This window comes from Zingiber officinale, chromosome 5B (genome assembly GCF_018446385.1).
Source record: "Zingiber officinale cultivar Zhangliang chromosome 5B, Zo_v1.1, whole genome shotgun sequence".
In the NCBI taxonomy this organism is placed as follows: domain Eukaryota; kingdom Viridiplantae; phylum Streptophyta; class Magnoliopsida; order Zingiberales; family Zingiberaceae; genus Zingiber; species Zingiber officinale.
The window spans coordinates 10588164-10660252 of NC_055995.1; the positions used below are offsets into that span (position 1 = coordinate 10588164).

The window sequence follows — 72089 nt, forward strand, 5'->3', positions numbered from 1 at the left end:
TAAGTCCATTTATGGACTAAAGCAAGCTTCTCGGAGCTGGAATCTTTGATTCGATGATGTGGTCAAACAGTTTGATTTCATCAAGAATGAAGATGAACTCTGTGTCTACAAGAAGGTTGTTGGGAACACAGTTATCTTCCTTGTATTGTATGTGGATGGCATACTAATCATTGGAAATGATATCCCTTTGCTGCAGTCTGTAAAGACTTGACTGGAGAATTGTTTCTCAATGAAGGACTTAGGTGAAGCAGCTTATATTCTAGGCATAAAGATCTATAGAGATAGATATAAGAGATTACTTAGGCTAAGTCAAAGTACATATATTGACATGTTATTACTACGGTTTGCCATGCAGAATTCCAAGAAAGGATTTCTGCCGATGTCACATGGTATGAGTCTTTCGAAGACTCAAAGTCCCTCTTCTAGAGGGGAGAGAAACCGCATGGATAAGATCCCTTATGCTTCAGCCATAGGATCTATCATGTACGTCATGCTATATACTCATCCTGATGTTTCATATGCTTTAAGCATGACGAGCAGATATTAGTCAGATCCAGGTGAATGTCACTGGATAGCGGTCAAGAATATTCTTAAGTACTTGAGAAGGACTAAAGAATATTTCTTGATATTTGGAGGTGATGGCGAGCTAGTTGTAAAGGGTTACAGTGATGTCAGCTTCCAAACTGATGAGGATGATTATAGATCACAGTCTGGGTTCGTGTTTTACTTGAATGGTGGTGTTGTGAGCTGGAAGAGTTCGAAGCAGGACACAGTTGCTGATTCTACAACAGAGGCCGAGTATATTGCTGCATCAGAAGTAACAAAGGAGGCAGTTTGGATCCGTAAGTTCATTATTGAGCTTGAGGTGGTTCCTAGCATAGCCGATCGTATAGAGCTCTATTGTGACAACAATGGAGTAATTGCGTATGCTAAGGAACCTCGCTCACACTAGCGGACCAAACACATACTACGGTGCTTCCATCTCATTCGAGAAATCATCGATAGAGGAAATGTGAAAATTTACAGAGTACCCACAGAGGCTAACATCGCTGATCCCTTGACCAAGGCTTTGGCACAAAGAAAGCATGATGGTCACACTAGGTCATTGGGTGTTAGAGTCTACCCTGATTGGCACTAGTGCTAGTGGGAGATTGTTAGTGAGAGCCCTAGAGTCGATCATGTGATAATTATTGTATGGACTCGATGTATCATATTCCTATATATATTTATAATGACATTTCTTTATGGTTATTATACTTACTTGTATTGGTGCCAAATAACTGAGTATAATAGCGTCCTTGAGTAAAATGTTCTTATCTATATCAATCGATTGGTTGAATTGATAATGAGATGATATAGAGAACACCAGTCTTAATCATTCCTAGTCAAGTATTAACATTCAAGGACAATGTTAATGCGATGAGACTAGTATGTAGGTCAACTAGATGACTTGATCTCACAAGTCATGGATATTAGATATCAAGTTGACACATGGGTATGCATTGAAGAATGTATACTGAATGATCCGCCATGAGAAAGTATCATGGATCGTTATATGAGTGTCATATACTTTCTCATGTGACTATTAGTATGACTATCAGTCCTTGGACCTGAAGTCACCATGATTCCCTACATAAGGAGTTGCATACTTTGACTTCGTTAAACATCACCCATAAATGGGTGGACTATAAAGGCGACTACTGGGTATATAACAAATTATGCGGAGGGATGTGAGTGATATAGATGAGATCTATGCCTCCTATATGACGGGAGTGACATCATGATTCTTGATAGAGTGAGACCACTAAGTGCATGGTCATGCCCAAATAAGTCAATATGAGATATTGAGCTCATTTGATTAGAGTGAGTCTAATTGGAGTTCAAGACATAGATTGATTAGAGGATGACACAGTCTATGCCTCAATTGATCAATTTAGATGTCAAGGATAGAAGGACATTGTCACATATTGTGAGAGTCACAATTAGTAGTCACAATAGTGATTTTGGATCTCAACATTCTTGTAACTTGGGTAGTAATGATATGTTGCTAGATACCGCTCATTGCTTATGCTCCTAAATGGGTTTAGGAACATTGCCAACGTTACAAGAACATATAGGGTCACACACAAAGGGTAGTTAGATGGAGATTAGGTTCATATGATTGACCAAGAGGATTAGGTTCATATGATGAACCAAATTGGATTAAGAGTAATCCAAATTAGACTAATTGAGTTAGACTCAATTTGATTCTTGTGTCGAATGAGTCTAATTTAGACTATGATTCATTGAGTCAATTTAAACCAATGAATAGAGATTTATTAAATTAAATTGATTTGAATCAAAGGGTAGATTTGATCAACCATGGGAGATAAGAGGTCAAGTTTGACTTGACTTGAGAGGGAAGATGAAGAGTCAAGTTTGACTTGACCAAATACCACTTCATTGTGACTTGGCATGGGCCGGCCAATGATGATGTTCCACATCATAAAGGCTACATCATTGTATGTCACCTCATGAGGAAGACCAAGAGTCATGACTCTTGGTATTACATGGAGGTATTAAATCCTCTATTAAGTGGTCGGCCACACACATGAAGTGGGGTGTGTGCTCATTCAAGGCATCTTCTTCTTCCTCTCTCCTTTTTTCCCCTTCTCCTCCATTGCCGAGACCTCTCAAGAGTGCTAGCACACTCTAAGTGGTTTTCTCCACCTTTTGTCCGTGTGGATATGTGTAGAGGAATGTACACTTGACACTCTACGAGATCCGACAACCATTTGGACGAGCGGGATAAGCGAAGGGCATCGCTACAAGGGTAATACTTCTTTTTCATGTAGATCTAAGGTATATCTAGTGTAGACAAACATGTACATGAATATTTTTATTTATCTTCGCACGGATCCGTGGCTAGCTTCGGGGTTTCCGCAACGCAAAATGCGGTTTTTGCGGCTCGAAATTGCTAACAGCAACCACAGAGTTAATCTTTTTTGCACATCCTACTATTATCTGGCCTAAACTTATATATGAGAAGTGCATAATTTAGCCGAAAACCAATCACACAGAATTAGAAAACTCGCTCTGATACCACTTGAAGGCGTTGGAATTCCGTTCTGTTTAAATTTTCCTATAAAAAAATTGTACAAGTACAGAACTTTTCCTAGCAACCCATATGTTCGATGAGATATGTGCTTGATCAATTAAGCAAGTTCTTGACGGATCAAAGCACATCTTGATCGAAGTACAAGATCGCTGGTCTCTTGTGTTGGTATCCAAAATCGATACAAAGAAAACTCGACTAATTACATAGCGGAATTAAAGAACTAGTTGTACCTTTCCTTTGTAGCTAAAGACCTCTTGATCTTCTGTCGTATTCCTCTCCTCTTCTTGGATGTTGTGTGGGCAACGATCTACCAAGACAAAAACCACCCTTCCCTTCGTTTCTTCCAAACCGCCGGTCACCAAGAGAATAGCTAGGATGGGGCACCTTCTCCTCTTCTTCCTCTTCTCCAAACCGTCGGCCACCAAGGGATCTAAGCGAGAGGCGTCGGCCCCTAGCAAGCAAGAGGAAACCGCCGACCCTAGATGGAGGAGGAGATCACCGGCCCTTAGATGGAGGAGGAGACCGCTGACCCTTAGATGGAGGAGGAGACCACCGACCCTAGATGGAAGAGATGTGGTGTCGGCCCTAGGTGGAAGAGATGTGGTCGGCCCTAGCAAGGAAGAGATGTGGTGGCGCCGAAAACAAAAACAACACCAACTACTCCTTGGATGGGTGGATGCGAGGCTTTATATAGAGGCTACAACAGGGACCTAGACGAGGAATTCGTTTAAGCCTCCTGATGGGCTTGGGCTTCTTGTGTTCGGCTCAAACACTCAACTCAAGTCCATCAATAATAACTCATACCACTAAATGGTTATTATTGAACTACCGCACCAATCTCATATTACAATATGACCTCCTTCTTATCATGAGTGTGTTAGTCTCCCCGTGTTTAAGATATCGTATGTCCGTTAATTAATTGAGTTACTGACAACCCAATTAACTAACATCTGATTCTAATAGTAGTACCATTCAATTTTATTATCATGCCGGACTAAGTCCACCTACAGGGTTTACATGATAATCCTTATGAGCTCCTCAAGAGGACATCATCAACCTAAATAATTAGGACACAGATTCCTTCTATAATCAACAACACACCATATAAATAGTACTATTTCCCAACTCATCGGGCCTATTGAATTAACGAATAAATCTCACTCATTGATAAGTTAAAGATATAAATACTAAGTATACGTGCTTGTTATTATATAGGGATTAAGAGGACGCACATCCATAATAACAGAGGTTCTGTTCTTTTATGTAATCAGTACAAATCAAACAACCTCAAATGGTCATACTCAATACACACATAGTGTACTAGTGTAATTTTATAGTCAAGACAGACTAATACCAAATTACACTACAACCGTTCCAATGGTTTATCCCAATCTATCTTGGTTGTGAGCTACTATTTATAATTTATAAGGAACCGATAATATGATCTTCTGTGTGGCATCACATATCATGTTATCTACAATATAAATTAAATGGATAACTACATCGACATATATATAAATATAAAATGCAAACATTTGACCAAAGTGATTCTCATTTCAAAATATTTCAAAATAGATGTTCATATAAAAATTAGGCTTATAGTATACATCCCAACAGCGATAAATTGATCCCTAAAGAAGGTCAAACAGCCGAGCGACGAGGAATTTGGCCGAACGGAAGGAGACAGAAGAAAGACTTGATAATCAAGAGAAAATTCATAGGCGACAGTCAAGCTCTTAGCATCACCTGCGTCAAACCGGGACTCAGTAGAGGTGTACGGCGGGAACCTGTGAAGAACTCACCATGACAAAAAATGAAGGTAGTGAAAGGATGCAAGGGGAAAGAAGGCTACTAGAATATCGTCGGAACACAAAAAGAAAAGCCAAAAAAACTTGAAGATAGGTGTGATTAGAAGGAAGCTTACGAGAAAAAGGTCGCCGGAGGAGCAAGAGAGGAGGAACGTTGCCGGAGCACAGACGGATCGTTGTCGGAAAACTTGAAGACAGAAGTGTGCAAAGGGAGTGACACGCATGGGCTTATGAGCCTCGGGGCCAGCTGACTGGAACCGTCCGATCTAGGTCGCAGAAACCAAGGTAGAAATCTGACTGTTGAATTTAAATCGCCAAATGTCACATCGATACCCTATCATGTGAGGCGTGAGGCGGCAGCGGGCGTGACATGTGGCACATCGCCATGGGTCGATATTTAATGAGGGCAATTAAAAGACATGGGGGTGCGCTCATCCTTATAATGAGAAGAGATTTGCATGATTTCCCAGAAATCTGGGTGACGTCAGCCAGGATCGCACTCGCCCAAGATAGCCTAAGAAAAGATTTCACAAGTATAGATGTTCATTGTGCCGATCGACTTAAGGGAGCAAACCTACGGCCGAACGACAAGCTTCAACAAGCCAATCGACAGAGAGCGGTCACACAGCCGACCGTTGCGCTCTGTTAGCTCAATTAAAAATTAAGGAGTGACGAAATTGATCGGGTGGCACGCTTCACAGACAATTGTCTAGTCAGCCGAATTTGCAGTCTTATTCGACTAGACTTGAGGGGGGTATGTGATGCGGTGATAAGGAGGAATCCCACCTCGCGGAGGGTAGTTACCATGGTGGAGGTCAAAGTCAAGGCGGTCAGCGCGCAGATAGCATCGGTCGGTTGGGCGAGCATGCCCCAACCGGGGGGGAGGTCTCGGTACGATCCCGCCTTCGACACGTGGAGGTGTTAAATGACCAACGCTCAATGGAGTTTGGGACGCCGAATGGAGGAGAAGACGATGTACAGAAGTCGGGTCGAGCGGCTACCCCGCTCGGCCAAGCAGCTACCCCGCTCGGCCAAGCAGCAGAGCTTGACATTGGCAGAGCGAAACTTCGGTCGAGCGGCTACCCCGCTCGACCAGGCAGCAAAGCTCGACATTGGCAGAGCAAAACTTCGGTCGAGCGACTACCCCGCTTGACCAAGCATCAAGTTTTAGCATTGGCAGAGCTCAACTTCTACCGAGCGGCTACCTCGCTTGGCTCGACAGCAAGACGCGATACAAACATAGTGAAATACGACCGAGCAGATGTGGTTCAAGCACGGTCGGGCTTCGGTCGAGCAGATGAGTTACAGGAACAACGAAGTTCCAGCCGAGCGGCCAACCCACTCGGCCTAGCAGCATACTCTCTGGTATTCATCGACATCCCTTTGGGAGTTAGTGTTGCCGACACTAGTCATAGACAGCCAGAAGATCGTACAACGGAAGCTTCCACTGTCACTTCAGAGATATGCTCGACTTGTTAAGGTACTCTGTCAGAGACACTTTATCGACAAGTCTTTTTAGGAAAAATTTAGAGGCGCGTGTCCGCACTACAGGAACTCTATATAAAGGGGGGTCTAAGTATTGGTGGAGGTACGCGATACATGCAATATTCACTGTTTGCACTATAGTCTTCTTGTTGTTCCGCCTTATATTTCATCGTTGGTTGACTTAAGCATCGAATGATCAACGTAGGGGACCCCTTCCCTGGCTCGACATTGACGTCATCTGTATTACAGATCAGAGCGAAGTCTATAGATGATTAATGAGAGCACCATATTTTTAACTTTTTATCTCATCGATTTTTGGATAGGATAAATGTATGAATAAATGATGTGAAAATACACAAATCTGAGGATAGTATTTTTTAAATAATAATAATAATAATTGTTTTAATTAAAATAACACACAATATCGACCATTGTTGAGTAGGAGTGAAGAATTGGTTCAAAATTGAACCGACAAAATTTATTAAATTGAAATTGAGCAAATACATTTTTTTTAAAACTAATTGAATTGACCAAACTTATTAAATCAAAATTGAAAAAAATTAAAACAAAATTAATTAACTGAATCGACCAAAGATTAATTTAACATCCACTATATTTTTACACTGAATTTGAAAGGTTCTATATTTTTGAAAATCAACATATAATAGTGGTGTTGATTTTTGAAAATCAACATCATTTATTTAATTGAATGAGTAATTTTAAAATCTAAATGAATCAACTTATTTAAAATAATTAATTTTTAAAAATCAAAATTCTAAAATAATTAAATTATTTTTTTTTAAATTTAATTGATTAATTTAGTTTAATCCAATTTTTAGTCATCCCGATGAAGGTCTATTCCATTCGAATGTTCGCTGTAGTGCATGGCATCTAAAGCTTAACAACGGGAGATCAATGTCTGTCCTGTGTACGTGAAAAGGCAAAGAAGAGGATCGTGCACTGCACGGAGTTTTTCCAATTTTTCTACACATTAAAAATTATGCAAAATTCTTTTGAATAAATTTGTCTGATTTTAACCATACTAATTCTTTATAACTTGAATAAGTTTTAAATAATAATTTTTTATCACTTAATAAATTATTTTTTATCGTGTTGTTTATAAAAAAATATTATTTTAATAGATAAAATACATAAAACAGTAATTACTATATTATAATATTGATGAAAAATACTAAAAAGAAAAAGTTTCAGATGACATAGAATAAAAATATAATATATGAAATATAAATTTATTAATATTGGACATAATTAGATAATTATTAAGATACGAGATATAAATTAATTCAAACTAAAAATTTTAAATATTTATGGTCATTTTTATAAAATAATAGAAAGATTGAGAAAGATATCGTATATAAAAAAAAATATGATAAATCTAGTTAACCTCATTAACTATCTCTGGGGTGACCGATCCGGCCTCATGAAAATTTTCCGCCGATCATTAGGAGAAATCGGGAAGCACGCGTGACGGCCAACCTAGGAGCCTAGCATCCTTTGGTTGTGCTCTTCATTTAGAGAAAAAATTCTTACAAATACGTTATAGTTGTGGATCAAACTGCGGGTGCCTGTGTGACAACCTGGTTGTTCTACCGCGGCACCATAGCCCCGGGGACAAAGATGTCTTGCGTAGAATATAAGCAGGATGGTTGAAATAGAGGAGAATGTCGGGTGTTTTATATATGACCGTAAAGATGCTAGAGGGGGTGAATATTGTTCGTCGCTTTTTCGGAAATCACAAGAATACGCACGCTAACATAATAATTTTTACTTAGTTCAGAGCCTTCGATAACTTTTACTCCAATATCCCCACTCACTGAGTGCTTTCATTGGACAATCACTATAATCACGAATGATGAATACAGAGATTAAGTACAAATTACAAAAAATAAAAGTATACCGATAATACAAAGTAGAAGGAGTAAGCGTAGTTTGTCATAGCAGCTTTTCGATATCCCAGAGGCCTTTTCGGACTTTGGAGCAGCGTGTGAGCACGAAAGTCGTAGAGAATGTTGTATTTAAGCTGCTAGTCGAACCCTTTCTTTATAGTCCCATCCAAGCGCCTGAACTATGATGACGTGACGAACTCTCATCGAAATTTCATTCTCAATGTTTATCCACATTCGAGCGCTCGGGCCCCCACCAGGACTCTGGACCGCTGACATGGATCGGCCAGTCGTCGCGTTCCAACTTAGCTTCTAGGTGAACTTTATTGATCCAGGTGCCTTAACATGCTCCCGTCGCCTGGACTGTCCGGGTGCCAGCCTGGTCTCCCTTAAAGCCCCTTACCCTAGCGCCCAGTTCCCTCCCTGGGCGTCCAGGCGCTCGGAGACCTATTTTTTAGCAACCTTGCCATCTTAATCACCTGCACCACAGAGTTAGAAACAAGCAATAATATGTAAAGCAAGATAGCATTTGACAATCTCCGGTCAGTGTGGTCCTAACTTTGAGTTTCGTTAAAACTCTTGGTCGGATCGACGCCTATTATTCCCTTAATCGAAAATACGTCCTCACTTGATCTTTCCTCCAATTGCTTACCTTCACATACCAATCGTAAACTTCCTTGATGTCAAGTCCCTTGACCCACTAGGATTTTTTGCCAAATCTCAACCAATCTGGACTTCAGCTAGTTGTCAATCCAACTGAACTTTCTTCTGCCAGATCTCAACCAATCTATACTTCAGTTAGTTGTCAATCCAACTGGACTTCCATCTACAAGATCTCAACCAATTTGGACTTCATCCTAACTATCAATCTAGCTGGACTTCAGCCTACTGTTTTGGTCCACCTATCAAGTCCTGTACCGTTAGTAAAATATTAGACAAACAACATATTTAACTTTGATCTATTTGTCATACATCAAAATCTGATTGTTAGTGCAATCTGTACCAACAATCTTTCTTTTTTTTGATGTAATGACAACCTAGGTTAAAGTTAGAAAAAATAAATATAAATAAACATTAAACATGTAATACAAATTAAGTTTAAATTTAAGTAAAGTGAATTGACTTTTCTAACCTAACCCATTATCCTTTTTTTTAGTATACATCAACAAATAATGTAACGCATTTAATACAAATAAAAGCAATTAGAGCAGCCTAGATGTTCAAAAAAAAAATAAAAATAGAGCACATCAATAAGTAGTTGTTCTATTAATCAATTTAAAGCTAGTTTTCAAAGATCCCTTAAAAAAAATTCAATTTCAATTGTTTATAAAAGTTGACAATTTAATCTTCAAAACATTTTTTAATAAATTGTAACAAAAGTTGTAAACATTTCAACCAATTGTTTGACCAAATTTTGGAAATTTTTAAACAACTTTAAATAGAGTTAGCAAGATACATAGAAAATGTAAACTAATTTTCCAAACAAGTTTTTAAATAATAATTTTTTTGAATTACAGTTTGAAAAAATATTTTCAAGTAAATAAATTGTTAAGTGAGGCTTTGAAACAAATAAACATATTTTTCAACGTGCTTTTAGAAAAGTAAGTATTTTAAAAAGTATTTTTATAAATAAGTAATTTTAAAACAATGATTTTTCAAAGGAAAAAATTTTCAAATATTGTCAAAATCATTTTTAAACATATTTTTGAAAAAGTAATTTTAATCAATTTTCAAAATAGATATTTGAAAAGAAGAAGAGTAAGTTTTTGAAAGTCATTTTGAAATTATTTTTTAAAATAATTTCAAGATAATTTTTTAAACATATACTTTTTTTCAACATAATTGTTTGAAACTTTTGCAAAATATTTTTAAAGGAATTCAATAAATTAGTTTTAGAAATATTTTTAAAATATTTTTCAGAACAAAGCGAAAATATTTTTTTAATTCTTTTCCTCCCTTAAGTTGACACTCTCCCTTAATACTAAGGTTTGAGTAAATTAATTAATTTGTATAACATAATTTCAAGTCATGTCCTCCCCTTTAACTTAGAATCTTTTGATTATCTCTCTTAGTTATAAGAAGCTCTGCCTAAGTGTTTAGGGAAATTAGTGTTGGGAATATTGATTTTCAGAAAACACATATTGTTTTGAAAACTTGTATTTTCTATTCAGCCATTAAGTTTGATTAATTATTAATTATTAATTAGTTATCCCTTAAAGATTAATTTAAGATTAAGTTAATTAAATTAAATGTCAGGCTAAATGAAATAATTTGTTACTAACTTAATTATAGTTAATCATTATCAATAATTTATTGATTAACCCAATTTAATAATTTATTGATTACTTAACTTAAATTTTAGATTAATTAATTGAGTTAATCAATTAATGAAAGTATTAGTTTTAATTTAATTTTAATTTACTTCATCTTTTGATTAGATTTAACTTTAGTTAAATTATTAATTAAAGTTAAGTTAAAATTAAGATTAAGTAAGTTTATAGTTGGATAGGTTGTAAGTTTGAATAAGTTATAATTTTATCGAGATCCAATGATAGGTTAAATTATGATAAATATTTTAATTCATAAAATTAAGATTAAATTAAGTTTTAGTTAAATTTTAAAGTATTTTAAATTTAATTTAAAGTTAGTTAGAGTAAAGTTAAAATTGTAATTAGGTTAAATTAAGTTAAGGTGTTAATTAAATTAAGTTTTCGATTAAGGTTATTTTAAGTTATCAATTAATATTAGACTATTACAGCTAAGTTTATATTCAATTAGTTGAATTTAGTTAAGTTACAATAATATTTTGAGTTTAATTTAATTAAGTTGTAATTGTTTACTTAATAATTGTTTAATTAAGTTTTAAATTTAAGTTAATTAAATTTAATCGATTTAATTAATTTTTTTAATTAAGATTTAAGTTTTAAGTAAACTTTAAGTTTAACTTTTTTTTAAAATTTTAAATTAATGTAAATTTAATTGGTGTTTTAGATCATATTTTATTTTATGTTTGATTTAATTAATATTTTAGTATACGTTTTAATTAATTTTTCGGTAAAGTAGAGAAAAATCCCCAATCACAACTTGAATTTTGCATGCAATCCCCACACATAAAAAACTTTGTTTCCACTCCCTGTATGCAAAGTTTTATTTGTTTCAACTCCCTCATGCAAATATTGTGACCTAATTGCCCCTCAGATTTTTTAGGTACAAAAGGTCCAAAAATGAGTATAATTCCTCTTAAATTCAGCACTTTACATTAAAATCAAGTATATTTTCTATTAAATTGAGCATTTTTTTTCCTATTTTAATATAATTCCTCCTAAATTCAGCACTGTAAAAAAGAAAATCTAGTATATTTTCCATCCAATTGAGATGGAAAAAGAATCGTACTCAATTTGATAGAAAATATACTAGATTCTAGTTTAATATACTGAATATAAGAGGATTTATACTCATTTTTAAACTTTTTATACTTAAAATATCAGGGGCAATTAGGTAAGTAAATTAGACTAGAGAGTGAAAATAAAGAATTTTGCCAATGGGGAGTGTATGCAAAGTTGTGTTTGCCAATGGAGACTTAAATTTTTAAGTTTTAATTAAGTGTGTAAGTTTTAAATAATATTTTAAAAGAACGTTAAACTAATTTTTAAAATTAATTTTTAAAACATTTACAAGGTTTTTAGAAAATAGTTTTTAAAATATTTTTAAACTAGTTTTTAAAATAATTTTTTAAATAATTTTTAAAAGAAACTTACAATCACCAACAATGTGATTATAAAGTACCTCTAATCTAAAGGTTAAAGAAAAATTTATAAAATCATAATTAGATCTACTATATTATATGGAATTGAATATTGAGCTATGGAACTAACACATAAGTAAAAGATAAGAGTTGTAAAGATGAAGATGTTAAGGTAAATGTACAGATAGATGGACAAAATATAAAATGAGAGTATTAGAAAAATAGTATCAAAGCATACATCCATTGAAGGAAAACTCTAAGAGGCATGCTTAAAATGGTACAGATATGTATTTAGGCGACCCCAAAATAATCAAATTAGGCGATGTAAAAACTATGAAAGCATACACATCAAACGAGGAAGAGAAAAAAAAAAAAAATCTTAGTTATTAACAATAAAACATGATAAAATTTATTTAAAAATAAATGATAATATAATAGGGGATAGAGGCTAATAACATAAAAAAGATTCATATAACTGATCTCATCCAATGGGATAATGCTTGGAGATGAAATCCTCTTGTCCCAAAAAATCTCCTGTCCTAGTGTCTCATTCATTTTTTTTTTAAAAAAAATTCTTTAAGTTTTCGATTATGCCAATAAAATTTTGTTCGTAAGGTTTAAGGGTTGGATTATGGTACTAAGTACACAAAATTTTTTAAATGGAAAAAATTTTTTGTATGAAAAATTATACCTTAAGGATCTTACGTTGCGTATTTCGTACACATCCAAAACAAAATTTCAATTTTAAAATTTTTATGTACTTCATATTAATCAAAATTTTAAATCCTAAAGATTAAATGTTATTGACGCAATCAAAAACTTTGAAAAAAATTCAAAAAAATGTTTGAATGAACAGAGGGTTTGTTTTTTTACAGATGATCTCATCTCTAAGACATGTTGTTGTAATAAATTAATTTACAATTATCTATTCACAGAATAAATAGGTATTCATATCATTATTCTACTTGTTAGTTAAAAAAATAAGTTTTATGAAACTTATTTATCTAAATGATCTTACACGTATCAAACCATATAAATAATATTTTATCAAATTAAATACAAAATTTACTCATCATAAACTTCTAATTATTTTCGCAAGTGGGCCTTAGTGGGCCCACAACTAGGACACATTAGGGCATAACATGTCATAGAAATGGATCGACCAAGTCCGAGACGGGTCCGACCTGATAACATACGATGGTGAAGGATGAGTGATCTGGTCATGAACATTGCCGCCGGAGTTCTGCATCACTTGGTCGCGGAGCGTCCATAAGCCGCTCCGCTCCACTCCACTCCGACCGTGCCCGACGAGGCGGGGCAAGAGAGAGGCAACCATGGTGGACGCAAGCGACCTACCCTGGGCGAATTCCGCCGCACCTGCGCGTGCGTTCTCACCTGCTAGCCCTAGCTCCAAATCGCCGAACGCAGGGGAGGGCGAAATTCCGGCTGGAGAAAACGCTGTAGGTTTTCGTGTTTATTCTCCTCATCTCCCTGATTCCGATCAGCTCTCCCGCTCCCTGTTTCTGGGTTTGTGCATGATATTGCCTGTGTCAATTTGACACAGTTGACGCTGGACGTTTTACTTACCTAATCCTGATTTAGCATTCAAATTCTATTTATCTGTTTCTTTTTCGTCTGCTGATGATATAGTGTTTTGTCATATCAAGTGTAGTTTGAAATTGAAATGTTTGCGGTGCAAAAACTAAAAGGGTCATTAAAACAGTGTCTGAAATAGAAGTTTTATGAAGGATAATGAAACTATCCTGCTACTTTGACCTGGATGTCAAATAGTTAAGAATCAGTATCTGAGATAGCAGCTTATGAAGGATTAATTTAGCTTTTTGTTTCATTAGTGGGAGGGAAGAAAGTTAGTGGCTGTCATATTGAAGAAGATATTTAATTAGCCAGTTAGTGAGAAGACCCTTAACAGAGATGGATAGTGGAGTTGATAGGCAGCGATAAGAGACATTAATGTTTCACATATTGTTCAAGAACCATTGTAACTCGCAAAAATATTTTCAGGAAATAGACATAATAATTGTTTAGCAGTTAAAAAACATTTATCGATACCTTTCTTATGCTCACTTTGTTCAAAATTTCAATTGGATGTAAATAATGTCTGCCATGACTCAAAGTTTTGACTTTTACTTATTTCTCTTCTTCATTGACTTCCCATCTGGGACTATGTATTTGATTAATTCTGCTCTTTCCATATCTCATCATTCGTATCTGCTTTTAGGTGATTGTTCTAAAACAAAATTTCTTAAATCAAGGGATTTATTTGTATCTTCTTTTAGGTGATTGTTTATTAACAAACTTCCCAAAATATATATAGATATATATTTTTCATAATTTTTAATATTCTTTCTTTATCTAGGAATTGCTTACCACAACTTCTTCATTGAATAACAAAGAGATGTCAGAGCCAATTCTTGTCTCATCTAGAAACAAACTTGTTAGATATTCTCAGACAGGTAAGTTGAAGTCACAACTTTATGTTTTTTCATAGTTGTAAATTATTAACATAATAATTGATGACATGCCATGGATTTAAATCTTGTGCCTTAACAAGTGAGAAAGGGTAAGCATATCATTACAGCTCGCTGAGACTGATATATGGGTAGACCTAGTTGATAGACATTTTGATCCAGGTGATATTGAGCTATATATGAGATTTACAAATTTAACAGAAATTTTAGAGAAAGCTATATTATAATCACAAAATCGTGCTTGTGTGAAAAAATTAATAATTTATCGTATATTATAATGAGAAAGGTAAAAAAAGTAAGACATAATTTTCATGCATAGCAACATTAAAGCAGAACAGAAATAGAAAGGAACTCTATAATCATATAAGAAACTAAGACAGATGATAAAATAGAAAAATATCATGGAGAATTTAGTAGGAATCAAAATGTATTAGGTAGGGGATTTGTGTGATAATCTCTTTACTTCAATAAACCCTCAAACTGAAAAGTGTTGCAAATATACTGAAGACAATAACAGAAGACATCAACAGATGTTATATATTTTCTTATTATAGGCCATACTTATAATAGTAGTTTTGTGCCTCTTTTATTGAGTGATAGCCTGATAGGTACTGTTCTGCTAGAATGCTGAAATCGAAACCTATCGAGAAAGGTGAAAATTACATGTTTCATTGCTAATCATGTTGCCCCCTATCTATTGCTTGCATTGGGCGATTTCAACCGTGATTGTGGCCCATACGATTGAGACAAAGTTATACCTTATGGAGCCCTTTTAAATCATTTATGCCCAACTAAAACCTGATTAGATCCAATTCCTAATACTTATTCTATTAGAAATGTAATTAAGGTAAATTAAAGGCTTATGTATGATAACTATCTAATATGTAAGTATATAATATAAAATATACATTGAATACTCAATAAGTCCAGCAAGCCCTTGTTAAATTCATAGTTGAAGTTCATTATACTCTAATCTTCCTACTACAATGGTTTTAGACTCTATGATGATTAATCAAACCATAGCTTTGAGACTACTCGTACCATATCCTATACCTATGCATGGTCTAGTTCTAGTTATGCTAGACCAAATTCCAGGTGTTGACAGACTTATATTTATAGACATGTGAACCAACCAACTTAAATACTAAAGATCATGAGAGAATATTTAATGTGGGGAATGAAGAGTTAGCGTCGACCTCACTCGGATACTGCAAGAGTTGATGCTCTCATCTATTGCAAGATACTCCTTTTTCTACAAGTAGAAATATTCTTACTAGTAATATAGAACTTCAAATGTTTGTCAGAAGTTTTTCAAGTTGTTTCTTGGAAAGTTTAATTCAATTGACCGCAAATTGTTATCACACTTGTTTTAAATGTAAGCAAGCCTAACTAGAGGCTAGCTCAAAAGCATGGTCACATGATCTTAACCTTGCTTCAAACAACTCGTTTGGCCCTAGGATGACTTGCACAGTCTTTGGGATAGTAGAATGTCTGCAGTAGCTTAATGTTAGATAGACAATCCATCTAGCACTATGGAGGATCTACAAGTTCTTATGTTGATGTCGCTTTGTGCATATTCTATCTCAGTTTTTGTAAATTCAACCATGTTGACTGAATTAAAACTTAAATTTGAACCATTTGTTTGTTTTATTAGATTTAAAGTTAATGAGGCAATTTTCATATTGAGAATGGGTTGCTAAAGTTGGAAAATAATCCATATGAAAGAGATTGTTTACATTTTTGTTCTACCGTTGACTGAACAATTAATTGATAAATGCTTTTATTTAGTCAGATCATTGCGCATGTAAGGTTGGCAGATATCATAAATTGCCAGAACATTGTAGCGATTTGGTTGTAAAAGAAAGGAATATGCTTGATGCTATAATTCTGTTTGAGCAAAGTGTATTTTGCTTGAAAGTTGAGATTGTGGTTGATTATCAATCAAGGGATGTATACTTGTATATTAATATAAAAACACATGTCAGCACAGATACATGTCAGGGACAAGGCACACACCTTTGTGCAAATGACATAGCTATATTGAAATTTCCTCATTCTTTAATCATCTCTGATACGGGCGTGGATAAGGGATCTTGTCCATGGACCAGGTACCTCTAACATTCACAATAACCAAACTTCTATGTTGCTTGAGTTATGGCTGTCAGCTCATTAATGGATACATGAAAATTCATTGATCTTGTAACAACGCATTTGAGGAAATTTGAATCGTTGACTTTTTCGTTCATTTTCTTTCTATAAAGGAAACAGAAACTGCAATACATGGGTGTGGTTGTACTTGCATCATTTTTCTGCCCCTTCATATTACAAATAAATCTGACCATATGACACACCCAAAAACCTACTACAAAGTAACATGTTTTCACAATGTGCCAACCCCACACTGCAATACATCTAAATAAATACAAGTAACTGCATCAACCAAGGCTGCCGTAGGATAATATAAGAAAACAATTACATCTTATTTCCATGCCAGTTGTTGGCTTCACTTGAACTTTCTTCTGCATCCATATCAGTCTCATTGTTAGTTTTTAGTAAGTCTCCATGATGGTCATTGTGCTTATTTTAAAGGCGTGTTTTCATGATATTACACAAAACATATAGTGAAACGACCAAAGGACATATTTTTAAAATATAAGTTGAATAGGTAATTCTTCTTATAATAACACCATTACATCCGTGTGGGCAGTGTTACTTCAAAACTGGACAAAACTGAAAATTATGCTTAGCTCTCCTATGCATATCTGGAGTCTTTTGGAGTCATTTCAGACTGATATGTATTGGCTTAATTTTTAATCATTGCTTTGGCAATACATTTTTTTTTGGCATTGATAAAAAGAGATTTGACCAGTGGGATAAGGCTTGGTTGTTGTTGTTGTTGTGTTGATAAAAGGAGATTTACAGTTTACATTGTATGGATCTTTAACTTCTGTTTCTCTTACTTTTTTTGGCTGGTTTCTAGGTAATTCTTCCACTAAGCCCAATAGAAAGTTTCATACTTACAACAAAAAGTATTATAGTAAAGCATTGAGGACAAAGCAGTTACCTTTCAAATCAAGCAATAACCGTACTCTTTCTTGGCACAAGGATGATAACCTTGTGATAAGATTTTCAGATGATGACAGTGGAACCGACTCCCGAGATTCTAAATCTGTGGCAGCCATGGAAAAGAATGATCATGCAGCTAGATTAATCAAGTTTAAGATGCCAATGTCCTCTTCTCAGAGACAAGAAATACCGCATCAATCTACACAGCATGGACCAAGATTCATGTCAAAAAAAGGAGTAGCAGGGCCTATGTTTTCAAGGGTTGGAAAAATCAATGGTTCCAACTTTGGCAATCAAATGACTTCTTCATCTGAGAAGGTGGAGCACATTCAAAAGCAAATTGCTGCCTTAAAGACTTCTATAAGACAAGTACATGGCCACCATCAGGATACAAGCTCAGCTGATACTGTAGCAGAAAGTTTGCACCATAAAATTTCAAGGGAAAATGAATTTAAGGTTCAAACGAAGACATTATTTCAAAAAAAAGACATTGTCACTGGTTTCACAAATAAGCACTTTGAGCAGCTGAATGAAAAGTTAGACAACCAAGCAATGAACAGTGATGGAGCTAAAACTGCTAATGCTGAAAGGCTTTCCCTTGGTGTTCGACCAACAAAACGCTTGAGGGTAGATAAACCTTTAGAACCTGTTCATGCCTCTGATGATCCACTACAATTGCAAAAACATTCTGACACACATCTAGGAGGATCTGATCAGCTATTACTTAAGGGTCAAAGTGGTCTCTTTGCAGTGAGAAGTGGGCGTAGCTACGATGAAACAAACAAAACTTTGTCCTTAAATAATGAAGGAATTGATGGGAAGCATGGTCAAATGTATGAAAATGCAACTATATCATCTAAAGTTCCACATATAGGACTGAAAGATAATAAAATCATTATGCCTTTATCTTGTGCTCCATTATCTTCATATTCGGACCCTGATATGAATTCCAAGCCAGAAACCAAGAATGATATAACTGTTGATGCCTCATGCAACTATGCAAAGTATGCAAAAGGGCCTGCATTGTTGGCTTCTGAATTGTTAGATCAAAGCTCATATTTGGCTCAACCGGCACCTGGTCTTGAGGTTAGATTTTTCTTCTAATTGCTATAATTGCATATTTATGTTCATATTGCCCTTGCTCCTTTTGATTATTGTTTATTGTTTTATTTTGAGAAACCAGAAAAGATACCAACTAATTCATCTATTGGTAATGTGAATTGAGAATCTTCAATACATAGGAGTCCTACAAATCTGTTTATTGGAGATAATATTCGATAAGCATTTTGAAACAGAACTATGGAACCTACACATTATGCACATGGCCTCTAACATGGTTGTTAAGATTGGATGATATTGATATGGATTGTTCAAGTTGGATTAGTATCAACAAAAGGTCAATCTGCTCTTTTTCCAGAAATAGGTAATCTCAAATTGATCAATTGAGAAGTTTCAAAAAGCAGAGATTCAGATAAATAATGTAGAAATGAGTTAGGGTCACTTAAAGATATATTAAATTAATAGAAATTAGGTCAGCACGAAGAAAGAATGGAATCAATTAAAATTTTATCAAATTAGATTGATATGGAAAATCAATCGATCAAACCATTTTTTTCATTGATTGTGATTTGACTCGTGGCAAACACACATAGGAGGGAGAGATAGTCTCTATTGCTCACTTGAATCCAACTTAAATTACTCAACCTCGTTGACCGCTCTACTATTGTTGCTTGCAATGTGCCACTAGCTAGATCAAGCACCTGATCCATTTCACTTGCTTAATATTGATTGACTCAATCCGGAGAGAATATTGTATCTCTCTCGATCAGTAGTAGCCTCAAAAGCCCTTTCCTACATATTAATAATCTACTATTACTTGATACCTTTATATTAGTAAATATGATCTTATTATTTATTTTAATATATAACAATAATTTGATATTATTAAACTGATAATAACAAGATATAATTTTATTGAAATTTTGATTATATATTGTGCCAATAATCTAATTTTGTCAATTTTACTATTTATTATTTATAATATATTATTAATAATAACATGTTTGTTGAAACACAATGTACATTCTTATTATGGTTAAGCAGCATTTGTTTTCTTATTCATGAAATTATTTTATTTTTCTATTCTTTTTTTTTTATTTCCTTAAGGATTTCAATTGCAAGATCCTATTGGTTTTATATGACCAATAAATTTTTAGATCATCCAATGCTGATATTAATTCTGATTTTGAAAATTGTGGTGACTGATTTAGTTTTCGATTAAAGGACAACATTTGATTTTTGTTTGTATGTGGGAAACTGCAATGTGTGAAAATCGTTATATCTTTTGTTATATATTGACGGATTTGCCAACCATATCTTCTGGAGGTCATTTGATTGATTATATTTGAAACAAACTAATTCAGTGATGTCTTTAATCAGCTTGAGGGAGGTGTTTGGAACCTACCTGTAAATATATATACAGGTAAATCTAAATATCTTCTTTATTCTAAAATACTTATAGGTAGGAGTGACCTGGGTTTGTTTATTTGATTTTCCCTGTTATTTAATATTCTCCTTAGAGTATGATGCCAAATTACCTAGCATTTAACTTTGTCAGAGAAAGGTTTCACATGCAAAAGCAGCCAGTCAATTAGTGTTTGGAGTTAACCTTTCTATGTCACCTATTCATCTTAGATCTATTATGCTCTTAAAGTTTCTCTCATTAATTCTCTTGCTTAATTATTAGGGTTCATCACCTCTTCATCTTCTATGTCTCCCCTCTCTTCTAACTTCTCATTTCCTTTTATCCAAAGAGTCTTTGGAACCACGCTTGCACTAGGAGGAAATCGGGGACTACTGGTTATTGTTTTTGGTGAAAAACATTTTGCAGTGTACTGCTTAAAGTTAGGATTTGACACCAAAGGTTAAGTGGAAGAATCATTACTCAATTTCTTCCTTTATGATAGTCAGAGATTCTTATCCTTAACTTTCACTTTATATCATTGTACATATCATATATAGCTAGGACTTGTATGAATAATTTGCTTGATTTTTCTGAATTTTATTTTGTTACTCTCATGGATCAGGTGAGAATCCCTGAATGGGGTATCTTTAGTTTAGAATCTTTATTGGAGTTGGAGGAGTTGCAAGATAAGGAGTTGGAAAAGGCACAGGAGTTCAGACAGAGGTGTGAGCTGGAAGAAAGACTTGCACTTAAGTCTTATAGGAAAGCACAAAAAGATTTGATCAATGCTAATGAGAGATGTGCCGTTCTATATAGGAATAGAGAAACCATCTCCACTAAGCTTCAGAATTTGATGCTGGAGTCTTCCAACTTTGTCTGGCAGTCAAGCAAGCAGGATCATGGTGGATGCGTACATTCTAGATTAGGCTACCATGTACCAGCTGAGGGTCAAACATCAGAACTTTTGTATGAAAGATCCAATCGTGGTTTGCTAGATGATACTTCTCTTGATGTATCTTTAAGAATGACACATAGGCATGGCTCTTGTTCTAACCAGTACTCAGAAAGTGATGATAGCACGTCGGACCATAGAGACAAAAGCACTACCAATGGTCTTAGCAGTCCTGCATCATCTCCAAATATGTCTACAGATGATGACAGAGAAAATTTAGTTCTTGATAAGAGAGAGGTAGTATCAAATTTGGCTTGCTCACCAAATGTTGACAGTCATGCAGATGTAACTTCTGATTTGGATGTCAGGAAAGAGGGGAATTCACAGGATTATGATCTTGAAGCTGCCCTAAGGTCTAAGTTGGTTGCTAAGTTTGGTATGAGGACATTTTGTAAGAGTGATGGCATGAGCAGTGTTCCATGCGAAGTTGATCAAGCAGTTGTCAAAAATGAAAAGAGATCCAATACTTCTGCCAATCAGCAAATCCAGCAGCAGATGATCATTCAAAACTCTAATTCTGAAGGTATTTTATTTCTATTTTCTTAAGCATTTGTATGGCATTTAGTCTTAAAGATCTCTTTTTCATATTCTCTTAAAAATTTTAACAGTTAAGGAAATCATTTGCTTGACCCACTCAAATTGTGTAAGAGTTATGGTTTACATACTTTATTCTACTTTTGAATAGTTAATGTTCATTTTCAATAGGATGCCCTTTTCTTCTGAAGTGGATGATACACAATGATTTATCAATTTTAATACTTTATAAATTGTCCTAATTTTATTAATAACTTCGTAATTTATTTTTTTTCTAGCTTATGGTTCTTTCAAAAGACAAATAAAAACATTAATTCAACACTTAGATTTACAGTTTTTCATCTTCCATTCTAAGGCGGAACATTTTTGAAGACAATGAACCCATGAGGATAACTCTGAATACTATGAGAGAAAATACCATATGTAGTTTCAACTTTTTCTCCAATAATCAGTTGATGTTCTTTTACTTCTAGATAGACATACAAAGAACTATGAGACCATATTCAAAATTTTGCTGAAGATAAGCAGTTTACCAATCATGTTGTGCTGAGATCTTTAGCTATATGCCAAAACTATCTGGCTAAGGTCTTTATGTTTCAACTACTGAAAAAATTCTGGAAGGAATCAGATTGTGTCATATCATAGATGGATTTCTATGTTTGGGTTCTGTATATAGTTGCCGAAGTACATAGAGCATTAGTTATGTGCAAGGGATAAAGTCCATGTTGCATCCCAAATAGTTGGGACCAACTGGGTATTCATCTTAGAAAAACCAAGTGAAAATATTTCTTGGGTAATGTTTCGCTTCAAATTTCATCAAGATTTTCTCTAGGAAAGGTGTTGAAGTATGCAAGAGTATGCTTAAGATGAATGCTAGAGCCAATGAATTTTGTCGACTGAAAACTAAGTTTTGCAATTTTTTATTTTGATGTTTTATATGGGTTTGTTACTGTTTGATTTGTATGGTTAATACGATATGTTAATAAATAACATAAAATACAGAAAAGTAATACATGTGAAATTTTAAGATTTTTTTTGCTTGTAGGATCTTATGATCCTACTATATTCTAGTCTTGTGTTCTATTTCATTTTGGTTGACTTTTATCTGCTTCTGAGTAGGATCCCTAACTGCCTTGGTTTTAACATTCTTTTCAAATTTTAACTATTGTTCTCTATGCCCCTGTATCTCCAGTTTTGCCACTTCTAATGCCTCCCTGTGAGTGATGATGCAAGCAAATAATTTGGTAAAAATCACAGTGTCTGTTTACTCTGCTTAGTAAAATTATTTTGAATACAGGTAATGTTGACCTTTCAGTTATGGTGGTTGTAATTTTCTTGCAAATTTTATAACTTGCACTTGGATTTTTCTTTCGTCTTCATTAGCCATTTGGTTCGATGTGAAAATTGTGCAATGTTAATTGCTGTTCTAGTTTCAACTTCTTTGTGTCATTTAACTAATTCCTTGACCTGATACAATGGGTGTAATATAATTTGAGAATTTTCCCCTTGAAATACTAAGCATGTCATAACTGGGTCATTGATTATTTTTCTTAAAGGAAATAACACTTGATAAGGTTATACACTTCAAATGATTTGAGTCATAGAATATGTCTTAAAGAAAATATTGCTTTATAAGTTTATATTCTTCTAAAGATTTGAGTCGTAGAATTTGATCTTAAAGGAAATAATGCTTGATAAGGTTATATTTATATGAGAACTTTCAAACTAGTTTTATTATTATTATTATTATTATTCAAGAAATTATACAGATGCCTCAGCTTTTTTGCATCCCATTTTGTGGCATGAACTGCCACTAACTACCCAACTAGTTGGTGCCAGTGTTTCAATCATGGCTGTAGCTCCGTGTTTACTTTTGAACTCTCAAGTTACTTCATGCTGTTATGCTGCAATGTGTGCAGGTCTTTTCAGGGCGGAAGGAATAATGAATTTGAGCTCTGTTAAGCATTGTGGTCAATCTCAGCGAAATGAATTTTCCTATGAAGTTGAAGGAGGCAGTAGCTTTCTAAAAGGATCTTATTGGTTAGTTTGCCAGCCTATTTTATCGCCATCTTCCTCAATTTTGCACAATGTGTTGCCACTTTTGAAGTTTAATGTCTCTGCTTATCCTAATGGGAGAACTGAAGAAAAAGATGCTAGGCCAAAGTCTCAAAAAGTTATTTGTAAGCCAGATAAAACTGATGATAGCACAAAAGTGAGTGGTGTGAGCAGCTCGTGTGATAATTCGATTGATTTTTTCTTGCCATTTTGTATGTTTGAGCTTCGAGGAAAATGCAATAATGATGAATGCCCATGGCAACATGTTAAACAAAATAGCAAAAGAAGTTTAAAACGAGGGCTTCTGGTTACTCACAATTCAGGTTCGTTGTTTGAAGTGTGTAATTACTTGGTAAACAGAAATTTCATCTCATTAAAAAAATCTTGTAATGCAGATTCTTATTTTAGTGCTTTGACTGCTGAGATGTCTCAAGAAGGATTGGAGCCTAGTCATGGTCTCGGCAAAAGCTTTCTTCCAATCCCTTCTTATTATATTGGTGCAAGTCTTGTAAAACCTGAGCCACACTTCTATCATTCAATATTGGCTCGCAGCACATGGAAATATTGGCAACTTGGATTTTCTGCCTCCTTCCCTATACCTTTATCATTCCAGAGAATTCATTCTCAAGATGTTCCACTCTTACAAATTGGTGATGGTGTCATGTCGGAATATGATAGTTGGAGTAGGCATTCCTGGTATCTTCAGAGCCATGATGCTAAGATGGTAGGTCAAAAATGTTTGACACTGAAAAGTTTGATTTATAAATTAGTTGACGCTTATGATTAATTCCTGAACAGGTCTTGCTAGTTATATTGATGTTTGCTTTGTCCAAATGTTTGAGTTTTTATTTTCTAGAGTGTGCATTAGGTTCTGCTCCTTAGGACGAGTTTCCTTCAGGACGTTATGGTAATTGCAATTTGTTTATCCTTCAAATTTATTGACTTATTATTGTTATATTATTCTTGTTTTGCATTTTATAGTATAGTTATAACTGTATTTGGTTAGCAAGCATTGATTTACTCTAATTTCTTGTCTAATTTATTTAGAAAAAAATCATACAAGGGTTACCAGATTCTGATCAATCGTTGGAGTTGGCACTTAATCTTTTCTGTGGAAAATTTTACAAATCTGAGATAAAGAAGGTTATGCGACTTCCTTTGCTTTGGAATTGATCATCGTCTAGGTATTATATATTTAGATATACAGAGAAATGCTGTTAATAAACATGTTTGTATAAAATGTCCTTGCAGGCTTTTACTGTTTTGTCACGAGCAATCGAGTCTCATCCCACTTCTGCAGTCCTTTGGGTTATTTATTTGCATATTTTCTACATGAAGGAGGAGGGCATTGGGAAGGATGATATGTTTCTCCATGCTGTATGTATTGAGAACATTTTTTATTATGTTGAAAGCTAAAAGCTAGTTCTTTTAAATTATTATTTTGTTTGGCCTTATCTGATATTCTCTAGATGTTTAACTACTGGAAATGAGCTTACTCTTTTATTGATTCTCTGCCTCAATTCTCAAGGGTAGAGAAATTTGTTAATCTGATTTAAGCAATGAGCCTAATTTGTATCATTCTGTTTCTATCCAAGATGGGGCTTCTTTTCTTTTTTCGTCATGATATTATTTCTCCATCTGTCACCTCGAGCAATTAGCCTTGTTAGGTGGAGGGTTAGTGCTAATGGATCAATTTTGTAAATATATGCTCAATAACGATATAAAAAAAATTAAAAAGTTTAAATTGAGAAGGCATAACTAATTTGCCTCCTGTTGCCGTACCAACAGTATAGCCACTGCTGATTCAGTACCAAATGAATACTGTCTTGTCTCAGTTGCACGGTAATAGATATTCTAGGTTCATTCCGTTGAATAGTACCTTTCGTTTGGTTAAAATAGTGGCTTTTCTGCATTATTTTTATATGTGAGCATATATGTCTTCATCATTTGCTAGCAGTATGCCTAACGAAATCTGCTCTGAAATGGAACCTTGCATATTCTTCTGCATCATGCTTGTTACACTGGTTACCAGCTTGCTGCATGACTTATTTTTCAGGTACAACACAATCCATCTTCATATGAGCTTTGGCTAATGTATATTAACAGCAGAGTGAAACTTGATGATCGACTAAATGCTTACAAAAATGCATTGAAAACATTGTGCCAGGCAAAAGTGGTATGTGACAAGGGAAAAAGAAATAGAAGTGCACATGTTTTGGATATTTTCCTGCAGATGCTTGATTGTTTGTGTATGTGTGGCAATGTGGACAAAGCACTTTGGAGGATTTACCAACTTGTTCCTTCATCAGATTCTGAGCTTTCTAGTGATTCAATGCTCCCTGATCTTCTCTTTTCTTTGACAGTTCCTGATCAATGCATATTCTGGATTTGCTGTATATATGTGGTGATGTATAAGAAAGTCCCACAAGAAGTTGTACATAATTTTGAGTTAGAAAAGGATTTTCTATTCCGCCTTGAATGGCCTTTCATCCAGCTATCAATTGAAGAAACAAATATGGTAGGGGACCTGATGAAACTTGCTATAGAAAAGGTGGGTGTTGATGTTGATAAAGCTCCTCAGGGAAGAGATAGAGCTGCTCAGAGATCTCTGCACGTCTTAGCAGTTTGTCATGTCAGACTTGCTGCTACACTTAATGGTTTTCAACATTCTGAGGAACTATTGGTGAACTATTTCGAGATATACCCAACTTGTCTTGAACTCCTTTTGTTAACAGTTCGGTCACATGAAAATTGCAAATTTGATGTATTTTGGCAAAGTTTTCAGGAAATACTTCATAGCTGGCCTACAGAAGTCCCTGGTATTCAATGTCTTTGGAATCAATGTATAGAGCACGTGTTGTTGCAAGGAAATGATTGCGCAGAAAAGCTGATTGAACACTGGTTTCAGCAATTTGGGGAGCTCAACTATCCTGGATTTAGAATTTTAGGCAATAAAAATGCTGGTCTTTGCAGGCCATCCAAACAGCAGTTTATTGTTGAATCTGCTGTTGATCATACTGAGGTGGATGAAAATATGTTTGCATTACTAAATCTATCTCTTCACAGGCTATCAAAGAATGATGTTGAAGGAGCTTTTAGTGCTGTGGACGATGCCCTAAAGTTGTGTTCTGCAAAATACTTTGGCCACTGTATAAGAGAGCACACAGCAATTTCTCTGCTAAAACAATCGGAGTTCCAGAAGAATACTCGTCTCACCATGTTGCCTCTTCTAAGCAACTATGTAGTTGATACACGTTTTTTACCTAGACCAGAACTGTTATCTAGACAATATTATAAATCCATTAAGAAGCCAAGAGTAAGACAGTTGATTGATGAGATCATGGGTTCAGTTCCTGCTAATTTTTCTTTGCTTAATTCAGTTCTTGAAGTATGTTATGGGCCAACATTTCTGCCTGAAACAATGGAACCCAGGGAGCTTGTTGATTTTGTTGAAACACTAATGGAACTTGCTCCGGCAAACTACCAGTTAGCATTGTCAGTATACAGGTTCACTGCTAGAAGCTTCTGTGATGCTGGTGTTGCTTATAATGGAATTATATTCTGGGCTAGCTCTATCTTAGTGAATTCAATTTTTCAGTCTGTCCCTGCAGCTCCAGAAAATATATGGATCGAAGCAGCTGATCTCTTAGGAAATTCAGACGCAAGGGGAGTTGCTGATAGGTTCTATCAGCAGGCTCTTTCAGTCTATCCTTTCTCCCTTCTGCTGTGGAAATCCTACCTCCATTTCGCCAAACTAACAGAGAAGACAGATGTACTTATAGAGGCTGCAAGAGAAAGGGGTCTTGAAATGAGTATTGTTCCAGATTTCTAGTTTGCCCTTTGCACCAACCTTTCAACACTTTTGGCATCCGAGCTCAATTATGATGATGTGGATGTGGTTCTGATCTGTCCTCACTTGGACTCCCTTCCTATCACAAAATGAGCTGGATGAATAGCACAGGCCTAAACTATTCTGAAGACTCTTTGTGAACAGCATGTAGCTAGTTAGTGTAGAAGTTGCATATGCAAGTTTTGGTATCTTAAATTAAGAGCTTGATAATATTTAAACCAATTAAGTTTAAGTTGTAGCTCATAAAAAAAATCAAGTCAAATTTAAATAATTATTTTAAAAACTTAGTTTATTTTAGGAGAATTTTGGCGCAATGGTAAAATTATTATCATGTGATCAAAAAGTCACGGGTTCGAATTTTGAAAATAGTTTTTTGTAAAAAGTAGGGTAAGATTGTGTATAATGAATTATTTTCTATGTTTTCATATAACGGGAGTTTCGTGTATTGAGTTATTTTTTTATAAAGTTTATTTTAGGCTCAATGGTTACTTTATCAAATAAATTTGAATACTAGAAAACGACTCGGCCGAATTTGTTTACCGTCCTAAATCTTGCAATGCAACTCCCTGCCTAGTGCAACCTCGCTCTGCCCCGGCAATGCTATATCTCCATTTCATTTAAATGTGTTTAATTACAAATATTTATATTATTTAGTTTTTTTTCATTTTTAGATTTTATTACCTAATACATGGAAGAAGAACAAAAAGTAAGAAATTTTTTAAAAAAAATTTCTAAAATTAGACAATGCTGAACCATTTCATTAACATTATTCATTTTAACTAATTTAAAGTAGGAAAAAAAACAATTCAATTTTTCATGTAACTTATACTTATTAGACTTGTATTTACTTCTTAATTGAGAAAATACAATCGGAATCTACATTTGAAGTTCTCAAATTAATTTTACAAAGTAATAAGTATACATTTTAACAAACTGTGCATTTTCACTAATTTAAAGTAAAAAAAATCTTTTTTAATTCTATATATAAATAATCAAAAAGTTTGAACTTTTGAATTCAAACATTAGTATCCAGTAAAATTGAATAATTTCAATTGATATACTAGTATCCTACCTTTTTCATAATGATGGAGATGGCAAACAAGTATTGCTCAAAGATATCTTCCTGATGCCTTAGCCACTTTTATTAATAGTTAGTAGTCATTCATAATTTATCTTTTTCGTGTTAATCTAGAAGACGGATTAACGGGGACGCGGGGTGACACATGAGATGACAAACAAGTGGTCCCTTAGGACGAACAATTGATTAGTGCATAGGGTATTATCACTATAAGATTTGGGGATTAATTTTTGACTAGTTATCAAGTTCTTGTCCTTCTTCATGTACTAGTCATTGCTCAGGTTAGTAATCATTTGTGATTTATCTCCTTTTATATAACCTGGGATGGACTATGAGGGGCACATGAACATTATCACCATTTTACCAGCACGAGATGATAAACAAGTGTAGAGTAGACTTGACCCTGGGCCAGACCCAGCACGGGCCTGTAACCGGGTCAATGAGTTGGTTGCCCGTTTGACCCGGTTCACCGGGCCGAACTAGAACTGACCCTAGTTTAGCTTGGCGGTTCACCCCAATTTTTTATCTTTTTATTTTTTGCCCGTTAGAACTGCCACCAACGGTTCCTAGCAATTGGAATTGTCGATTAACCGACGATTCATAACCATTGAGGAGGGAGGGTCGGGCCGGGGGGGGGGGGGGTTGGTATTTTTTCAATGATTAAGATCTTTTGATCGTTTTTTTTTTATCAATGACTATGATTTACTATCTGTTACTATCCAAACTCTATAAATAGAGAGTTCATTTCATCATTATCACACATATTCTCTACTCTTAATCTAAATTTTGTATTCTCTATACGTTGTTGTCACCATTTCTACGCATTTTCGTTTCTAATTTTCAATTACAATGGAAAGAGGTCGTGGAGGTGTATCATCTCGAGCTCAGAAGAGAAAGGAAATAGTGAATTAACGTTAAGACCACAACATTCAATCCACCGATAATGAGACTGAGCACCTTCCGACACTCCAAACACAAGAAAGTACCGTTGCAATTACTTCTAAGGTTTAGAAAATTCCTCCTCTAAAGTCTTCTATTTTCATTAAACATTTTGAGAAGGTCACCCTTCCGTCAGGAGAATTGAGTGCAAAATATAAGCACTACAATACTTCCTATAAATTCTAAGTCGGCGGCGGCTATGGGTTGTTAAAATGACATATAGAAACAAAGCACATGATGAAATATGGACTTGACCATTTTCAAACATAATTATCTAGATTTTCCTCAACTAGCAGTAATACTGATTCTGATTTATTTTTATATTCGGATAATAAATTAAGACCAACATTAGCTAAATTTGTTTCTATAGAACATCTTTCTTTAAGTTTTGAATCTAAATGCACATTTGAAGATTATTGTAAAAAAATTCTCTTAATCCATGTTCTAAACGTATTTCTAGGACTACACTTGTACAATTAAAAAAATAATTGATGGATTCAGTAAATTAGATAATAAAATTTTTTTATGTTCTAATATTTAGAGTGATTATTGGCAAATACATTTGCATATAGGTGTGACTTGTCATTGGATCGATAGCTTTTAGAACCTCCAAAAAAGATTGTTAGCTTATAAAGTTTTTGATGAATCATATAATACTCATAACATCGCACAATTATTATTTTTAATTTTAGAAGAATATGAATTAACTCATAAAATATTTTCAATATCATTAGATAATGCTAGTTCCAATACCACTTGTATAGATGATTTAAAATTTATTTGTCAACCTATTATTGGTGATTTATTTCCCATATTTATTGTGTATGCCATATTTTAAATTTATGTGTTAAAGATGGATTAAATTTTTTAAAATATTATATTAAACCAATTAGAATTATAATTTTTCATGTATGGTCATGTTCATCTATAATGAAATGATGGGGTAGGTTTTGTAAAACTAATGGAATAATACCTAAAAAAAATTTACGCGATATATCAACACATTAGAATTCAACATATCAATTATTGCAAGATTCATTTCAATATAAAAAATTATTATATTCATTTTTTACATAAAATACTAATACTAATATATATTTATTTTCATAATAATGAAATATTTCTAGTAGTATTTGTAAAATTTTAAAAGTATTTAATGATATAATCGAATAACTTTTTGGGGTTTATTATTCCACCACTCAATTAGTTTTAGAAAATTTTTCTAATATAGTATTAGTTTTAAATGAACATATTAATAATAAATCTTTATCTTCTTATGTATTAGCTATGAAAACTAAATAGAAAAATTATTTTTATTTTATTCCTAAAATTTATTTAATTACATTTGCTTTAATCCTATATTTAAATTAAAAATTTTACTAGAAATGTTAACTTTATATTATAATACTTTAATTCCAATTCTTTGTTCTCTTCATTTAGTTAATATTATATATAATATTAGAATTTATTTATATGATATTTTAAATCAATATTATACAAACTAATATTTCTGAAATACAATAAACTTCTATTAAAAGAATGGACGAAATGTCTACGAGGATCGTTAAATTCCATATATGAACTTGAGAATTATTTTACGATTTATTTTAATTTTAATGAAGCAGATAGCGAAAATTTTGATATCTTAAAGTGATGGTCACAAAAGTCTCAAAGATTTTCCGTCCTCTCTGTGATCGCTAAAGAAATTTTAACTTGTCCAATATCAATTGTTGTTGTGGAGCAGATGTTTAATGTCGATGACAACATATTAGATGAACGACGATTAACTTTGTCTCCTGACTCATTGGAAGCTCAAACATTACTCGACGATTGGAACAGAATCGAGAAAAGAATCCAAAGAATACAACTTTCAAATGACGAAGTTGAAAATTTTGATATCAAAAGAACGAATACAACAGGAACGAAAAATGAAATTGAGTGATAACACCACTTTCAAATATTAAAGAATTACGTGGACTTTGATTCTCCTATACTCTAAAGGGATACATAGACAACTTAAATGAGTATAAGTTATTTTTTTTAATAAATTTTAAATTTTAAAAAAGTTTAATATAATAATCTAACAACGGCGAACCATGAATCGAATCATGAACCAATTGTTCTGAACCATAAATCGTAACGGTTAATATTAAGGGTCAACTTGCCATGACCGTCGAACTGACGACTCTGAACCGTCGGTTCCAAGACTTGGTTAGGTATATAGTGTAGAGCAGCAGCAAGGCGATCTTTATTCAGAAAGACACTTCAGTCTTCCCAGTACTTTTAATACTACACACCAACCATACACCCACAACCAGCAATCAAACATCGAAGCTTCATTTAATGGATGTTCTAGGATTCTATTCTACGTTACACTAAACACTAGTCCTGAAACTCCAGTGCTTCCAGCACCACTCTGCAATCCCCACTTCTCCGTTTTGTGTCAGTAGTTAAGTTTTGTCAGACTGGAACATCACTCGCTAGGAGTCCAATTTCACCCATTCATAGCGGCCAGGCAGGGGCTGATCCTTCACAACATCGAAGTTATACCTGACAAAAGATAACAGCAATTTTTTATGCCAATCATGTTCGAAATCACAATTTTAATGATGATTGTTCATCGGACTCAAGACCAAGCTAAAACATAGCAGTAGAAAAGAAACTTACTTCTCTAAGAAACTTCTTTGTTGGAGTTCTTCTGGACCTGCGAAAAGCGCTTCCATTTCGAGGGCAGATGGTTGCTGCTCTTTTGCACAGCAGTCGATAGGCAGAATTGTAGAACCAGGCGTTACTGCTTCATAGTTACTTATCAGGCTGCAAGGCGTGGTTTCTCTCTCACTCCTGAAGCCAGATGACAGACATTTATAGAAGATCTACAAATTCAATGAAAAGAAGCTTTCGGTGAAGCAGCAAAAGATTGTTTTTGACAGACCAGATCATCTCACATGACAGAATTGGAAAGGGTATCTGATAGTGCTATTAAGCTCCATTCATTTCAATGGGGAGAAAAAATGGAAGTTTTGTCAGCTAGAATTGAAATCCTCAGCATAAAAACGTGCCGGAAAGCAAGAGAGATAGATAGATACTGTTAAGAAATTCGCTTTGAAATCCTCAGCATTAAAGCGCCTTGAAGTAATCTAAGACTCGAGTTAGGAATTAGAACAGAAGAAGTAATCCAAATTGAACAAAAAAGCAAGAATCTTTGGGGGCTTGAGAACTCGAAAAAAAAAAATAGGGGCAAATAATCCAGAGGATTACGAGAATTCAGAAAAATCTACCTGTTCCTGTCGAGCTCATAAGGATTTCCACCAAAAGAAGCTTGGATCCCAGAACCACCTTCGGCCGTTAGCTGGATGGATATGCGAGTCGCTGGTACCACGGAACCCACAGAGTTCATCCTAGAGAGGTCCGCCATCGCTTCGATTGCCTTCTTGCCGCCTATCCGGCGGCTAGGGCCTGCTTTCGGAGTGGGCTTGTTCTTGTCGGCGGCTCGGGACCTAGCAGAGAGGGGAGGGCGAGTTGGCTTCTCGAGACGGCGGCTACGGAGTTGGAGGCAGGAGGCGGGGTCCACCGGCGACGACATCTGGAGGCGCTCGAGGGCGACGGTCCTGGCCCTGGTACGCGCTCGGAGGTAGGGTTGGTAGGATGAGGCTTTCCCCTCTGCTTCCCAACCGGCACTAGCCTTCCCGCGTACTTGACAGCAGCCGAAACCTACGACTTCGCCATAAAAATCCGATCTTTCACCATAAAACTTCACAAAGAGGAAGAAGGTGAGTTGTCGGGAGGGTGAGCGCTTGCGGAAGGAAACGAAGCAGCGAAAACCAAACGGACGGCGAAAGGAGACGCACGAGTGGGTCTAAATAAAATAAATAAATAAATAACTTACAAACAAAATCCGGTCAATTTTATCAGTAATTTATTTTTTTATTTTTTTTTAAAAAAAATATGTTTTTTATTAATATGGATATTGGGCCGAATTGACCTAGCCCAAAACAAAAATCGGATAGGCTGGCCCTAGTTTTAGTATTCCATAAAATTATTTTGTTGGCATTATTATTGTGTGCAATAATAATAATTATAAACCTCCTTACTTTCTTTAGAATTATAAACCTCATTAATTTAAAAAAACTAAACAATAATAATAATAATAATTTGGTGGAGCCAGATTGACATTTGATTCGTCACTTCGTTTCAGGCATTGATGATTGTCGCGCTAACCGTCTGCCAGTCAACTACGTATCTAAATTGATTTCTGATTAATCGTCAGCGCATTTTTTTCTCTTTTCTTTCGGAAAAAAATGATTTTAATTTTGATTTTCTGGCATGAAGACGATTTATTCTGGCCATTATGTGGGCAAAGTTATGATCAGAGATTACGATATTGCTGGTAAGTATATGAATCTAATTATTTATCACTTGTTGGCGGATGTCGGCATGTGATGTGACCCCTTCGACGATAAAGTTAGCACTGGATTAGGAATGAAGTTTGCAGGTGCACGAAAGAAAGATTAGAGAATGCTGAAAGAAAAACTTTTTCCCACAACGGTGAAGAAAGTTCAAGCGGCTGCCACGTAAAAGGGGCGGCTATCAGGGGACAACGGTGAAGTTGTAGGCCCGACACAGTCTGACCATTGGCTAGGCATCACATTCGGTACAAACTAATCCGTCAATGGCGGATACATACCATGCACAAGGTACAACGACTGTGATTGTTAGAGAAGTGATCGGAGGAAGACCCGACCTGGGGCCGAATTCGAACCTAACCCCGAGCCGAGTTTGAATCGGGTCGATAGGTCCTGATTCTTAGGCCGGAGCTGGGGCCGAGCAAGTTACAGTTCCAACTAATTTAAACCGTCGGTTCAATCCACCAGTTAGGTTTTTATTTTTTATTTTTTAAATTATTTTTTATATTTTATATTTACATAGATAAAAATTTGTTTAAAAGAATTATGTTACGAGACTTAAATCCTGATCTCTTATGACTTATGAGAAAATTCAACTATCGTAACCAACTACACTATAACATCTTGATATTTTTGTGTTTTAGTTAATTCGATAATTTTTTTTTTACTATATTACTATTCTTAATAGTTAAAAGAAAAATAAGAGAGTAAGAAAAATATTTTTTTAAAAATCGATAATAGTTTATTTATATTAGTATAATTTAAAATCTAAAGGGAAGAAATAAAAGCAATTTCAACCAATATATCGATGATTTTGGTTATAAGAAAGGAGGAGAGCTTTTATTTTATTTTTTAAAAATAGTTTTTACTGATAATGATTCAGGATATTCTTATAAAATCATAGGGGATATGTATGCAACTTAGTAAGCGCAATCAATTCTTTATATATATTTAATAAATTTATAATTTATAATTATTTTTAAATAATAATAATCTTGAACTGTGACGAACCGTGAATCATAATCGTCTTGGACGGTTAAAGTTAAATGTTGACCTGTCACGAACCATCGAATTGATGGTTCTGAATCGGATGTTTTGAATAATCGAACATGCAGTTCTAAACTATCTAACCGGTGGTTCCAAACCGTCGATTGCGAATCGAGGTCAAGTCTAATCGGAGGTTGACGTTGAAGAGAGAGGCTTGGTGAGGACGCTTTCGCCAAGGTGAGTACCTTTGTGCAAGTATTGGGCCTACAGAGTTGTCTAAGGAGGACTCGGATAGGATATTCTTACATGGGGATGTTTATGCATATGGAGAATGATAGAAAATTTTTATTCAGGGATAATTGTAAGATGCCTAATTGGGGTAGCTAATGATGACAATGATAATAGTTCAGGATATTAAAAGATGCTTGGTTTCAATTGCTTATATAATTTACCATATTTGGATTGAAATCACAACTATATCTGTCATTATTTATATATTTATTATTATCATGTTTATCTTAATATATTATCATGCAAGTAATTGAAATTAATTTCTGATTAATATCTTGGACTGCAATCTTTGTCGTCATTAGCAATGCCTTCTTTTCGAGGATGTTTCTAAAGGGAATGTTCTCAAGTATCTGTACGACTAAAGTCATGTGCCATTAGCAACGCCTTCTTTTCAAGGATGTTTCTAAAGGGAATATTCTCAAAATATGTGTACGACTGAAGTCATGTGTAGCCTTTCAAAGAATGTTTCCAAAAGGGATATTATCAAAGTAAGTGCACAACTAAAGTCTTGTATGATCTTTTAGGAGATGTTTCTAGTCGAAGATTTTTTAAAGTGAATGCACGACTAAAGTCTTATATGATCTTTCTAGAGATATTCCCAAAAATGATGTTCACAAAGTGAGTGCACTACTAAAGTCTATGTGTCAATCTTTTTGGGGGATATTCCCAAAGTAAGTGTATGATTGAAATCATATGTGATGGATGTTTCCAAATGAGGATGTTTTCATATAAGAATGTTTTCAAAGTGAGTGCATGGCTAAAGTCCTATGTGACTTTTCGCTCGGTCATGTGATCGACAAGCCTAAAACTATAAGACCGCCCAACAAGGTGGCTCATGTTATCTATAAAATAGTTTGGCTGTTAGTCGTGTGATTAATGCGTGTAAGACTATCATCATCTACAGAACTCGGGCGCCCAACCTATAGTTGGCTCGTTCAAGGCTATCATCATCTACATAATCGCTTGAGCGTCCAACCATGTGGCTAACACGTATGATGATGTTGTCATCTACATAACTGTTTGAGTGCCCAACTGTGTGGCTGACACATGTAAGGTTATTATCATCTATAGAATTGCTTTGATGCCTAGTTGTGTGGCTGGTGTCTACTGTTGGTGCAATTTGCACTAACAATCTAACTCAGATTTTGATGAATGACAAGTTAAGTTAGGTTCTGTTGGATCTAACCACATGATTAAGTGTGCAGTACGAAGTCCAAACAAGTCGACGGGTCGACCGGATATCTGACAGAAAATCCAGCTAGGTTAACAGGCCGACCGGATAACTAGTACGAAGTCCAGATAGGTCGACGAGCTGGTTGGATATCTGGTGAGAAGTCCAGCTAGGTCAACGAGCCGACCGGATAGCTAGGACGAAGTCCAGACAGGTCGACGTGCTGACAAGATGTCTGACAAGTTGGTAAGTTAAGGTAAGTCACTAGAAGAGAGTGATCTTGTGAGGACGCGTCCCTGTTAAGGGGACAGTAGGCATCGGTCCAGGTTAAGTCCATTTCGGATCCCTAATCTAAGACCTTGACTAGTTCCTGGTCCTGAGAGAACAGAAACTAATTAATACTGCACATTATTATTATGCTAACATTTGTCTTACAGGTTATCATTTTTTGTTATTGGACTAACGTTGTTTTCCAGAACAAAGGTGCAAAATTATCTTCAGATGAACAGTGTCCGAAGGCGCCTTCAAGCTTAATGGAAGACGCTTTCATACTGTTCATAGAAGACTCCTTTCAAGGCTATGGAAGACGCCTTTCGCAGGGTAAACTTTGGACGAAGTAGCGGATAGAGGTCGTGCTATTCGGGATCAACTTTCTCAAGTTGGAGGCACCTTCAATGGCTATGGAAGGTGCCTTCAAAGCCCTATTTAAGCCAGTCTCGAGGAAGCTTCATTCAATAATACTTATACGAGCTACTACGCATCCAATTGGGGTTCTGACTTCTCCGGGCTCCTGCTATGACTATGCTGAGAAGCTGCTGCACCCTACGACTATTCCGAGGACTTCTGATTGCGATCGATAGACAGACATCGATACACGAACAAGCCACTTTGATCCTAAGTGTCGGTAATTGTACTTAAATTTTGCAAACGGGAAGTGCAGTTTGTTACACTTCACCGATCTTTCTTGTACTCGATTCCCTCTTTCGGAGATACCAAAAGAGGTTGTTAATAGATTACCCATTTATATAGGTCTACGGGACCTGAGTCTTGGAGTAGGAGTCGCTGAAGGCTCCGAACCAAGTAAAACCTCTCGTGTTTTCTTGTGTTCTCATTCTGCTTTAATTTTCCATTGCGTACTTAATTTTTGAAAAGTTTTTAAGATACGTGATTCACCCTCCCCTCTCACATGCATCTCGATCCAAAACGTGCAAGGTTGCAATTGTAAAACCATTTGAGCACGCATAATAGATTATTAGTTTGCCCGATCGGGGATGATGCATGGTACCTCAGATCCTTGACTTGCACTCAACCATTCGACATTTAGTCAGTGCTCGGCTGCTCAATCATTCAACATTCAACGCTCGACCACTCAAGACTCAGCCACTTAAGTACTTGACCACTCTATCACTCTCCCTTCACTGCTCCATCAATATAGGGTCATAGGCTTTTTGGATGGGAGATCCGACCTTGATTGCTCGATGGGTATTCTCGAATACATTGTCTAGCATGAATATAATTTATTTAAATTAAGTTAGAATCAAATTAAGATATTGCTTCTAAGTATATGCATCTAATTAGATGCATATACTTAAAAGCAATATTGATTCTGTCTGGAAGTAATGAGGATGGACCATCGGTGATGTGGCACGTAGTTTGACTAGCTTCAAAAACTCCTGAGAAGCAAAAGAAATCGTTAGTAAGCAAGCCAGGGGGAAACCCTGACACAGCTACTTCGATGATCAAGTCAGAACAATGATGGTGGCGTAAAGCAAAGTAAGCAGCAACAAAGAGGAAGAGATGCATATGTGTGCGTGTGCGTACATGTGCCAACGGAGAAGGATCCCCTTTTTTATTGCCCCTCACAATCTCTAAATTAATGAGGTATTATCTTGCAATCAGTCAATCTGTCACATCATCATGCTTATACTGCATCCATCTATAAGATCAGCATGTTGGTGGTGTAAGTGTCTGTACATAGGTATGATCCTCTGACAAATCCACACGTTGTATTAATATTCGTAATTAGGCTTTTGGGCTACGAGACCTCTTAGGTTGCTAGCTAGGTGGCTTCTTATAGAGCTCAATTATGTATATGACATAATATGGTCATATCAATATCTTAAAGAAAGTAGGGTTTTGGAGACCCAGCAAGCCATTCATTGACTCTTCTAAGGCCCCTCTGATCGACAAGGCCAACCTGGAGAGTGGGAACAAAAAAGTGAGCAAATTAGGTCAAAGTAAGGAAATGGGGCTCACGGGGAATTTGTCTGACTAGCAAGGCCGATCAGGAGTGGGGGTTGTTGGGACCTTGTCGTTGCTAGAGGGGGAGTGAATAGCTCATCATCCAAATTATCGCTTCCTGCACTTGTTAGTGTACAGTGGAAATACAATACAAAACAAACAAATAGAAAGCTAAAACTAGAGGCAATAACTAAGACAATCAAATGTCATATTTATGTAACGTAGTTTGGAGATCACTTACTCCTACTCCACGGTTGGCCCTAAGGTGGACGATCCCAATTTGTCGGTGGATGATTCCCCGGAGAACTTCCGGTTAGCTCGCGTAGCTCCTTGTGGGTGGAGAAACCTCATCATAACTCACACAAAACTACACTAGATCACTTGAGTCACCACTAATTTCATCAACCTGTTAGAACTTTCGAGTCGCAAAAATCGCTTTTTGTGTTGCGGAAACCCCGAAGTTCTTAGCCATTGGATCCGTGCGAAGATAAAAATTTTCATGTACTTAGTTTTTCTACTCTAGATCTACTTTAGATCTACATGTCAAGGGATATACCTTTGAAGCAAAGCCCTTCGCAAATCTCGCTCGTCCAAGGTTCTTCGGATCTCGAGTGTGTTCAAGCGGACACACCTCTAGAAGTATCCACACGAACAACAGATGGAGAGAACAAACTAAGAGTGTGCTAACACCCTTAGAAGTCACGACAAGGATGAGAGGGAGAGGGAAGAAGAGAGGAGGAGGAAGATCACTTGAATGAGCACACCAAAAATTTATTCACACACTTGTAACTCCTCTCCTCTTTAAGTGGTCGGCCACTCATGGAAGACCAAGAGTCATGGCTCTTGGTTTTCCTCATGAGGTGGCACACACTTGAGCTAGCTTTGATGATGTGGAACACCATCATTGGCTGACCCCATGCCATGTCACAAATGAGGTGACAAATGGTCAAATCAAACTTGACCCTTCATCTTCCATCTCAAGTCAAGTCAAACTTGACCTCTTATCTCCCATGGTTGAACAAATTCAACCTTTGATTCAAGTCAATTTTGATTTAATATAATGAATCTCTATTCATTGAATTAAATTGACTCAATGAATCATAATCTAAATTAGACTCATTGGACACATGAATCAAATTGAGTCCAACTTAATTAGTTTAATTTGGATTACTCTTAATCCAATTTGGTTCATCACATGAACCTAATCCTCTAGGTTCATCAAATGAACCTAATCTCCATCTAATTGTCCTTTGTGTGTGACTTTATAGGTTCTTGTAACGTTGGCAATGTTCTTAAACCCATTTAGAAACATAAGTAATGAGCGGTATCTAGCAATACATCATTACTACCCAAGTTACAAGAATGTTGAGATCCAACATCACCTTGTGACTACTAATTGTGACTCTCACAATATATGACAATGTCCTTCTATCCTTGACATCTAGATTGATCAATTGAGGTATAGACCGTGTCATCCTCTAATCAATCTATATCTTGAACTCCAAGTAAACTCACTCTAATCAAATGAGCTCAATATCTCATATTGACTCACTTGAGCATAGCCATGCACTTAGTGGTCTCACTCTATTAAGAATCATGATGTCTCTCCCATCATATAGGAGGGATAGATCTCATCTACATCACTCACATCCCTCCGCATAATTTGTTACATACCCAATAATCGCCTTTATAGTCCATCCAGTTACGGGTGACGTTTGACGAAGTCAAAATATGCAACTCCTTATGTAGGGAACTATGATGACTTCAGATCCAAGGACTAATAGTTATACTAATAGTCACATGAGAAATTATATGACACTCATATAACGATCCATGATACTTTCTCATGGCGAGTCATTCAGTATACATTCTCCAATACATACTCATGTGTCAACTTGATATCTCTATATCCATGACTTGTGAGATCAAGTTATCAAGTTGACCTACATGCTAGTCTCAGCGCATTAACATTGTCCCTGAATGTTAATACTTGACTAGGAATGATTAAGAGTAGTGTTCTCTATATCATCTCACTATCGATTCAACCAATCGATTGATATAGATAAGAACCTTCTACTCAAGTACGATATTATACTTAGTTATTTGGCACCAATACAAGTAAGTATAATAACCATAAAGAAATGCTTTTATAAACATATATGAATATGACATCAAGTTCATACAACAATCATCACATGATTGGCTCTAGGGCTCTAACTAACACAACCATGCCCAAGCACCCCGAGCTTTATTAAATAGAGCTCAATAAGAAACACCTAGTTGTATTTTCCACTACCAGTCGACTGACAAAAACACCAGTCGACTGGTCCTAAGTGGAATTTAACCATTACAAGCCAACGGCTCAATACCAGTTGACTGATGAAAACACCAATCAACTACTCCACATATATTGAGCGAACATAGACATTCTGTTCGCTACCAGTCGACTGCTATAGTAACTATTACAGTATTGCTACAGTAACTGCTATAGTAAAATCCTAAACCTAGGATTTTACCCTGAGTACAATATCTCATGCACTCGTCCTCGCTTGACCCACCTAGACCTAGCTTTTAGCCTCCTCCACCAGCCTCACGTCCCTCAAATGCCTCCCTATTCTTCACGTCTTGCCTTCTAGTGCTTCCATCAGTCTTGTCATTGTTGTCGAGTCTTCCTTTGTCAAGAGGTCACGCCTCCAGGACTTCATCCATTGTCAAGTCACACTTGGACTTACGTTGCAAAGACTACATATTTAGACTTACATCGCCAATGTTCACCCTTGGACTTTCCTCCTTTACCAAGATTACACTTGGACTCTCCATATTGTACCTATATCCTACACACTCACAATGTATATCAAATACAACAATAAACCTAACTTAAATCTTTGTCTAAACATCAAAACTAGGGTATCCAGATTGCTCTAATAATCTCTGTCTTTTTGATGTTTGATAATCCGTTTAAGTTAGGGAAATAATATAGTAATACATATGCAAATAAATATGTATATCTACTCATGCATAAGTCATGGAACCTCACCTAGGCTCTCCCTTCACCTAAGTTCTCCCTTGAGCTAGGATTTCTCGAAAAGTTAAACTTCTCCCCCTTTGCCAATAAGTGAGCAATTGCTCCCCCTTCACCTAAGCTCCCCCTTGAGCTAGGTTTTCTTGCAAGGGTGTGTAGGTTTCCCACTTAAACTCAACACTACTCCCCCTTGTCATATATCAAGAAGAGCTCCAATAATATTCTAATTATTAGACTCTTTAATCTCTAGTGACCATAAATATTATGTATTAATCTCCCATAAGATTACACACATGTTCATCATCCTTTTAGTCATTTTCTAGTGCTAAAACGTATTTTTAGACTGTATCAATTGACTGTCATTAGCCCCAGTTGACTACCCTATTCAAAATGAGCTTACAGAGACCTTCTGTGCTCATGAATAGTGTTACCAGTCGACTGGTTATTATATAAGTTGACTGGTACACTATTTCAGCCAAAAATAATATTTCTGACTAACTTTAAAAATACGCCAGAAATTTCACAGACGTTTAAAAATTCTTAAATTTTGAGGAGAGGTTTGTTTTACCAATGTCTACAGACCTTCTTGGCTACAGCTCAGGTCACACGGCCATGTGGATTCACACGGTCGTGTCTTGCTTGCTCTCTGGATGAGTGGCACGACTGTGTGGGATCACACGGTCATATTCTGCTCCTCTTCTAGTTAAGCCACATGACCGTGTGGATTCACACGGCCTGTGTCTGCATCAGCTCTAGAAAGTTACACTGCCGTGTGAGATCATACGGTCGTACTCTGTTTCTCCTCTGGAAGGTCACACAGCCGTGTGACTCCATAGGGCTATGGCTAGCTTCTTCTCTGCTTCGTTTCATGGTCGTGTGGGATCGACACGACCAAGCCCCTTTTGCTTTGTTTACTATCTGGGATCGTCTCTAAGCATTGTTTGTGCTCCAAGAGTGCCTCCTGCCAATAGAAAAATACACAAAGAGAAGTATGTTGAAAGTAAGACAAGACGTGTAAAATTACATAGATCAAGCATAAGTAAAGTACGTGAATATGCATCAAAACATGCATAAGAGTTTATATAATCTACGTACATCAATTTCCCAATGAAAGTACTCAACGAGTGCGGGCCTTGGAGTAGGAGTCATTGAAGGCTATGAACCAAGTAAAAAATTAATTGTGTTAGCACGTGCTTATCTTCTTCTTTCTAGTTCATTTTTGTTTTCTTTATTCTGCTGCGTAACTCGTTTTAACTTGCAATTTTCGATGAACGCTATTCACCCCCTTATCATATTTCTAATCCAACATAATCTACCAACGAATTGAGAGATCGTCCACCTTACAGACAATCGTGGAGTAGGAGCCTAATCTCTGAACCACGTAAATCAACGTGTTAGAGGTTTGATTGTTTTGTTTATTGCCTCTAGATTTTAGTTTTCCTTTGTTTGTTTGCTATTCCATTGCACTGACAAACGTAGGAAGCGATCGAATAGGATGATCGTCTATTCACCCCTCTAGCTTGGCATCAAGTTCCTAACAATGATACCAGAGCCAGGTTACTCTTCGTTGGACTAATCGCTGGGAGGGGCAAGTGCTAGAGGAAGAAGATGAAGTCAAAAGGTCCGCTACGATAGGACATTCGGATCCCACCTCCATACGAGGACTTTGACTATTAGAGGAAGAGCTTAGAAATGTGGTTCCAAATGAATTGGAACCAATGGATTACATTAGAGAATCCATTTGAAGCTCCAATGGACAAGAAGGGAAAGTGTCTCCAACCTCGATATTGGACTAAGGAGTAAAGGGAGAAATTTGAGACGGACAAGGAGGTAACAAGAATTTTATTAAATCTTTTACATTCCAATGTGTTGGTTAGTGTAGATGATTATAATAATGCAAGTGACCTTTGAAAAAAGATAATTGCATTTCATGAAAGTCCTATACAAGCATAAGAAGTAGAGGAGCCCAAGGAGAGATGCCCATTGGTCCAAGAGGAGATTGGATGTGGAGATAAGTTGAACATCTGAAGAGGAGGAAGAAGTGGATCCGTCCACATCTTCTAGTGAGGAAGAAGAGTCTAAGATAAGTGAAAAAGAGGTCTTGGAAGCTCAACCCTCAACTGCATCTACCGAGAAGAGCACTAAAGCCCACATCAAGTTCTTTGAATGTGGGGAGATAGGACACTACAGGAGTAGATGTCCCTTGCTCAAAAAAGTAACTCCTAAACTCTATTCAATTCATTTAGAATCTAATATGAGTTGAAGGAAAAAGAAGGAAAAGATGCACATCATTTACTTGACGTGTGATGAGCAGGGTCATTACCACACAAAGTTCCCAAGGAAGGGGAAAATAAAAAAGAAGCAATTGAGAAAGTGGAAGAAGCCATGTGGATGCTCGTGTCAAGGGAGAGCTCCAATGGTAAGTAGGAAGGTAATCCCTAACTTGATCTTTAATTCTAATATTAATTCAAGTTTTAGGAACATACATGCTAGAGATAACAATGTAGATTATTTACCTATATATAATTTTGGATTTAGGTATAACGATAGAAATAGAGTTAACAAGGTGGATAACCCTAGGAAATTGTACCCTAAGGTTAGACCTTATAAAAAATAATCCACTTTATCTAAGGAGAAGAAGGTGGTGGAAAACCTAGGTGTTAATCATAAGAAGGGGAGAAACATGCCTAGGAAGGGTAAGTCTAGGAATGTCCATGATGGACAAGTGAATTCTAGGGTTAGAAATCTAGAATTAAAAAATCAAACTTTGAGGGAAAAGCTTGATAGGTTAGAGATATCCCTTGAGAGATTCAATGTTGGATCTAAGGGATTAAGTATGATATTGGATAGTTAAAAATCCAATGGTGATAGATCTGATTTGGGATACTGGTCTTCATCAAACAAGGGTAAAGGGAAGTTACCCATGGAGCACTTTGACAAGTATGCTATAATAGAGTTCCTTAAGGCCAAAAGAAAGTCACATGTAATGATTGCAAGTGCAAATGGCAAGGGGGAATCCTTCAAGGCTAGAGAAGAGTCATATGCTAGGGTGACATAAAACTATAGTAAGGAGAGGTCAAGAAATGATAAGAGAAAACCATTTAAGGATAAAGAGAAATTAACTAAGGACAAGATGTCTAAGGTTAAGACCCTAGTTTGCATATATTTATTTGCATGTTATTACATTATATGTTTTCCTAACTTAAATAATTTGTCAAATATCAAAAAGGAAAAGATTATTGAAACAATTAATGTGACCCTAGGTTTTGATATATGGGCAAAGATTTAAGTTAGATTATTATTGTATTTGATATGTGCTTGTGAGTGTGCAAGATGCAGGTACAGCAAGGCAAAGTCCAAGTATGATCTTAACAAAAGAAAGTCCAAGTGTGATCTTGACAAATGCAAAGTCCAAGTGTGGATGCTTGGCAGTGTAAGTCCAAGTGTGTAGTTTTGATAACGTACGTCCAAGTGTGGCTTGACAAGGTTGAAGTCCGGGAGCAAGGAGCTCTTGGTAATGGAAGACCCAACAACAAAGGACAAGGTCGAAGGAAGCTTTTGTAGGCAAGACATGAATGATGAGAAAACATCTGAGGGACGCAAAGCTGATGGAGGAGGCTATAAGGCAAGGTCGAGGTTGTGTGGGAGGACGAGTGTATGAGAGATTGCACTCGGGGTAAAACTCTAGGTTTAGAGTTTACCAGTTGACTAGTGACTTTACCAGTCGATTGGTGGGAGCAAACAGAATGTTTCTGTTCTCTCAACTGAAGTGGGTCAGTTGACTGGTCCTGACACCAGTCGATTGATATCGAGTCGTTGGAGTATAATAGTCAATTTTCTATAGAGGCCAGTAGATTGGTGATTTTACTAGTCAACTGATAGCAAGAAAATAGCTTGGATGTTTTTCCCCAAGTTCTATATAATTGAGCTTGGATGGCTGACTTAGGTGACGACAATGGATTTGGTTAAAGCCTATTAGAGTCTCCAAAGCTCTCAGTGTGATCCTTGTGTGTGATCACGAGATTATGATGATGTTTCTCCATCGAGAAGGAGGATCGAGCTAGTCAGAGTTCTGGGGATTAATCCACCGACGGATTGAGGGATCATCCACCTTATGGACAGTCGTGAAGTAGCAGGCCTAATCTCCAAATCACGTAAATCAACGTGTTAGAGGTTTGATCATTTTCTTTATTGCCTCTAGATTTTAGTTTTCCTTTGATTATTTTGGTATTCCACTGCGCTAACAAACATAGCAAGCGATCAAAGAGGGTGACCGTCTATTCACCCCCTCTAGTCGGGCATAAAGGTCCCAAGACGAGCTACCTCCACATGTTGCATAACACTTCCTCATTGAGCTGGAGGTGATTGAGCGGGGGGCTCGGGAGTCGATCGACGCTTGCTACGCGGCAAAGGAGCTAGAGGAACCTTTCATTTGGCTTGAAAAGGAGGAACTAAATTAACCATTTCTTTTTTTGAGTAGCTTGAGCTGAGCTTCTTCCATGTTGATGTATTTGCCCACCCATCCCAGCAAATTGTTGAAGTCTTTCATGGGCTTCCTCACTAAAGAGCGAAAGAAATCCCCGTCTAGGAGCCCTTGTAAGAAAACATTTACCAAAATTTCAGAGGTGATAGAGGGAACATTCATAGTCACTTGGTCAAATCTCTTTATATAGGTCTTCAAGGAAAATCTCTTTATATAGGCCTTCAAGGACTTCTTTGCTCCATGCTTGAGAGTGAATAAGCTTAAGTTGGTCTTGTGATACCTTCAGCTACTAGCAAAACATTGGAGGAAGGAATTCTTGAAGTCCTTGAAGCTAGTGATCGAAGCGGTAGGGAGCCGGTCAAACCGCCTTTACACCGATCCAGAGAAAGTTGTTAGGAACACTCGGCACTTGATGCTGTCAATGTATTGATGCAACAGAGTGGAATTTTCAAATTTGCGGAGATGGTCCTGGGGATTGGCAGAGCCTCCATATTCGTCGATCGTCAAACGCCTAAAGCGCTTGGGTGATTTATCTTCTAAGATTTCTTATGAGAAGGGTGTTTCCAATCGCTCGGGCGAGCTAGCACCAGGTGGGGCCTTGCCCTGTTTAGGGTCCTTAAGGGGTGAATATCTAGTTGAAGATCCTTGGGATTGCTTAGCTCCAAGGCAACCTTCTGCGGGCGTTCAGATAAATGCCCAGGGAAATTCCATTGGCTGTTTGGCCTTGGATCCTTGCTCAAAAGCAGGTGGTTCTTTTGATGATGTGACATGTACAATGGGTAATTTTGGAGGGGAAGGGACTGTTGCCCGCTGCTTTTGTGCCAGCGCTTGCGCTTTGGCCAGCAAAAGTAAATTAAGATGTTCTTGCGACAAAGTGACAGTCACTCTTCTGGTGTCGTCCATCTTCAAGTTCCAGCTTAGGCGGAGAGGTTCTCACAGATGGTGTCAAATTTGATCTTATCTAGAAGCGATGAGGATGGACCGTGATGCGGCACATAGTTTGATTGGCTCCAAGAACTCCTAAGAAGAAAAGAAAATCGTTAGTAAGCAGGCAAGGGGATCCTTGGTGTAGTTACTCCGACGATCAAGTCAGAATAATGATGGTGGCACAAAGCAAAGCAAACAGAAACAAAGAGGAAGAGATGTGTAGGTGTGCGTGCGTGTACCTGTGTCAACAGAGAAGGACATCCTTTTATAATGCCCCTCACAATCTCTGCATTAATGAAATATTTTTTGCAATCAGTCAATCTGTCACATCATCATGCTTATATTGTGTTCATCAATCACATTGACATGTAAGTGGCGTAAGTATCTATACTTAGGTATGATGCTATGTCAAATCCACATGTTGTATTAATGGTTGTAACTGGGCTTTTGTGCCATGAGGCCTCTTGAGCTGCTAGCTAGGTGGGCTTCTCACAGAGCTCGGTTATGTATATTGCCTAACAAGGCCATAGCAATGTCTCAGAGGATGCAGGATTTTGGCAGCCCAACAAGTCATTCATCGACTCTTCTAGGGTCCATCTGATCGGCAAGACCTACTAGGGGAGTGGGTGTTGGTTAATCCTAGGAAAACGAATCGGTTCCACTGTACAAAAATTTTTGTACAAGTGTCGAAGCTTTCCTTAAATAACCTATTGTGTTCTTTAGAAGTTAAATTGGGAATCGCAGACGGAACTTAACATCATTGATTCCAAATTTAACTTATCTGTTCTTAATAGTTTAAATTTGAATCGCAAGTGGAACTTAACACTATTGATTCAAATCCACATATGTTATTAATTCCATTAAATATTAATTTCCAAAATTGACTTCCAGGACTGCATAGCGAGACACATGGTCTTCTTGGATATGGGAGCAACTACCACCACCTAGACAAAGTCTTTTAAGGAAAGCTAATATTTAATTTCTTTAAATAACTCTAGGTTAACCAAAAAGAATAATCGAATCACAAATTCGAAATAAAAACACATATTCGAAAAACTAGATCTAATTACCTCTTGTGTTTGGAATTCTTACAAAGAAAATAACTAGTATGATGCGGAAGAAAATTACTAGTTATACCTTCTCTTTGCAAGCTAATGACCTCGAGATCTTCTGTCGTATTCCTCGTCTCGCCTTGGACGTCGTGTGGGCGACGATCCTCCAAGATGAACACCACATAAAAGCTTCTTCCTCTTCTTTTAAAATCCGGCCACCACCACCACCAAGGAGAAGAGAGCAAAAGGGAAAAGAGAAGGGAGAGGGTCGGCCACACCAAGAGAGTCTCCAAGAAAGAGAATAAGAGTTGTGTCTCATGAGGCCTCCTCACCCCTTCTTTTATATTACTTGCCCAAGGTAAATAAGGAAAAACTTTTTACAAAAAAATAAAATCATCCTCTAGTTTTTCCTTTTCTCTTTTTATTTTTCCTTTTCTTTCCTCTTGATTGAATCAATCACCAACATTAATTTTGTGATGATTTTTTTTTATTTTAATTATGGCCGGCCCCTTGCTTGGGCACCAAGCAAGGTGGCTGGCCACCTCATCAAGGGAAAAAGGAAAATAAAATTTTTAATAAAATTTTATAAGCCGTTATAAAATTTTACAAGTTCTCTCCTAATTTCCTAAAGTGGGAGTTAAAAAAGGAAAGTTTTAAAAATTAAAACCATGTTTTAAAATTTAAAACTTCTCTTATAAAATTTCCTTGTTTAACATGGTAATAGAAAATTTAAATTTTAAAACTTATCTTCCTTTTTTTCTTAAACCATGGGCATGATTTAAAAAGGAAAGTTTCAAAACTTTTAAAACTCTCTATTAAAACATGTGGCCTAATTCAAATAAGGAAAGTTTTAAAAATTAAAAATCTCTCTTTTAAAACTTATAGTTTTCTACAAAGAGAAGATTTTAAAAATTCAAAACAACCCTCCTTGTTTGAATTATTGTGGCCGACCCCTACTAGCTTGATCACCAAGCAATAGGGTCGGCCCCTTGGAAGAGGATGTGGTCGACCCTTGCTTGGTCACCAAGCATTGGTCCGACCCCCTTCTTGGACACCAAGAAGAGCCTTACATTTGGATGGACTTGAGGTTATAATGAGGCTACAACAGGGACCTAGAGGAGAAATTGGTTTTGGCCTTCCGATGAGCTTGAGTATCCCGTGTTCGCCCCGAACACACAACTCAAGTTCATCGATAATAACTCATTCCACTAGAGGGTTATTATCGTACTACGACATCAATCCCAAATTACATTATGGGCTCCTTCTTATCATGAGTGTGTTAGTCTCCCTGTGTTTAAGATTACGAATGTCCACTAATTAAATAAGTTACTGACAACTCACTTAATTAATATCTAGCTCCAAGAGTAGTACCACTCAACTTCATTGTCATGTCGGATTAAGTCCACCTGCAGGGTTTAACATGACAATCCTTATGAGCTCCTCTTGGGGACATTCTCAACCTAGATAACTAGGACACAGATTCCTTCTATAATCAACAACACACACTATAAGTAATTTCATTTCTCAACTTATCGGGCATATTGATTTATCGAGCTAAACCTCACCCTTTGATAAGTCAAAGAAATAAATATTAAATATATGTGCTTGTTATTATATTAGGATTAAGAACACACACTTCCATAATAACTAAGGTCTAGTTCTTTTTCTAAGTCAGTACAAAAAGAACTTACCTAAATGGTCCTATTCAATACACTTAGAGTGTATCAGTGTAATTTATTAATCAAGATAAACTAATACTTAATTACATTACAACTATTCTAATGGTTTGTTCCTTTCCATCTTAGTCGCGAGCAACTATTTATAATTTATAAAGAACCGACAATATGATCTTCTGAGTATGACACCACACTCCATGTTATCTACTATATAAATTAATTGAACAATTACATTTAACAAATAAATACAGATATTGACCAATGTGATTCTTTTATTTTAAAAATAAATGTTTACAAAAGCTAGGCTTTTAATATACACTCCAACAGTGGGAACAAAAAAAAAAGAGAAAATTAGGTCAAAAGCAGGGAAATAGGGCCCATGGGGAATATATTTGACGAGTAAGGTCGATCGGAAGTGTGGGCAGTTGAGCTCCGAGTGAGTCAAGCCTAGGCCGAGAGTAAAGTACTGGGGTATTGAGATACTATCCGATCGTTAGGGCCTATCGGGAAAGTGGGAATAGAGCTCCCAACGAATCCGGTCCAAGATAGGAATGGGGCACTAGGATAGTGTCTGATCAGTAGAACTAATCGGGAGAAGAGGAACAGAACCCCGAGCAAATCTAGTTTAGACCGGAGTAGGGCTCGTATGGTGATGGCCCACTTGAGATTCGCAATGAACCTGTCCAATCGACAGTGCCGATCTGGTGTATGGGGTGCTACTAGGCCAACTATCCGCTCTCATACTCCGTGCACTTTGACCGTTACATACAAACTCATTGACCTATTTTCCTATGAGCCGGTCCTTTCCCTATTCACCACATCGAATATCTCTGTAAATAAATTACATTTTGAAGTTATATGATTATTTACTTGGTAAGTAATTTACAATTTATGTAGTTAATCTCCTATTTTAATTTTTTATTTGATTTATTTGTAAACACCAATTTTGAGGGTCTCTAAGATGACTTATGAGTGTGAATTTATTTGATTGTTTATTTTTTTATATTTAGTAAGTTTGAGATTTTAAAATTATTTATTTAAAGTATTTTATTTATTTATATTTTTTATTCATAAATAATATTCATAAAGGTGTTGTTTTTTTTTTCAAAAACAAGCCTAACATTACGATATTGTTTTTTTTTGTTTAAAGAGATATTGGATGTGTGCATGTTAGGGGTGATCATGGATCAGATTGGTTTGGTTATTGGGGTAAAAAACTATTCGGCCCTACTAGATCAGATAATGTAAAATCGGGACCTACATCCGGCCCTATATCCGGCGGTTTTTATGTTTTAGATATCCGACGGGTTGTCAGTTATTTGGATATCCGACCCTATATCTAATGAAATATAAAATATAAATATAAATATAAATATAAATATAACAAAAAAATAAATTTTTTAAAAATGATAATAGACATTACTCATTACACGTTATAACAGTTAATCGGAAATAACTATTATAATGTGTAGCAGCTTATCGGCAATAGTTGTTACAACGTGTAACAGCTTATCAACATTAGTTGCTACAAGTAGGGGTGATCGGATCGGGTTGGTTCGGTTATTGGAATAAAATCCTATCCGGCACTACTAGATCAGATAATGCAATATTAGGACCCTACATCCGGTCCTATATCCGGCGGATCATTTTTTTTCGGTTCGGTTCGGTTCGGGTCAGTATAAACGGATTGGTCGGTTTGACGGATTGACTGCTCATCCCTAGTGCATGTATATCCAACAAATTGCCATATAAAATTACGAAACACTTCATTCCTTACAAATTATTACAAGCCCTTATTAAATTAAAGAATAATGATATGCATTGATATATATATCTTGAATTACTTATTAGTAGTAGCTCGTTAGTCTTATCACTCCTCGTTGACCCACCCAAATTTCTTCAAGAACGGGTTGACCAAGGTCTGCTGAGGGTAGCGGCCAATGCAGTCCTCCCAGACGCCGCCGTCGCCGCCGTCGAGGTCCCGCAGCACCTCCCACACGCAGCTGTTGCACTTGAACCCCGCCCCGAAGCTTATCATCATCACTCTCTCCTTCTTCCTCAGCCTCTTCTTCGCCTCCATGTACCCCAGCACGTACCACAGGCTGCTCGCCGACGTGTTCCCCCACCGGTGCAGCGTCATCCTCGCCGGCTCCACGTCGTACTTGTTCAGCCCCAGCCCCTTCCCCACCGCATCGATCACCGCCGCCCCGCCTGTGTGCAGGCAGAAGTGCTCCACCCCCGTCTTGAAGTTCACCACCCTCTCGTTCCCTGCCGCCGGCTCCTTCGAGTTCGTCGCCGCCGCCTTCAGTAGCCTGTGCCGGAGCACCCGGACAGCGTGCAACGCCAGCTCGCCGATCGGCAGCACCTGTCGATTAACAAGATGCCCGGTGGCCAATCTGGGAGAGTGTAGGTACGGTGAATTTAACGGCGGGAAATTAAATTAAACCTTGGGCGCCAGCCTCTGCATGTTCTCGGTGAAGGCCCGCACCGCCGCCTTGGGAAGGTTCTTGCCGAGGTGGAATCCGACGCGGCCGACGTCGTCCTCCTTCTGGATGGCGCAGCCGTAGGCCTCGTCGTTGGCCCCGATGTGCGTCCGCACCAAGCAGTTCAACCTCATCTTCGCCCGGTGCCTCAGGCTCCCGTCGTTGGTGAGCATGAACGAGCACCCGCCGGAGCGGAACAGGCAGTTTCCGAGCATCATCGACCGGTCGCTCCCCGAGTACCAGTTCGGCGCAATCGACTCCGACGTGAAGACCAGCGCCACCATCCCCTTCCGCGACCTGAACACGTTGCTGACGAGGTCGACGGCGATGGGGCTGGCGCTGCACCCCATCCCGGCGAGGTTAAAGCTCTTGACGTCGTCGCGCATCCCGTAGCGGTTGATGATCCTCGACGCGAGGGAGGGCGCGGGGGCGAACATGGAGACGTTGACGACGAGGAGGTCGACGCGGGACGGCGGGATTCCGGTGCGCCGGAAGAGCTGGTCGAGGGTGGCGAAGGCGCAGTCGTCGACCTCCTCGTAGCAGTCCGCCATGCTGGGCCGCTCCTCGCGCCGCCCCACGATGATGCTGCGCGGGCCGTACGTCTCCTCGCTGATGCCGGAGTTGACGACGACCTTGAGCAGGAACTTGTAGTCCGGCAGCCTCAGCCGCGGGTTGCGCATGATCACCTCGCTGCACCGGTCCGTGGGAAGCTTGCGGTCGTCCGACGGCTTGTAGCAGACGTAGTCGAGCAGGTAGCACCGCCGGCACAGCCACCGGTCCACCGCCCGCCGTACAAGAGAGAGCAAGCAGAAAAGGAGGAGGATCGAGGAGACGACCGAAAGCAGCAACTCCATGAATATTAATTCTTCGACCAATTATTAAACATGCAAATTAAACATGCTTCCGGAGGTATTTATCTACAATTCTGCAGCTCGATCCATCGATCGATACATCCCCAGCGCCGTAAATGCATCCGCGTCATATCCAACTCCCCAACTAACTAATTTCTCGCGATCATAAACGAACAGCCAACAAACTGGCCGATATATATATTTTCAGATCATTGCATGCATGCATGCATGCCAACTAATTGTGCAGCTCGATCATTAACCACTCGGTCGACCTCTGCAAAAAATAAAATAAAATAAGCACGTGCGTTCTCTACTAAGTCACACAAAGTCAAACATCTACGGCCAGTTTGCTAAAAGGTTAGGGAATTAATTAATGCACTGAATTATCTACTTTTTGTTTTAAAATAATATATCTGGAATAATCTCTTTTTTTAGTTATTTCGTCAGATTCATTTTGAACCGGTTGTTTTGTGCATTTTGGATAATTAATAGCAGTTAATGGTGCAGTTGTTTTGCATTATCAGCAGCAGAAAAACTCGGATGGAGGAAAACGATCTGCTTGATCTGAAACTTAATTCGAGCATCAATGATCAGTTGACTTTTGGATGGACATAGCTTAAGAGACAATGATGCCTGCCCTAGATAACTCGATGGATTCATAATGATCAAACTCCTCAATTATTGTTAATTAGTTCAATAATAAATAAATGGTTTTTATTAGTATAAGGAGTTATGATGAAGGTGTTGGTGCAACATCCCTCATGTCAAAGTTGACCTGGTTAACCAAGCTGAGTCTTGGTTTGAGTTTAGATGTTTGACAATAAGATATTGATTGAAGAAGAGTCAAGTAGGTCAAGGTTGACCGGATACTTGACTGGGAAGTCCTAACTGGGATGTTAGGCAGATGGAAAGTCCTAGTGAGTGAAGCTAGACAGATGGAAAATCCTAGTGAGTGAAGCTAGGTGAAAGTCCTGGTGAGTGAAGCCAGGCAGAAGGAAAGTCCTGGTGAGTGAAGCCAGGCAGAAGGAAAGTCCTAGTGAGTGAAGCTAGGCAGATGGAAAATCCTAGTGAGTGAAGCTAGGTGAAAGTCCTGGTGAGTGAAGCCAGGCAGAAGGAAAGTCCTAGTGAGTGAAGCTAGGCAGATGGAAAACCCTAGTGAGTGAAGCTAGGTGAAAGTCCTGGTGAGTGAAGCCAGGCAGAAGGAAAGTCCTGGTGAGTGAAGTCAGGCAGAAGGAAAGTCCTGGTGAGTGAAGCCAGGCAGAAGGAAAGTCCTAGTGAGTGAAGCTAGGCAAATGGAAAATCCTAGTGAGTGAAGCTAGGTGAAAGTCCTGGTGAGTGAAGCCAGGCAGAAGGAAAGTCCTAGTGAGTGAAGCTAGGCACATGGAAAACCCTAGTGAGTGAAGCTAGGTGAAAGTCCTGGTGAGTGAAGTCAGGCAAGGGAAAATCCAGATGGATCAAGGATGATCGGACATTTGGTGTTGGGAAGTCCAAGTAGGTCAAAGGATTGACTGGATACTTGGCACGAAGATAAAAGTCCAAGTGGGTCAAAGGGATTGACCGGACACTTGGTGGGGAGTCCTAGCAGGTCAAGGGAGTGACCAGATGCTAGGCATGATGTACCAACAGGTCAAGGTTGACCAGATGTTGGTTTGAGAGGTTTGGGACTTGGTTTTGGGCAAAAACCAAGAGCTGGATCGATCAGTGGATCGATCCAGGTCTTTCCCAGCGAACAGAGAGCTTCTGGATCGATTAGTGAATCGATCTAGAGGTCCCAATCGATCAGTGGATCGATTGGGGCGCTGCTGCTTTGCGCGATAAGCGCTGGATCGATCCATGGATCGATCCAGGCATTTTTCCAGAGCACAGAGGCGCTCTGGATCGATCCGTGGATCGATCCAAAGCCTCCCCGATCGATTGGGAATAATCGAATCGATCGGGATCCGACCGTTGCGTCGTATTTGAGCCGCAGGCGAGCGTTGTCTTCGGCATCTCTTCACCGATTCATTTCAGATCTTCACCAGCTCCTCCACAGCTCTTCTCAAGCTCGAGATCGCCAGTTCTTGAAGGTTCTTGGAGGCTCTTCCAAGTCAAGAGGCGGATCAAAGCAAGAAGAAGAAACTAGGGTTAGGGTTTGTGCACTCATTGTAAGCTTGTAAGCTTGTATTTCTTTACTACCCTTTCTTCTTCTTGTATTGAGTCTTGTAGGGTTTCTCCGCCCTTGGTAGTTACCATAAAGGAGAGTTTCATTAGTGGAGGGTGCGTGCGTTGTGTGGATCCTTGGATTAGTCACCTCCCTTGGAGGTGGATACCAAGTAAAATCCAAGTGTTAGCGTGTTTGTATTTGTTTCTTTGTATTTCCGCTGCGCATCCTTGAAGAAACAAGCAACGCCGAGCACGCCAAGAGCTATTCCCCCCCCCCCCCCCCCCTCTAGCTACTTTTGGTCCTAACAAGTGGTATCAGAGCAAGGCCGCTCTTCACCGGAATCATCGCCGGAAGGGTTAAGCATAACAAGAAAAGCTAGAGGGTGAAGAAGTTGGAGCAAATTCTTCAAGTTCAAGATTTTATCAAGCTAAACTTCAAGATGCAATTCCAAGATGGACTTGGATTTGACACAAGGGTGGCTCCACCATATTCATCTACAAGCTTCGATTCTTGGAAATCAAGAATCGAAAATTTTCTTATGATGGAGATAGAGCAATAGTTTGCTCTTATGGAAGGCTTCAAGACTCCAACAAACTCAAAGGGCAAAGCTCTCAAGAGGAGCAAGTGGAGCCAAGAGCAAGTCCAAAGGTGCGAGGCAAATGACAAAGTGACCAAGCTTTTGGTCAATTTATTGCCAAGCACCATCCTTTGCAAAATTGGAGAATTTGAAAATGCAAAGGAACTATGGAGTAAATTGGCCAAGCTTCATGAAGAGATCCCCTCCACTGTACAAGAGCAAGAAGAATCCAGAGAGGGTGACTCTTTGGAGCAAGACCAAGAGGAGGACTCCGAGGTTGAGAGATGCTCAACCTCCGAAGAAGAAGAAGTCCAAGAAGAAGCTTCATCTTCAAGGGAGTGCAATGAAGAGAACAAGGAGGGAGCATACTCCTTGTTCCATGTACAAGATGATGAAGCCTCCACCTCTAGGATTGAGGGGGAGTGTAGATCAATGAACCCGGAGCAAGAAGAGGCCTCCACATCTGGGTCAAGTGAAGAAGAAGAAGATGGTGCCACCTCCAAAATTCAAGAAATATCAAATGGAGGAGCAAGTGTCATCCCTACACAAGAAGGTATAAATGTTTCAATTAAAAATAAAAATCATATAATATGTTTTGAGTGTAGGGAAAGTGGGCACTACAAGAGCAAGTGTCCCAACTTGGCCAAGAAGAAGGGTCAAGTGACACAAAAGGACAACAAGAAGCCCAAGGAGACCATCCCCGGGACAAAGAAGAGCAAGGAGCATATTGTGTGCTTCTTGTGTCAACAAAAAGGGCATTACCGAAGTCAATGCCCCAAGGGGAAGAAGATGGTCAAGGCTCAAGGAGGCACTAGTCAAGGGGGAGCCTCCAAGGTAAAGAAGAAGATATCTTTTATTGAGCCTATTCCCTTGCAAAATGGTAAAAAGCATGCTAGGTCAAATTTTTATCATTTTAATGCAATTTACCATAAGAATAGGAAGCATGAGGGCTTTAAGGAAAAGCATGTGGCCCTACATGCCAAGACTACACCTAAGGTTAGGAATGTAGGTAAAAATCTAGGCAATAACTCTAAGGATTTTAGATACAAGCCTAGAAACAAAAATGCTCATGAACCAAACACTAAGGATTTAATGATAGAAAATCAAGTCTTGAGGTCAAGACTTGATAAAATGGAAAAGACCCTAAAAAGGATGGAAAATATCCTAAAAGGGCAAAATGAGCAATACCTAGGGCAAGGAAAATCAAAGCCATCCAATGGGCATAGAGGTTTGGGATACAAACCAAAGGCTAAGAAGGATGTGCTCTCTTACCATAGAGTTCCATATAGTTATGGAACGAATCCTAGGTCTAGTGGTCAAGACAAGAATACTAGGGAAGTCATCCCTAAGAGTATTTTTGCAATAAATGTGACTAAGACTTCTAAGAAGTCTAAGAAAGTCACTAACAAGGTCACAAGGGAGGCTATCCCTAGAGTTGACCTAGAAAATGTGACCAAGGCTTCTAAGAAGCCCAACAAGGTCACTAGGAAGGTATCTAGCGAAGTTATCCCTAGTGAGTACCTAGAGAATCCAAGGAGCACCAATAGGTGTTGGGTTCCTAGGAGCATCTTCTCTACCCCATAGATGGGTTAGAGAGTGTCAACTCCGATTAGAAGGGTAGTTAACCCAACTTTGAGGAAATTGACACTCAAGGAGCATTTTCAGGATTTTTGTTAACCTTTGAAAATGGAATGGAACTATTGTTTACTCCTTGAAAGAGTAAAATGTGCCTAATGGTGGAAAAATTGATTTTATCTTAAAATGGCACAAATTGGGAAAACCTTGAGAAATACCAAGTTGGGATTTTGGTATTCTCTTGGAAATTTAAGGCAATCAGAGCGTTGATTTATGTAATCACTCTTGAGGAAAAATGGAATATGCCAACATTTGAGGACATGCTTAATTTTTAAGTGGCATAAACAAATCAAGAGAAATAGAAATGTCAATTTAGGTTTTGGCATTTCTTTGAAACATTTAGGGCAATCTAGGTTTAACGATTTAAGTTAAAACTAGTGGTATTTTGAGTTAGCTAAGTGGTTAAGGATACTTAGATAGATAATCTAGGTATATTTTATTTATGCTAAATCTTGCCATGATTGGTTGCCAATCATATGCCATGACATCATGTCTATTGTTGCATTCATGTTTTATTATGAAAAATCCAAAAATACCATGTCATGACATTCATACATCATGTAGTTATAGGATATTTTCTTTTGAAAATTATTTCATTTTGATGTATGCCATAACATAATTATGCATTAAGTTTAATTCCTTGTAATTAAGGACAAATGACATTTAACAACACTTATTAACAAGTGACATCCTAGGTGGATGTCTAATATCTCTAAAATGCCTAGATAGATATGCATGATCCCTAGATTAGGGCAAAACCAAAATTTACATCTCACAAAGACCTATAAGATGACTTGTATGTGTTTTGTGCACAATAGATACAAGTGAGATGTTAGGATGATGAACAAAACTCAACATGTTGAATTAGTGCATTTCCTTGAGTTTTAAGTTCATCAAAACACATAGTTATGTGTTTTCCCATCATTGGAAAAGCTAATGTACAAGTCATGTGCATTATGCCCAAGGAACATGATGGGATATTGGTTTTGAAAATGTTTTTAAAATGCTTTTGGAAAACCTTGGTGAAGGCTATCTTTTGATAGTGATCACCATTGAATAGTTAGACACAAACTTGAAGAAAACGCTAAAGTTTTAGCAAGTTTTCAAACTTGTGTCAATCTTTGAAAATATGATGTATTTTCATAGAAAACTATTTTTCCATGATAAAATATGCCCTAAATAATGTCTACACGAAATTTCATGATTTTTGGATTTTTGTAGAATTTTCTAGGGGTTTCTGAAGTTGACTGAATTTGAAATTCAGCAACTATCAGAGTTCCGATTGATCCATGGATCGATTGGAGTGTCTGAATCGATCAGTGGATCGATTCAGAAGGCATTTCTCACGAGCAGAAGCTCGCTGGATCGATCAGCCGATCGATCCAAGAAGACTGAATCGATCAGTGGATCGATTCAGCAGGGTTCAATCGATTGGAACCCAACTCCAATCGATCCAAGTTGCTGATTTTAGCTGGGAAGGTCTGATTTCAGCATCTTTGAACCTATTTTAGTCTAGGTAACCATTCCAAACCCCTCAAAATACTTTTGTATACATAAAAAGGGTGTTTTCGTGTTGAAAACAAGGATGGAATAGTTAAGGAAGACTAACTTGCAGTTTAGGTTGAGGTTTGTTTCAAGTGTTGAATATTTGAACCTCAAAACTTCTAAATTTGGGTTTCCTAAAGGCTTAGGGATTCCAAGTCATTGTTGGTGCAATGACAGAAGTTACCACCATGTCTTTAGGGGGAGGGACTCTTTAAAGACATGAAAACTATTTTTCATGAACCTTGGAAGGTGGTTAACTTTCTGTAGAGAAAATGCTCATGAATGAGCATTTAAACTTGAAATGGGGAGTGGATATCCTCATTATTTCAAGTGGTTTTTTGAGTAATTGAAAAAGGCTCAAGGTTGGGCCTTTGTCTACATTGAGGGAGAATGTAGGGAAAATGAAGGGTATGGGACCTTCATTATCGTGTTGATCACAATGAGTGAAGTTGTGATCACGATGAGCAACTCTTCAGGGGGAGAGTTTTTCAACAATGGATTTGTTGATGTGTGCCCAATATTGAGGCATGAGTTGATGTGTGCTCAAGGCTGGGTTGATGTGTGCCAATAGGGGGAGAATGAAAGGACTTGTGAAAGGGAGTAAGTTAGGCTTTCATTACCTAAGAGGGAGTTTGCCCTCTTAGGGGGAGAATGAAGAGCTTAACTTCTGCTTTCATTACCTAGTGGCATGAAGAATGAGGCTATGGGATTAGTCTAACTTACATGTGGGATTGTAAGTGTTATTGTGGTATTGTCAAACATCAAAAAGGGGGAGATTGTTGGTGCAACATCCCTCAGGTCAAGGTTGACCTGGTTAACCAAGCTGAGTCTTGGTTTGGGTTTAGATGTTTGACAATAAGATATTGATTGAAGAAGAGTCAAGTAGGTCAAGGTTGACCGGATACTTGACTGGGAAGTCCTAACTGGGATGTTAGGCAGATGGAAAGTCCTAGTGAGTGAAGCTAGGCAGATGGAAAATCCTAGTGAGTGAAGCTAGGTGAAAGTCCTGGTGAGTGAAGCCAGGCAGAAGGAAAGTCCTGGTGAGTGAAGCCAGGCAGAAGGGAAGTCCTAGTGAGTGAAGCTAGGCAGATGGAAAGTCCTAGTGAGTGAAGCTAGGCAGATGGAAAATCCTAGTGAGTGAAGCTAGGTGAAAGTCCTGGTGAGTGAAGCCAGGCAGAAGGAAAGTCCTGGTGAGTGAAGCCAGGCAGAAGGAAAGTCCTAGTGAGTGAAGCTAGGCAGATGGAAAACTCTAGTGAGTGAAGCTAGGTGAAAGTCCTGGTGAGTGAAGCCAGGCAAGGGAAAATCCAGATGGATCAAGGATGATCGGACATCTGGTGTTGGGAAGTCCAAGTAGGTCAAAGGATTGATTGGATACTTGGCACGAAGATAAAAGTCCAAGTGGGTCAAAGGGATTGACCGGACACTTGGTGGGGAGTCCTAGCAGGTCAAGGGAGTGACCAGATGCTAGACATGATGTACCAATAGGTCAAGGTTGACCAGATGTTGGTTTGAGAGGCTTGGGACTTGGTTTTGGGCAAAAACCAAGAGCTGGATCGATCAGTGGATCGATCCAGGATCTGGATCGATCCAGGATCTGGATCGATCAGTGGATCGATCCAGGATCTGGATCGATCCAGGATCTGGATCGATCAGTGGATCGATCCAGGTCTTTCCCAGCAAACAGAGAGCCTCTGGATCGATTAGTGGATCGATCCAGAGGTCCCAATCGATCAGTGGATCGATTGGGACGCTGCTGCTTCGCGCGATAAGCGCTTAATCGATCCATGGATCGATCCAGGCATTTTTCCAGAGCACAGAGGCGCTCTGGATCGATCCGTGGATCGATCCAAAGCCTCCCCGATCGATTGGGAATAATCGAATCGATCGGGATCCGACCGTTGCGTCGTATTTGAGTCGCGGGCGAGCGTTGTCTTCGGCATCTCTTCACTGATTCATTTCAGATCTTCACTAGCTCCTCCACAGCTCTTCTCAAGCTCGAGATCGCCAGTTTTTGAAGGTTCTTGGAGGCTCTTCCAAGTCAAGAGGCGGATCAAAGCAAGAAGAAGAAACTAGGGTTAGGGTTTGTGCACTCATTGTAAGCTTATAAGCTTGTATTTCTTTACTACCCTTTCTTCTTCTTGTATTGAGTCTTGTAGGGTTTCTCCGCCCTTGGTAGTTACCATAAAAGAGAGTTTCATTAGTGGAGGGTGCGTGCGTTGTGTGGATCCTTGGATTAGTCACCTCCCTTGGAGGTGGATACCAAGTAAAATCCAAGTGTTAGCGTGTTTGTATTTGTTTCTTTGTATTTCCGTTGCGCATCCTTGAAGAAACAAGCAACGCCGAGCAACGAGCACGCCAAGAGCTATTCACCCCACCCCCCTCTAACTACTTTTGGTCCTAACAGAAGGATCAACCAAGGGCTATGGTATAGTGGAATCTTGTTCAGTTGTCATCTAAGTACTCATGGTTCAATTTTTTATTATGGTACATTTGTAGGATTTTTTTTCTTTTTTTTCTAAATGAGATTCATAACAAAGAGATGTTAAATTTTTAGATCATTAATCGTGAGTACTTTTCGATTTATTCTAATGAGAAATTTTTATAGAGTCATTCAATATTAGTTGATCTGATTAATTATTTTTTAATAAGATGTAAGATCAAATAATAATCGTCAAGAGCTTAAATAAAAAAAATAATCTTGAGAAATAATATTTTCATTAATTTGATTAATGGAAAATATCAGATGAATAATAAATATTCTCATTTTATTTTGGGTCAGTGGTCCTGGAACAGACGGATTTCCATCTAATTGAATAATAAATATCAGATGACCACAAGGTCAATCCGTTGACTTTATAATAGACGTGTGGCGCTAAAATACTATTGGCAATAATTTAGGTTGACTTTTCTTTTTAAACAGGAAACAACTTTTTAAAGTAGACCACCTGCTTATGGCCTACATTGAATGCTTTTGAGATTTGCTGTAGTTTTGAAAGTATATAAGTGAATTGACTAAGGCAATAGAGACAATAAAATGAGAACATTTGGAATTGAAGGAATTAAAGGTTGTAATGGAGAATGAGACAATGAATGAGTAGGATAGCTTCACAATGTGTGTGGAGCTAGGTCGAGCTTGTCGAGGTGGATCTAGTTTGACCGAGTTGGATGGGATTTGGGTTGAAGTGATTAGATTATACGATTACGAAAGGTGGCTCGAGAAGCTCCTTTCGAGAAGCTATTTTGGTTTGGTGAACTAGAGAAGGGTTGTATATTGACTATAACACTAACTTGGCCATGTTTATCCTTCTTTAGACCTTCAACTTCCCGTGTGTCTCCCATTTAATAAAAAAAGATAGATCGATTATCTTAATGATCCTCTAATATAGGTCCCATAGATGTAGAATGCCTCCCACTTAAACCTCTGATGGATCCTCGACTTAGTTCAGTTGGAACAAGAAACTTTACTGAGCTTCTACTATCTTTTAGCTCTTATCAAGACAAGTAAGGTGTATCCTTCCCCTCCAAAACTATACAATCACTTAAAAGAATTCGTCAACTTCTCTTCCATTTAGCTTTGATTTAGATGTTAAGTAATTAGACGAGGTGGAGCCGTTGGCTATATGGCTTCACCATGGGCCTTGTAATGAATGAAAGATGTTTAGACTAGTCTACCAATGTGTCTGGCTGAGGGTTCCTACTATGTATATATTATATATATTTTATTTTTTTTATCTAGAACTCTTACCAACTCAATTAATTTTAGAAGTGGAGGACCGTTTGCCCACCAGATAAAGCTAAAGTGCTTGTGAAAATTTGCTCAATATAGCTAGACCCGGCTTAAGGCATTGACCAAGATCTCAATAAAATTGGTGATCATTATAATTAAAAAAAATCTAAAAAAATCTAAGTAGATTTAATGACTAAGATTTACATCTGACATAACAACACTACTGTCTAGACAACATCACATGCACCCAACTATCAATTAATTTCATATTAATTATAATTGTTATATTCTCTTAAAATTCTATCTAGAGCTGTAATACAAGATCAAATTTCATTTTGTAATTAGCTTATCATCTTATCACCTCATCCTCTCATGAGTGATAAGTGTTCCATTTTTCCTCAATCGTTTAGAAGGCGTTCTTCTCCTCCTTTGTTCAGTAATATTTGTTTCGCTCTTTTCTTCTTCCTTGAAATGTCTTTTATTATTTTGTATAAATGATATGGATGGAATGGACTCAAACATCGTTGGAAAAATAGATTATTAACAATTGCATGAGAATTTTTTTTTTTCCCATTTTCCCTTTTTCGGTGTAAACAAATTACTACTAACACAAGCAAGCCTGATTTATGTACTTAAAAAATCATAAAATATGTTCTTTATTATATTTACGCAGGTAATCATTAAATTTTAAAATATCATCAAATTAAAACTACATGAGTTAAATTAAGTTTTATTGTTTATTTAATTTTAAGTAATTTTATTTTGATAAAATAGTAGGAACTTATATTTTCTTTTTTATTATTATTTTAATATAAATATATCTACTAAAATATATGATTATGGATATATAAAACATATAAAAATAGAAGAATTTATTTAATCTCAAAAAAGGTTCACTTGCTAGAATTATTATTAAGAATTAAAATCAAAACTCAAAAAAAAATACAATTGAAAATTTAAATAAAAATTTAATTGAATTTTCATCATATGATACTTTAGGATAAAAAAGATTATATCAAGAATTTTCTAATAACCACAAATATAATTTATCTAATATTAATATTAACTAAGAAGATAATAGTAATTTAGAACAAGAAGACATATAATAGATCATAAAGATAATTTTTTTTTAATAATATTGATGAAAATATTATTTAGTATATATAGGATCCAACACAATGAAAAAAATATAAATTCAAATTTAATACATTTATTAGTTAAAACAAGGTTCAATTAGAGAAATTAATATTTCTTTTCCAAATGATGAAATTTCTAGATATTTTTTTATGATTCATTATACTCGAAAATTACCAAATGGAGAAAAACATGATATATAATGGTTAATATATTTAAAAGAATTAGATAAAGTATTTTGCTTTTGTTGTAAATTATTTAGTCAAAAATCAATTATAATTCAATTAGCAAACAAAGGGTGTTGCAATTGGAAAAATCTTAATGTCAGAGCTTAAAAGTCATTAAACAAGTAGTGAACATATTATAAATATGAATATTTAGTTTGATATTAAAATAATATTACTTAAAAATAAAACCATTGATCAAAATTTACAAGAAAAAATAAACAAAGAAAAAGAACATTGAAAGAATATATTAATAAGAATTATTGCTATAGTTAAAAATCTTGTAAAAAATAATTTGACATTTTGGGGTTCAAATGAGAAAATTTATAAAGATAACTATGAAAATTTTTTAGGCTTAATTAAAATGATGGTAAAATTTGATCATATAATACAAGAACACCTTAAATGTATTCAAAATGGTAAAATTTATAATCATTATCTTGGTCATAATATACAAAATGAGTTAATAAATATATTGGGAAAATAAATAAAAAATATTATAGTTAAAAAAAATAAAAGAAGTAAAATACTTTTTAGTTATACTTATTGTACTCCTGATATAAGTAATTAAAAACAAATATCTCTTATATTAAGATACGTAAATATTTCAACAAGTCCAATCAAAATAGAAAAATATTTTATAGAATTTTTAAAAGTAGATGGAACATTAGGAAAATGTCTTTTTGATATGCTTATTAGTATAATAAATAATATTTGAACTTATGTAAATGACATAAGAGGATAAAGATATGATAATGAGGCTAATATGAAAGATAAACAATAAGACGTACAAAAGCTATTGTTAGATATAAATTCTAGAGTCTTTTACGCAACATGTAGTTATCATAGTCTTAGTTTAGTGCTATGTGATATAGGTAATTCTTGTCCTAGTGCTATAACATTTTTTGGTGTGATACTTTTTATTCACTCATTATTTTCTTCTTCTACAAAAAGTTAAAAAATTTTACATGACTATGTTTCTAATTTAACTCTTAAACCATTATCATAAACACGTTTGGAAAGTCATCTTGAAGGTGTTAAAGCAATAAAATATTAAGTTCCATAAATAAGAGAAACTTTATATAAACTTGTAGAAATTAGTAATGATCCGAAAATAAAAAGTGAAGCAAATTCTTTAGCAACATAAGAGTTTTAAAATTTTAAATTTTTATTAAGCATGGTTATTTGGTATGATATATGTTGAGATTTTCGAGTCGCAAAAATCGCTTTTTGCGTTGCGGAAACCTCAAAATCCCATGCCACCGGATCCGTGCGAAGATTAAAAGAACAAAAAATTTCGTGTACATGTTTTTCTATCCTAGATCTACATTAGATCTACATGGTTAAGAGATTACCCTTGTAGCGAAGCCCTTCGTGAATCTCGCTCGTCCAAAAGTTGTCGGATCTCGAGTGTGTTCAAGTGGACACACCTCTATACGTATCCACACAAACAATAGAGATGGAGAAAACACTTAGAGTGTGCTAGCACTCTAAAGGTGTTTGGCCAAGGAGGAGGAGAGGGAGAGAAGAAGAAGCAAGGAGGAATAATAATGATCGATAATTAAAATAAGAGTAAGAAATGGTTTACATATTTTATCTAATGAAAATACTTAATTCTCATTAACACCATTAATGAGCTTCATTAATGAGCCTTAATGAATATTCATTCTTCATTAAATGACCATTTTTGAAACTCATTCGAAATTTGAATCTAAAATTCAAATTGAATTCCATTTATCATTGAATTCAAAATTCAATGAATATCATCATTAAGCCTCACTTGAGTCTAACTCAAGTCTAGCCTCACTTGAGTCTAACTCAATCAAGTTTTACTCAATTAATCTAATTTGGATTACTCTTAATCCAATTCGGTTCATCACATGAACCTAATCCTCTTGGTTCATCATATGAACCGAATCTCCATCTAATTGCCTTTTGTGTGTGACCCTATAGGTTCTTGTAACGTTGGCAATGCTCCTAAACTCATTTAGAAGCATAAGTAATAAGCGGTATCTAGCAACACATCGTTACTATCCAAGTTATAAGAATGTTGAGATCCAACATCACCTTGTGATTACTAATTGTGACTCTTCACAATATATGACAATGTCCTTCTATCCTTGACATCTAGATTGATCAATGTGAGGCATAGATTGTGTCATCCTCTAATAAATCTAAATCTTGAACTCCAAGTAAACTCACTCTAATCAAATGAGTTCAATATCTCATATTGACTCATTTGGGCATGACCATGCACTTAGTGGTTTCACTCTATCAAGAATAATGATGTCACTCCCGTCATATAGGAGGGATAGATCCCATCTACATCACTCACATCCCTCCTCATAATTTGTTACATACGCAGTAATCGCCTTTATAGTCCACCCAGTTACGGGTGACGTTTGACGAAGTCAAAATATGCTACTACTTATGTAGGGAACCATGATGACTTCAGGTCCAAGGACTAGTAGTCATACTAATAGCCACATGAGAAAGTATATGACACTCATATAACGATCCATGATACTTGTTCATGGCGGGTCATTCAATATACATTCTCCAATGCATACCCATGTGTCAACTTGATATCTCTATATTCATGACTTGTGAGATCAAGTTATCGAGTTGACATACATTCTAGTCTCATCGCATTAACATTGTCCCTGAATGTTAATACTTGACTAGGAATGATTAAGAGTAGTGTTCCCTATATCATCTCACTATCGATTCAACCAATCGATTGATATAGGTAAGAACCTTCTACTCAATGACGCTATTATACTTAGTTATTTGACACTAATATAAGTAAGTATAATAACCAAAACAAAAGCCTTTATATATATAGGAATATGATACAATGAGGTCATACAATAATCATCATATGATTGACTTTAGGGCTCTAACTAACAATCTCCCACTAGCACTAGTGCCAATTAGTGTAGGCTCTAAGGCCCAATGACCTAGTGTGACCATCATGCTTTCTCTGTGCCAAAGCCTTGGTCAAGGGATCAGCGATGTTAGCCTCTGTGGGTACTCTGCAAATCTTCACATCTCCTCTATCGATGATCTCTCGAATGAGATGGAAGCGCTGTAGTATGTGTTTGGTCTGTTGGTGTGAGCGAGGTTCCTTAGCCTGTGCAATTGCTCCATTGTTGTCACAATAGAGCTCTATCGGATCGGCTATGCTATGAACCACCCCAAGCTCAGTAATGAACTTGCGGATCCAAACTGCCTCCTTTGCTGATTCTAATGCAGCAATATACTCGGCCTCTGTTGTAGAATTAGTGACTGTGTCCTGCTTCGAACTCTTCCAGCTCACAGCACCACCATTTATGCAAAACACGAACCCAGACTGTGATCGATAATCATCCTGGTCAGTTTGGAAGCTAGCATCACTGTAACCTTTTACAGGTAGCTCGTCATCACCTCCATATATCAAGAAATATTCTTTATATTGGATTGAAAGCGCTAGAGGGGGGGTGAATAGAGCTCGTGGCTATTTTGTTTGATTTAAAACAGAGTCGAATATACGTAGCGGAATTAAGTAAGGAAAAAATAAAGCAAACACAGAAGGACAAAGTCGTTTACTTGGTTCGGAGTCTGTGGTGACTCCTACTCCAAGGGATGGGGTCGTTGACCGCTTTCGGTGGGCAACAACTATAAGCTCGAAAGATTGTTACAAGATTATTACAATTAGAACTATAAAAGAAACCAATACTGACAGTAAGAATATCAAAATATGGAGTTCCGGGTCGTCGGTATGTCATCACAGCACTTCAGGATGAACTCGTTAGCAGTTGAACGCAGACGGATCGCTTGTGAATTCTTGTTCTAAGCTGCTGCTCGAAGTCCCCTTTTAAACAGTGCTGGAGGCGCCTCCAAGCCTGTCCGAGGCGCCTCTAGGTCGCCGAGTCGCATGCATGGATTAGCTCTGATCTGGTCGCGCCTTATCCCACTGAAGGCGCCTCCAAGCTGCTCCAAGGCGCCTCCAACGCTTGGTCCAAGGCGCCTCCAGCGTCTCTAGACAGCTGGCTTCGGCTAGCACCCGAGGCGCCTCCAAGCCCTATGGAGGCGCCTCAGACACTGTTCATCCGAGGTCTAAGTTGCTCCTTTGTTCCTGCAAAATGTGTTAGTCCCAAACACAAACCCTGTAAAACAAAGTTAGCACAGAGAAAAAATGATAGATATACTTGACAGTCGTCGGGCTGACTTCGGATTTCCAACCGAAAACCCTAAGTCGACCGGACGCCTACTGTTCCCTCTACGGGGAACGCGTCCTCACCTACTCCACTCAGGAGATTTACCTGATGCCAGTGCAATCTTCCAGATCGACTGGACTTTTGCTCAGCGTTCGAAGCTTCCGGACTTTCTGCTAGACTTCCGCTTCCCGACTGGTCCAGTCTTTCACCTGGTTCGCGACACCAGGACTTTCCACCTAGGTTTACCCCCCCTCCCCCCAGGACTTTTGCCTGAAGCTCTCGACCCACCAAGACTTTCCGCATAGGGTTATTACCCCCTATGACCTAGGGTTACCACCCCCTAGGGTTTTCCACCTGCCTAACCACAACTAGGACTTTCCTAAAACACTCAGTTAAGTGCATTAGATCACAAAACAACTTAACTTTGAATTCCTTTGCCATTATCAAAACAACGGTCGATCGTCGAATGCTTCCCGCACCAACAATCTCCCCCTTTTTGAATATGGTAACTGAAATTCAAAGCTAAGTAAAATAGATGCATAAAGTTTAAGTAAGCAAGCTTAATAAATTATGAATGCACGCATGGTTAAGCTAAAACTTAAACTTTGTCAGGCTCCCCCCTTAATAAAGGCATAAAATTTTTCTTTTGAATTCTGAATTTCTCTACTCTCCCCCTTTGCTAATTATCAAAAAGAATGAACACATTTGAAAAAATCTTAAATTACCACAAAGATTTTTAAGACACTTTGTAAATCAAATCTCTAAGTAAAATATTTTGAGCTCGAAGTTAGTTTAAAACTTTATCAATTAATTTTGCTAGAGAAAGATTTTTCTTTTGTAGCATAGCAAGAGCACTTTGAGTTTTAAACAACTTAGCTTTTTATAATGAATATTCTTAGCTAAGTGAAATTAGGTCTAAAGAGCAAATTTTTCTTTCAACTGAGTTAAAAAGGCTAATTAAAGAGTTGATTTTGAAATATAGCTCTAGCCAATTTTGAAACCTAGTTGAATCTTTTGAAAATGCATGTTTTTGAAAGTTTTAGCTAGATTTTGTGAATCTGTTAAAAAATACTTTAAAATACTTAGTTAAGGGAAAGTGTGTTTTGAAGAACTTTGAAAGACTTAGATAAAAAGGCTTTTGTTAATAATTATTTCAAAAAAGTTTTTCAAAATTTTGAAAGTTTAGTCTAAAAAGTACAAAAATGACTTTTTAAAGTTAAAGTTTTGAAAACTTAGCTAAATTTGAAAGGATTTTACTTTTAGACGAATGAGCAATTTAAAACTTTTGAGGGCAAGGGAGGAGCTTAAATCCTTAATGTCCAAGCATGAGTTGAGTTAGATTGTTTGTAAATTAGCTAATTTCTCTTTAAGTAAGGTATCAGAGCCCTAATGTTCATGCCTGAGTGAACTCAAAAATTTAAAAGTTAATCACTTAGGTTTTTGGCCACATGTCTAACCATCTAGCTACTAGCTGAGTACCTAGAGGGCAACGACTTTCACTTGGTTAGTCAAGTTAAGTGAATAGATCCAGTTTAGATTTAACAATTGCTGGATGACTTGACTTGATTACTATTAATTAGATGTTAAACGCTCAGACTCATATTGATGCACAGATATAAGCATTCTTGAGTCCAGGCTGTACCCTATGCATCTCACGCCGTTCTATGTTTTTCAAACACAAGCAAGGTAAGCCTAGGTATTTGTGAGATGCTCTGACTAAATTCTAGGGGAGCATGATTTCTAAGGTAGAGCCTAAGCTAATTCCATTTTTTGAAAATCTAGTAAAAATGGAATTTTGAAAATAATATTTTCCTAGAATTTAGAAATATAATTAAGTAGATTTTGAAAAGCAAGTAAGAGAATGTAGGAAACTGATTTGAAAATCAATACCTATTCTACCCAACACATTCTTATTTGTACAGATTAAAAGCGAGTTAATGTTAACTTGAATCATAAACCACTAAAACTAGTAAACATAAATAAGTAGAGGTCAACCAAATACTAGTACAATCAGAGAAGACAAATAGGTGTCTGTCCAAGATACATCAAGCGATAGTGTCAAAAGGTAGGATCATCGAAGGCAGGATCATCAGCTGGAGGGTCGTCAGCTGGAGGTGGTGCAAGAGGCTGCTCGGGTGCAGGTTGAGGTTGTCCCTGGCGCCGTATCTCGCCTCGGAGAGACGCGAACCCTGCAACTATCTCGGATCGGGGAGATCGGAGGAAGCAATGGCTATCTAGCACAACCCGTCGCATCTGAATGGACTGGATCTCGAGCGGAGCGAGTCTGTCCTCGACGGAAGGAGGTGCCGAAGTCGAAGGCCCTGCTGATGTGGAAGGATCTGCGAAAAACTCCTCGGCTAAGAAGTTTGGCCACTCCTCACCTACGCCTGGTACATCCTCGGTCTCTGGAGCATCAGGAGCAGCGACTGGCGATGGCCGGCCCTTCCAGGCCAGAATCCCCTCGGCAGTGACCTCTACACCCGCGAATCTAAGACTACACTGACCTAACTCATCATATATGGTAAATGGGATGAGTGTCCCTCTGGTAGTGTCTATCCTAGAGGTGGAGAAAATCTGGGTCAGGATATGACAGTAGGGCATATGGATCACTCCAGACGTGACTGTACTAGATGCATGAATGATGTTATGAAACATATGCAGTGCAATGTCTATATCTAGGCGCTGGCTAAGAGCGTACAAAAAGAATGAGTGGGATTGTCACATTTTCGAGACGTCTCGAGATGTGATGGGCAGAATGCAAGCTGTCAGGACTCTATACATAACATAGTCCTGAACTCTAAGAAGGGTCGACCTGAACTCAGTCAGTCCAAGAGGTCTCTCCTCCCCAAAAAAGTGCATATAGATATCATCTAAGGTAATATGAGAATAGGGATCACCGAATGGTAGATCCCTACTCGGGTAACATAAAAATGTACACGGAGACTCCCTAAGCTCTAAGCTAGTGCGAAGCAGGGAGGGAGTAAACTGAATGTCAGTTCCACCAACTCTGGTGGAATAGGTGCTATCATCAACCTTTTCAAGGTTGTGATAGAACTGGGCACATAAGTCTTGATTTACTGTGGTGTTGCAGTCAACTAGTTTTCTTAGGTGATAGTAATCTATCATCTGGACTGCGGGGGGATAAAATTGGGCAAAATATGCCCTACCTATATACTTAGGTTTAATGGACTCAAAGGTAAACTTAGCAAAATCTATCCTATGTTGCTCCGAGGGAAATCTAGGGTCCGTAGAAGGGGCCCTAGCCGGTGTAGGATCAACAATGCGACGTTTCCTATTTTTGACAATATATATATATATATATATATAAATGTAGAATAACTACAAATAAGGATAATAGGGAGGTGTAAGATATACCTAGGAGGCATTGTAGGGGGGATGAAGGAGTTGGAAAGGGTTGAAGGCGCCTTAGGGGAAGGAATTGCACGATTTGGAGAGGGAACCACGGGAGAGAAACGGACTGTGAACGAATAGAGAAGCTTTTGTTCGTTTCTGAAATCTTGGATTGGAGGCGCCTTATGCGGTTCTTAAGGCGCCTCCAGGGGGAAGTTAGAGGCGCTTCGGAGACCATCCGAGACACCTTTGGTTAAGGCAGCGAGAAATTTCCCGCCGTGGTTAAGGGCGCCTCCCTCGTGTGGGAGGCGCCTCTGCTGGGCGCCTACGTGTCCCCCCTTAGGTTAATTTGTTTTAATAGTATGTTTAATTTAAAAAAACAAGTTAATTAATTTTAAGGTAATTAAAAATTTTAAAAACTAATTTTAGGTTAAATTTTCGAAAAATAATTTTAAGTTAATTAATTTTAAAAATAATTTTAAGTTAAATAATTTTTGGAAA

The 72089-nt window shown here is 37.2% G+C and overlaps 3 protein-coding genes across 5 annotated transcripts; 1 reads left to right on the forward strand and 2 right to left on the reverse strand.

Moving 5' to 3' along the window:
• The first annotated feature begins 13205 nt into the window (after nucleotides 1–13205).
• On the forward strand, nucleotides 13206–27650 carry LOC121984103. Of its 3 annotated transcripts, none has more exons than XM_042536885.1 (9): nucleotides 13206–13499; nucleotides 14417–14513; nucleotides 17509–18680; nucleotides 20681–21533; nucleotides 23464–23922; nucleotides 23995–24323; nucleotides 24647–24742; nucleotides 24851–24976; nucleotides 25656–27650. In XM_042536885.1, the coding sequence occupies exons 1-9, from the start codon at nucleotides 13374–13376 to the stop codon at nucleotides 27429–27431; spliced, it is 5034 nt and encodes a 1677-aa protein (XP_042392819.1). In that variant the 5' UTR covers nucleotides 13206–13373; the 3' UTR covers nucleotides 27432–27650. The 3 variants fall into 3 exon arrangements, with proteins under 3 accessions (XP_042392819.1, XP_042392821.1, XP_042392820.1); XM_042536886.1 differs by lacking the exon at nucleotides 13206–13499 and adding an exon at nucleotides 16519–16636; XM_042536887.1 differs by lacking the exon at nucleotides 14417–14513 and having other exon boundaries at nucleotides 13365–13499.
• Nucleotides 27651–31713: 4063 nt separating this feature from the next.
• Nucleotides 31714–46967, reverse strand: LOC121986489 (cyclin-dependent kinase inhibitor 3-like). Its single transcript, XM_042540456.1, has 4 exons — nucleotides 46761–46967; nucleotides 32745–33322; nucleotides 32134–32307; nucleotides 31714–32016 (listed from the first exon to the last, which is right to left on the reverse strand). Exons 1-4 carry the CDS (start codon nucleotides 46965–46967, stop codon nucleotides 31947–31949), a joined length of 1029 nt encoding a protein of 342 aa, XP_042396390.1. The 3' UTR covers nucleotides 31714–31946.
• Nucleotides 46968–51468: 4501 nt separating this feature from the next.
• Nucleotides 51469–53097, reverse strand: LOC121987240 (3-ketoacyl-CoA synthase 12-like). The gene is made up of 2 exons (XM_042541124.1): nucleotides 52166–53097; nucleotides 51469–52084 (listed from the first exon to the last, which is right to left on the reverse strand). Exons 1-2 carry the CDS (start codon nucleotides 53054–53056, stop codon nucleotides 51590–51592), a joined length of 1386 nt encoding a protein of 461 aa, XP_042397058.1. The 5' UTR covers nucleotides 53057–53097; the 3' UTR covers nucleotides 51469–51589.
• Nucleotides 53098–72089: the final 18992 nt, after the last annotated feature.

Bases quoted from the DNA above. Each gene is read 5' to 3' on its own strand.
- LOC121987240 (XM_042541124.1), bottom strand. From the start codon at position 53,056: ATGGAGTTGCTGCTTTCGGTCGTCTCCTCGATCCTCCTCCTTTTCTGC. The intron at 52,085-52,165 runs GTTTAATTTAAT...GTTAATCGACAG, and splicing joins TGCAGAGGCTGGCGCCCAAG to GTGCTGCCGATCGGCGAGCT.
- LOC121986489 (XM_042540456.1), bottom strand. From the start codon at position 46,967: ATGGACGACACCAGAAGAGTGACTGTCACTTTGTCGCAAGAACATCTT. The intron at 33,323-46,760 runs GCATTTATCTGA...TATTTTATTTAG, and splicing joins AGCCAATGGAATTTCCCTGG to ACCCACTCGTGCGTCTCCTT. The intron at 32,308-32,744 runs GTAGATTTTTCT...ATCTGGCTTCAG, and splicing joins TATGAGCTCGACAGGAACAG to GAGTGAGAGAGAAACCACGC.
- LOC121984103 (XM_042536885.1), top strand. From the start codon at position 13,374: ATGGTGGACGCAAGCGACCTACCCTGGGCGAATTCCGCCGCACCTGCG. The intron at 13,500-14,416 runs GTAGGTTTTCGT...TTCTTTATCTAG, and splicing joins TTCCGGCTGGAGAAAACGCT to GAATTGCTTACCACAACTTC. The intron at 24,743-24,850 runs GTTATGCGACTT...ATGTCCTTGCAG, and splicing joins ACAAATCTGAGATAAAGAAG to GCTTTTACTGTTTTGTCACG.